The 72,089-nt window shown below is 40.9% G+C and overlaps 1 protein-coding gene across 3 annotated transcripts; it reads right to left on the reverse strand.

The window, feature by feature from the left end:
- Positions 1-3,544: 3,544 nt before the first annotated feature.
- LOC114445385 (cGMP-inhibited 3',5'-cyclic phosphodiesterase A-like) lies at positions 3,545-42,652 on the reverse strand. 3 transcript variants are annotated; one of them, XR_003671630.1, is made up of 17 exons: positions 41,384-42,652; positions 23,215-23,265; positions 17,547-17,792; positions 16,050-16,195; positions 15,847-15,962; positions 15,530-15,770; positions 15,348-15,424; positions 14,869-15,065; positions 14,202-14,339; positions 13,884-13,995; positions 13,201-13,308; positions 12,376-12,575; positions 11,714-11,917; positions 11,473-11,634; positions 9,309-9,576; positions 8,220-8,742; positions 3,545-8,114 (listed from the first exon to the last, which is right to left on the reverse strand). XR_003671630.1 is itself a non-coding variant. In XM_028420418.1 (16 exons), exons 1-16 carry the CDS (start codon positions 42,296-42,298, stop codon positions 8,426-8,428), a joined length of 3,498 nt encoding a protein of 1,165 aa, XP_028276219.1. In that variant the 5' UTR covers positions 42,299-42,652; the 3' UTR covers positions 3,545-8,425. The 3 variants fall into 3 exon arrangements, 2 of the variants coding, with proteins under 2 accessions (XP_028276219.1, XP_028276220.1); XM_028420418.1 differs by having other exon boundaries at positions 3,545-8,742; XM_028420419.1 differs by lacking the exons at positions 23,215-23,265; positions 41,384-42,652 and adding an exon at positions 21,778-21,836 and having other exon boundaries at positions 3,545-8,742.
- Positions 42,653-72,089: the final 29,437 nt, after the last annotated feature.

A 72,089-nucleotide genomic window follows, 5' to 3' on the forward strand; every position in this document is an offset into this window, starting at 1 on the left:
TTGGAGGTTTGTCACATGACAGTGTGTTGGCCAGAACACAACTTAAGGCCAGGATATAAAAAAGAGGATAAAGATGGATTATTGGTCTCTTTGCCTATGTAGATGGGAGGGAGTGGTGCAGAACAACCCAACAGTCATTAGTTTAATAATAATCATCCTTACAGTCAAACTGCCACCAGGCTCTGTGTATTCAAAATAGGTAATTCTCCCTTTTGCACAACAAATGTGTTGGAGGCTTGGTTGGTGTTCAAAACCCAAACCCAGACTTTAATTTCACAAGCACTTATTCACACAGCCACAGGGCTCACTCTGTAGCTAAGTATTTGTATGGAAGTCGTGTTTCTGTCCGTCCTTGTAGTCAATTCACATTATGTCATGTGGGCACATGTTTACACTCGACAACAGTGTAAATCTCAGCCTCCTTCCGAGGTGAATCAGTGCAGAAGGACAGCAGTTGACTGGTAGCATGTTTCCACCATGTTCTTGTAGCACCTGTCCCACTGCACTGTATCTGATTGCATTGGCACTCACAAGTGTCAGATACAGACACACACTCATGTCCTTGAATTTTTTGAATGTCTCATTCAGTCGTCCTCTCAGCCTGCTTATGTAACTTATTCAAGCAGTTTAATTTCATAGCTGCACTACAGTTAAAATTATTGTAAATGAACGGGTAGCTGAGTATGTTGTGTAGCTTCTGGATTGTTCTACCTTCATTGAGATATGGCTCTTTATCATGTACTCACTGACCTGTGCCCAGGCAAAGCTGCAGACCCGGATGGACTCAGAGCCTCAGATTGCTCAAGAAATGCCTGGTTCCTGTGCTCAAGAACAGATGCGCAAGCACACACAGTGACTACAGACCTCACCTTGACTTCACGTGTTATGAAGTTTCTGGAGAGGCTGGTTGTGAAACACCTCTGTGCAGCTGTGGAACCATCAGCCCCATATTAGAGTGGAGGACACCTTTCTGCTGCACAGAGCCCAGAACTACCAGGAGAAGGCAGACAACCCTGTGAGAGCTGCATTGTTTCTTTCCTTCTGGACATAGAGGTGAATGCTCCATTCGTCACCTGGATTGCTAACTACCTCACAGGTGGGCCACAATATGTGAGGCTCTCAGACACTACAGTGAGAAACCCAGGGAATGATACTGTCTCTGTTTGTGTCACACTCCATACACCAGACTTCCGACACTGCTTATGCTCCTGCAACCTGCAGAAGTTCTCAGATGAATCTAGTCCACACCACACTCTTATACTCAAAACTAAGAATGTGGTGTGGTGAATAACCCCTCTCCTTCTATGTAAACAAATGAAAGGAATAAACAATGAACACTTACTCCATTAATAATATATAAGATACTATAGTTTGTCGTGACCTTCCCTGGTCACCCCGGATTGTCAGATTCCGTCTCCTGTATTCAGAACATTGAGTGAAAGAAAATACCCTGGGTTTTGTAGTTTCACCTTTTGCAAAAGGGAGAACACCTAGTGAACACAGGCCTTTCAGTCTGCTTCACTCCCGTCCATAAGTGTTCTGCCCTTCCCCTGGACACAGGCTTGTTTTATTGAAAGTTGAGGTACATTTGCATAATAGATAAACAGTTCTTCAAGACCCTCGTTGGTATTCCCATATTGGGACATGTTGCCCCTTTATCTCCAATTATCATAATTGGTCTAACATATTTATGACTATGAAACCCTTTGTCCCTTCTATGTTGGATGATTTATCTTAGTCCATGCCTCCTAGTGCTTCGGCCTTCACCGCATCAAAGAGTTCCTCCCTAACTCCCTGTAAGAGTTATAGATGTGTTTTTCTCAAAGTGTAAGCATATATAATCGAGTACATGTCAGTGCGTAAATTACCTTATATACTTCACAATTTATACTCAGCTGCTCTCTAGACTAAGAACAATAGTTCTTTCCTAATTGCTTGTTTGTGTGTGTGCTGCTGCTGCTGATGCACTTCTGAGGTGTTTGCATTGTGATTATTGTTTCTGACGTGTAGAGCAAAAGTAGCATATACAATGGTGCTGTTTAAACTTCAACACACTTTTGCATCCTTCGATTGAAGATTATTAACCTACATGAGGGAAGACACTCACATAAAGCGGCTGTGGACAAGATATAGAATTATTGGGCATCAAGCATTATACACTTCTAGAGTGTAAAATGAGTTCATGTACATTAAGTCACTCATAAAGGAAATAACTCTCATTTTCTACCAATATAAGAGCTCAGTTTGATTACAGCAGTCTGAGTGTCCAAGTAGCACCCAGACATGATCTGCTGCTCGTACTGGTCACGAGTCTGAGTAGGAATGGAATTTAAAATGAAAAAATAATTGAGCTTAAGAGTGCTGTGCTAATTAAGTCATTGTTTTTTTTTTTTTAATGATCGAGGCAGGCAGGTTAATGCATAGTCCATCTCCAGGCCGTTTCATGACAGATGATTTAATATACAACTAAAAGTAATGAAAATTGCTTTTCACACCTGTATTTTGTTGGTTGGCACAGAATGCATGGTGCACAGGTGGGAAATACCAGTATTTGGCAACACTTTATATCACATTTATTTTCTTTTAGTTGACAGGAAATTATATTAGCTTGCTCAAAACTTCATCAGATCCATGCATTCATAGCTTCTCACTACCTAACATAATATAATAACCTGTTGGATAAACTAATCTCTGCTTGTCAGAGGGACCAGGCTTCTATCCCCCTTGTGTTGCCTCATGCCTGTGAGTGAAAAAGTGGAAGCTAGGCTCAACTGAAAACAAACCCCCCAGCTGGCCAGTCATCCCACTAATCCTCTGGTTTAGAGAGTGCTTCATCTTTGTTTTCACAGTGATATGAATGACATTGAATAGCCTTGTCTTGTTTTTGTTGTTGTTGTTGTTTTTGCCAGCAGAAATGCTGCTCTGTGTAGTAAGGCTGGTATTATTGGCTGTTGTGTTTCCATCAAGCCTGACCTAGTTACTGAGTAGTGGCTTGACTCTGCAGGTTGTGGTTCTTCTACGTTTGACAGTACACAATATGCTAATTTTACACAAAACTCTTCCTCATTTCACTCGAGTCAATAAACACAAACACGGCACATCACAATAGACGTACAGCTTCAGAGTAATTTAACCCTTTCCACTCCAAACCTATTTTTAAGGCATCAGCTTGAAAATGGCATGCCCAAAATGAATAGAATAGATAGAGTATATCTCAGCAACCACAAGGTGTATTTGGATACGTTTGGTGTCATAATAAAGGGAACACCTAGGAGATTTGCTCAGATGTGTAAGTATTAGTTTGTATGTCTCTGGCTCTTTGTAAATTGAGATGGCACACATGCAAAAATGAACATTTTTTTTCTTGTCTGTTGAAAAAAGATAAATGAACAAGACAAACACAAAGTGCAGCATTTATAAATCTTATTATTCAACAATATTCACATTACAACATCAACACTGCTCTGCTAGTGACAGGTTCTAATAATCCCAATATATTGTATAGTTATTTTGTAATACATTATCGAGAGGCACTTCCAGTAAGTCTGGCAATAGAGGAGCTACAGTATTGTGTCTAAATTACAAAACAGTAAAAATAAATATTTTTCTAAAAGTTTTTTGTCATAATATACTTTTGAATCTGTACAGTATATATTTTTATACAAAGTCAAACAATATCTAGAAATAAAATGTCATATTCCACTTAAACAAATACTGGTGAGTCACACGATTTCCCCATCCTGTAGGTATTGCTACATGTGTTAAGTGCAAGATACTGGAGAGAAAGAAAGAATTGAGTCTGAAGCGCCTGCTATAGTGCGTGGATTAAAAACATACCAGTCTTGTTTGTTTTGCTTTAAAGGTGATGAAAAAAAAGAAGAAGTTTGTTTTGGTTTCCTTTGTGGCAAACAAGGAAAGCTGTGGAATACAGCATTCAAACAATGTATACATACATACATGTGGAAAATGGTATGGCACAGGAGCGGAGCCCCCCTTTTTGAAAATGGCTGAAACAACAAACAATATAAAAAAAAGTGTTTTGGTTGACACCATCAAAAAGAAACTACAAGGGCTTCAGTGTGAGAACAGAACAGTACGTCTGTTACACTGTGGTGCTACTGGTGCCTGCTGACATGGCAAGTGAAAAAAATTGCTTTAATCTGGTTTATTTTTACATGAGAACAAACTATGCATATTCAAAAATCTGATCCTAACAAGGTTCTGAATAAAACTAAAGAAAGAAAGAAAGAAAATGCTCCCTTTAGGGTTTGTTTTGTGCAAATCACAAAAAACTACAAAGGTTAAAAAGTTTCTTTGGTTTGCACAAGTTAATCCAGTGTGTGCAGCAATCCCCTTCTGCTTGCTAAAGAAACTACTGATACTGGCTCTGCTAAAGTGAAAGAGTTTGGTTGTAGTCGTAGACCCTGCACGCTTGTTGTCTTCCATCCAAGTTTTTAGTAAATGAAGAAAAAGAAAGTTATGAATAAAAAAAATGGTTCAGTGTCAGTATGACGACCAAATCTTGAGAGTCATGCGTGTTTACGTTGTGCTGGAAAGATTAATAATCTAATCTAGAATAACAAAAAATGAATTCTAGGACCATACAAGTGGTTTTCTATGTATTGGCCTATTTACTACAAATCAGTTGTAACTTTACATCACATGTGATCAGCTTGCAACTGAAGCAGCTGTGTTTTACAGGTCTGCCTGTATTTTGTATTCATAATCAAAGTGGGTGAACAACACATTTCTCTCACTTCAAAGCTGCATCAGCTCCTGTTGCTGTGTTGTTGCACTATATTCTGTGACCCACCAGAGGCAGCCTCACTTATATATAGGCATATGCCCAATTTAACAGTGTAGTGTAAATACTCCCACTGCCAGAAGGGGAAGACGAAAGCTTTGTACTGTAGCTTTAAGTTTTTTTTTCTAAGTTTGGCAGAATTTTACTTATTATGGATAAAGCAAATAAAAAGTAAAATAAATGGATAAAACATATTTTAAAGAATTTATAATTATTTAAAAATGACTACCAAATATGTCAAGAATATGATAAAAAGGTCCTTTAATTTCTACTGTAAAAAGATGCAAACCTTGAGGGAAGCTTGACCAGTTCAACCATTGACAACCCCATGTTCTATCACAGTTTTGATCAATTCAAGTCTCTTGGATTGCTGCACTTTAGTGAGATCAGGGGAGGGGAGAGTTTATTCTGAGCTGACTGCTACAGTAGTGAGCTCTGAACTCTTTGTGTCTAATTAAATACAGTGAAGGGAGTCTCCAAACATAAAAGTGCAAACAAACACATGTGGGACATGAAAAACTCCATTGTAATATATGCACATTTGATTTGCATGTGAGGTATTGATATACTGAATATAGTGTGTAGGGTATTTACAGTGCATGGAGCTCAGGCTCATTTATCAGCTTCCTGTTGTTTCCATCAGACAGGAGGCTTCCCAGTCGCTGCTCAGACCCTCAGCTTTGTGATCAATCATGTGTCAGCTGCTGTTCACACGTTATTCTACCTGTCTACCTTATCATGACAAACCAATGCAAGGAGAGGCTGTTGGAAGACTGGAGGGAACTTACTCGTGTGTCTTGCTGCATAGCGCTACAAATACACTTATGCTGACAGGTTGATTCAGGGGCCACATGTCATTATGTTCTCTATTTTTTTCTGTTGCCAAGCAACATTTGACAGATATTTTTTTTATCTCGGACTTCCTGCTGCTTCCTTCCTGCTGGAGGTAATTTTGCCTTTAATTGCGTATTATACTGGATAATAGATTGCAAATTGAAAACCCAGAGAAGCGTTTCAAAAGTAGCTCCTTTTTTTTCAAATATTATCTACGATGGTAAGACAAAACAAAACACAAGAGACATCCAACAGTGTCCAACTGAAACATAAACAATAAGCACAGGCTTTGGTTAGCATGGGCTTCCTCTTTCATATGATTAAAAAACAAGCTCAGCCACTGCACCCTTTTATAAATACAGGGAATAAGCAGTCAAGGACATAATGCTTCACAGTTTAGCCCGAGCTTGCACAATGAGCATTTTGATAACAGTGCAATGGATACAGCTGAGGATTTAGATGGCATTACGACAGTATTAGCAAAACTAATTGAGTTAAGAAATTGGGTCACAGTAGCGCAAGTTCAGCCAGTTTTTACTCAGCAGACTGTTTCCAAGAAGTTTATCATGGATGTTTGGATCTATTATGTTATTTTTGGACTTCACTGCCATCGTTTCAGGTAATAATCAGAGTGATTGATCACCATCTTATCTGCCCTTTGTACCACGTATAATTGTGCCATCTTGTATACACCTCAGACATTCTTCTAGTCTTTAGGGAACTGTGTCTGTAGTGTGAAATTCAGAAGATCAACGATTAATGATGTTTGATTGCCATCTATACCATCTTACTTATCTAAGTCTCTGGCATCTTCTTCAAAAGTGTGCGATTCAAATCTGTTAAAGCGTAGGTAAAAAATGTCCCCCTGTTCACTTTGTATTGCTAAAAAAAAAAACACCTACCTATTACACATCATTAATATCTGGATCTAAATCCACAAAGGGCCCCTGTCTCTTTTCAGATCAAGATCAAATACAGCGTACCTCATATCCCTGTAAACTTTTTACATAGACCTGGAAATGTAGCTCATCACATGATTTTTAATCTGAACACACTGGCTCATCTTCAAAGAGTTACATCTGGAAGAATCTGCTGAAATGTGAAATAAAAGATCTGAAACCACTCTGACCCTTCATAAGCAGCTAAGAGTAAAGCTGAACCCCCCCTTTCCTCTTTCCTTACTAGCTCTCATTACTGAGGATGTTCTTCGCGTTCACACTTTTCTACATCATCATCAATCTGAGGACATCAAAAGAAAGTGCTGACACCACCTGTTAAGCCACCGGTGTCCTAAGTGAGGACTACAAATGGAGACATGTCTTCTGGCTTGTGATCAGAAATTCTTTCTAGGAACTTTAGCTCACTCTGTGGCCACAATATGGTCATTTAAACAGCAGCACAGGAAGAGATCACACAGCCTGTTCTCCATTAGAGGAAAGGGTTAACATCATTGTTTCTTTACCCTTTTTTGCGGCTCAGATGTTACATTTTATTGTGTGCACCTCCTGGATGGCAGCGGTGTTGACAGGCTGGTTATGTCTTATTAACATAAATCTTCTTGGGTGATTTGGAGCTGTGACTCAGCTCTGGCCTGGTCTACTACAGCTTACTTTGGATTACTTCACTTTCTCAAATATTTGGCCTACATACCAGACTTTAAAACATACCTAATGAGAAGAAAATATTTCATCTGATTAGCAGCTACATTTACTCTACTGCTCAAAAACACTTAGTACCCAGTTTTGCGTCTTGTTACATTATAATGTGACGTGTGCTGTGTGTAGAAAAGGAACCGCATGTTTCTGGGGACATTATTGTGGGAACACTTTGAGTTTGCTCTCAGAGAAAGACTAAGAAAAAGGCCAAGGACACTGGTAGTCCTTTTCACTCTACAGGATTCTGCCTTCCTGAGTAATGTGAAGCCTGGAAACATGTAGGTGTGCTGCACTGGCTGAGTAACAAAAGACGAAGAGAAAATCACTACTGACATTGTTTGACATGAACAAAACACTGTTTTGTATGTTTTTTCCTTGAGTGAGAATAAAGCTTTTGGAGCAACAGGGTTCTTTGTCAAACTTCCTATCTGTTCTGAGCATGGAATGTGTTTCTGCTACAGCACTCTGCGTGTGTGTTTATGGGTGTATGTCTGTATACACAATGCACTAACCACTGACTCTTGTTTTTTTCATCTCCCTCTGAAATTCACATAGCTCAGCCTCAATAGGACACAGCCTTTTCCCTGGCTTTCATCCCATTGTCTTGAAGGAGAAGGGGCTTGTTGCACATCTTCGACCAGCTGGCTGGCTCCACAGTGTCCTGATAGGCGCGGAGCGACAAAGAAAGGTGGGTTGGGGAGGCTTGTGACAGTGTATTACTCACTGGTGGAGTGAATCTGTGAATCAACGTGGTTGGCCTATTAGTGCAGGATGGGCAGTCTGGGTGAGGGCAGGGCACCAGATCCAGACTAAAACAAACACTAAAACAAAAACAAATACAGTCCATATTCATTATTCATTCTTTTTTTTTTATCTCCACCTTTTTCTACTTCCCCATAGTCACTTCGTCTTTTCGCTTGTCTCACCTCTCTCTCTCTCCTGGTCAGGTGCACTGGGTCATCCCTGTCCTCAACCCTGTTTTTGTTAGGCACATTTTACCCAAAACATCTTCTACAGTGTTGTGTCAAAGTGATGTGCTGGCTACCATATCAAGAGTTTAGTTAGGAAAAAAAAAAACTTTTTTTTTTTTTTTAGACAACGTTCAGGTAAAGAAGAGGCCGAAGTTCATGTATCACTCCGGTTCTTCCTCTTTTCCTCCTGAAGTCTCTGATTGAGGAAGGATTTCCTCTTCCTCTATAGCAGGCACCTCTTCCCTTTCATCCAAACCATCAACTGACTCCTCCTCTTTGCTTGCTTGCTCTTCCTCTTCTTCGTGAATGGCTGTGATTGAATCGGTGGGGTTGCCGATGCCGTTTGGGTTCTCCTCCTGGGCCTCCTCGGGGGCTTCTGCAGCAATCACTCTTTTCCACATTTCGTGGTTTTCCAAAAGATGCTGTGTGATCTGGCAAAACACTTTCCGCCTGCTTGTCTTTTTGGTTTCTTGTCGCTCTGCGAGACACAAACCCAACAGTTAGACTCAGATTTAAGGAATTCTTTTTCTAAGTATTACACTGAAGTGACAAATTACAGTAGAGCAGATGTTTGGGTTGAGTGATGGGCGACCACTGTTCATTTCCTGGTAATTTTCTTAATCAGCGATCTCTCAAGACATCTGTGGAGGCTAAGATGCTTAGAAAAAGGCAAACCTTTTCAAAAAATACTTGGAACATGAGTCATCACTATGGGCAGATCCAAGTCTCAGTTGCATCTTCTTCATATAAAGGCTGACTACACAGGTGCTGAGCTTAAAGCTGGTAACCTGTGTAAGCTTGTGATCTCTCATAGCCACTTGACCGTGTTTGAATGCATAAACCTAATTCTAATTCTGGGATGAATTCTTTATTCCACCTTGTGAACCAACCATCAGTGAACCAAAAGCCAGCAAACAAGATTTCTAAGAAAAAAAATCTCAAATCTCACCAAGCGACTGGATATTAATCTCAGTTGTCAGTGACATATATAGCCACTGACTGAGGCTGCACTTTCCTACTACATAATACAAGAGGTAGACATACGGGAGGTTTCAGAACTGGTCGATGAATCCTCATCTGCCATATCTTCCTCTTCCTCCTCTGTATCCTGACCTTCCTTCTCTGCTTCTGGCTCCATCTCTCCCTCGGACGGGTCAACCCAGCGTCCTGGCATCAGGGCGGCAGAGTCGTAGGAGGAGCACAGTGGTCCCACTATGTGAGTGATGAATGACTCCTGGAGTTTAGCTAGCTGTGGAGCAGACCGGTCCATGAATGGGCTGATGGGAAGGCCCAGGCTTGCTTCTTCATCACCCTAAAATGTGTGTGAGGGATGAATGAGATAAAATAACATTAACATTTGTTACATGAGATTTAGAGACATTTGTGAAAAACCTTAAAAATGAAAGAAACTACCTAATCATGTAACTGAAATAATATATCAGTATAGAAAATGTAAGTAAATTCTACATCATTCAATAGGTAAAGGCATTTAGTCTGTCAAGCACAGACAGCCCCAGTTACACTGCCTCAGGGTCTCCTGAAAGTAGGTCAAGAAGACTACAAATAGAAAATCATCAAACCAACAGACTGATCTGTCGGTATCAGTCAACCAAATAAACCTCTCTCATAGCAATGGTGAATCCAATCTGAATATTTTAAGTCACCACCAGCCACTATATTCTATGCAATTATCTTTAGCCACCAGCCAGGTATGATTTGTATAACAATCACTCTTCTGTGAGTTGAGGCCGAATTGGAGTCGTGACACTCCTTCCTCGTCCTTGGGATGCTTGTCCTTCTTCCTCCACAAAGCCATAACTGCAGTGAATTCATATCTCAGACAGACGTTTGCAGTCTCCTATTTGTAATTTCCTACTAAGAATCTCTACAAGAATGGATGCCCTATCTGCGGTAACCTGCAAAATTCAATTTGCAAAACTAAATATCTTTAGTGTTGTTCTTACATATATTGTGACTGATCTGTAGTCTGCTCCTGTGTTTGTTTTTTGATGTTAGGGCTTTCAAAGCTGTTCAGTAGGAGGGCAGAGGGGCAAGAGCTCTGATTGCTATGGCAACCAGAAACCTGAATGGCGTCAGTGCACAGCACTAGTGGTTATTGTGCGAGCTGTATGTTTGTATGCACAGTGTAATCTGAGAGAAAATGAGCAGAAATTGCAGATGTTTTCAATAATATAGTGCTGCATCTCAAAGGACGATGTAAATGTGTGTGTGTGTTTGTGTTTACATCTGACTGAGAACCTAGTTTCATCTGTGATCTTCCTCTATGTGGCTATGAATGAGTGCTGTCAAAGATGGCATATTTAGGTCATCTGTCTCTCCCCTAAAAAAAGGAAAGCACACACACCGTCTCTCACCCACTCTCTCTCACTTCACCCCCATGCTTGGGCTCAAAGGACATACATTATTCTCAAAGCTATTATGTGAATTGAACAGAAGGTTTGAGGGAAAAAGCAGAATGCTAAACATCAGACACAGATCAGAGGGAGGACTCTTTCCACTGCAATCAGCACAGTTCAGATTAGAGGTTTCATGCTGCTGAACACTGTTTTGATATCCTTGCTACGCAAAGTTCCCTTCATTAAAAATGCACTAAATAGACATAATATGTGCTGATACTGTGTTTGCTGATTGTCATAGGAACCTTGTGAAAGCAACACTGCGTTATAGAGTATGAATATAAACTCATTTTAAACAGAGATACCGCTGTGAGGAAAAAAAAAGTGTGTAAGAAGCTTTGAAATGTCAAATTAACGCTATTCTACTTTGAATATTGTTGCTAGGTGAATAATCAGATTCAATCTTTATGGTCTAGAGCAGGATTTGTTGCCAGGCATCTGTCCACAGTGCTCTCTAACAAATTCATGAGCTAGTAGGTAAGTATTTCTGTGATGGTCAGAGGGAACATGCACTTACACACATGAAATCTTGCTGAATTAACCTTGAGCAACAACTCAAGGACACACCACAAGATTTATTTTAGATTTTACCCATGATTCCCAATTCTTTGTCCAACACAAACATGTTTTCTCCTGCAGTTTGTTAACCTCCCAGCATAAGCAGCGGCGTGAGGATGCTAATAACACAAATTGGGGGCTTTACATTCAGAGTGCATTATCTGCAGGCCACCAGCCACCCATTCTCTTTACACACTTCATCATACACAGCTTAGACATATTTGTAAACTTACTTGTTCATAGAACTCATTAACAATGCCTTCCGTCCACTGCAGGTGCAGTTCTTTACACTTCAGCGGCCCGTTGACATCAGCAAGCTTAATGCACATCTGGCACACCAGCAATCGGTCGTTCTCATTGGTCCAATCGATACCAGACACACCTTCATCGCCCACCTGAAAAGGTAGAAAAAAATCATAATGTGATGTCAGCAAGTGGATGATAGATGGTCACTGTGGGTTTATGTGAGTTTACCTTTGCATTGAACTCTGCCAGGAAGTCAAAGTGCTTTTTGAGATCAGTGGCTAGGATAGCTTCAATGACCAGGAAGCGGAAACGCTTAAACTCCACGTGTTCGAGGTTAGCTAGGAAGTTATACTCAGGTCGGGACAAGAAGAGGTTCCAAGCTGAAGCTGCATGATGGTTTTCCAAGACTGATCTGTCGTTGTATAGGAGAGCCTACAGTTGTAAAGGACAGAGAGACATTACCGTTTTATGATGAGGAATGAGAGGCGGTGTATGCTCAGGACAACACAGCTGACCAATCAGGGGAGCTTATAACATATGTGGAAACAAATAGCACACTGCTGGCTGTGTATATTGTATAGATATACAGGTATTTATACTATATTTATGTGTAAGTTTAGCTCCAGATTCCAGGCTTGTGGCCATCCAAATTTAGTTTTCCCAATGTGAACAGTGTGGACAATCTCCTCCTCTGTTCCTGTTAGTTAGAGGTGCCACACGTTTGAGTTACACTCTGTTCATAAATGTCCTCCCCCTCTGTGTGTTCTTGTGCTTGTTGATAATACCAGAAATCCTAGTAGAAGCTACCATTGTTTGTTTTACATCCTAATAGTGAAGGCCATCAATCATCTCTGCAGCCCATCCCCATCTGGGCCACTGCGTTTATTCACCTGTGGTGCACTGGTTGCTACTAGAAAGGCATTGGTTCTTCCAGGGTGGTCATAGTCGTGCATGGCAGCAGCTACATACAGGGCCATGAGCTCCAGTGCGGGGATAAGACCAGCCAGGGAGCCATAACCTTCTTCCAGCACAGAGTTCATCTTAGACGCCAGGAATCCTGTGGCAACAGGCGTGATGCCATTTTCTGAGTCTATTGACACAAACACAAATGCACACCAGCACAGCACACGGTGTTGTTAGACTGATTTGCTTTGGATAGAGTTTTACTCCCATATCACTATCAGGTGACAACCAAAGTTCTATATCCACAAATAACCCATTGTGTGCTTACACCTTTCTTTGTGTGCACACTGAATGCATGCCTGGTTGTTGGGCTCAGTATGTGTTGTGGCCTGGTTTTGGACATTGTTAAAAAAGCTTTCTTCTTGCATGTGACATGTACAGTGCTTTCCAAATATGTATAACAGCAGAGTGAAACAGTAGACATTCTTAAGAGAATTTAAACAAAATTATATTTACAGAGGTTGCTGATAATTAAGAGGCAAACACAGACCTTGATATAGCTCTCATTATGTGAACATTGTGTTAATTTTTTGACTGATTAGGCAAAAATATAGAAGTAAATAACTTATATAAGGTTTGTTGAGGTCTGTCAAATTCTACAAGATGGGATCAGTACACTCTATAGTGCCTGGGTACATGTGGGACATAGTATGCTGAAATTTGACCTCCTATACTAAATAAACTAAAAAAATATATGAGGAACAAATAACAATGTTAAGGGATAAGAACTGGCTGTATGTATAAAAACGCACCAACGTGTATTCCGTTCTCAGCCAGCAGGATGGGCAGGCCTGGCACAGGCTGAGTGGTGAGGTACCAGACAGCATGAAGCACGTCAGTGGCGTGGATCCGGTTGTGATCTAGAGAGTAAGTTATATATATATAAAAAAAGGAACAGCTAACTCACATCAGTATGTGCAGTAAGACCACAGTGATTAAATGATCAAATACAGATTTAATCTGGAGGGACATGTGGAAGGGTTTTGTGGGAAGGGCAAAAACATTGATTTGTTGGAACTAGATGACTGAAATCTGATTCTCTATCATACATGTCACAAGTGAAAGCAATGGCACTTCATTCATTCATTGGCACAACTGTCTCTAACCCAATCCCCTGCTTTACTTATTGAATTGTAAGTGCTATAACGTACATTGTTCTATGTATTCTTTACTTTATCTATAATGTTATATCTGACCCGCAGGCTCAAAGCATCTATAGCCTAGACATGAACACCAGTGTAAACCTGGTATAATAACCCTCTGCCATTAAATTATGCCATTATACTTTATAATTGTACAGTAAACACATGCAGAGACATGTCTGAAGAACGCCTGTTACTTTTACATCTCATGAACATGAGCTCCACCTTGTGGCAGATGAAGGTAGTACGGGATGTTTACTGTATTTTGATAAATATAAGGACCTTCTACTTACAAGGTATGTCCCTGTAGCCATTCTCTAATGCATGGAAGTAGTTCATGAACTCTTTTACAGGAATCCTGAAGGTCTCAAACAGACGTGTGTCCTCAAAGAGCCTAAAAGAAACCTGGGAAGACACAATCACTACTGAGAATCATGTACATATAAGAAAAAATGTCTTCATCACCTATAGGATGACTGCTGTTTGCATGTGTTTTAGATCAGTGCCTGCAGGTGTATCACATACTGATATTTCAGTCAATACGACTCTTTGCTAATTCAGTCAGTATTGATAACATATGTTACAGGTTTTCCTCAGTATTTATTGTTTACCTGGCTGAGGATGCAGCCTGTTTTGCCGTGAGTCCTCTCCACTAGACTGAAAATGGGAAAGTTCCAGCTGTTGAGTTGACTCATCAGAGGCTCCAGCTCTGGCATGACTGGATCCTGGGGGGGCAAGACTGGCTTATCCTGTCAGGTAAAGATAGTACAAAGATACACAGGAAAAAAAACTATTAACCTTAATATAGATGATCTAATACATGCTCTTTAATGGAATTTATAATGTAATCCAGATATATTAGATTACTCAAAATCAGTTATTTTAAATATTTTAATATTATCTTATGTTATTATTACATGTAATACATTCAAGATTTAATGACACCTGTTTCAATATGGTATACTATATAGAAATAATGACATTTTATACTATTATTTCAACCTAGCCAGTTCAAACTGTAACTGTAACTACCCTAAATCCAGTTTTATTTTACATTTTAATGTTAATATTAAATATTTTAAATATGCCTGCATTAAAACACTGAATGAATAACAACAACAGCTTTTCAGTATAGTGTGATAACCATCAGCACTCCACTAACACACTCTATTATTATACAGTGAATTTAAAGTAAATCAAAAGGTGAACTAAAATGATTTTTTTTCTCCTGTTGGAAAGAATGAATCCATGGTGAAGCCCTGTCTGATCCTTCTGTACCTCTGGTGATGGCAGGAGTGGATGGAGAACGATGCCCTCTGCTGGGTACTCCCTGCATCCCTCCCTGGCTTCAGGAGGCTTCTTGCCTCCCTCTCCCTCCTCTTCATTCTGTGCAAAGTCGCTGCTGTCACTGTGGTTGGTCTCATAGGTGCTGTCGTAAGTGCTGTCGTAGTCTGACGAAGCTACTGCACGCTCATCTGGTAAAAGACAATTAACACAGGTCAGGAGAGTGTATTCACAGTAAGGCTGTCAGGGTGAATGAATCAAAGCAAAAATAAGGCTACATCAGAAAACTGAATAAGAATATACACAAAATAGTTTCTTTTATTAGGAATCACTGCTATTTATGTCAGTAAGTATGTAAGAGTTTGTTAGGGGAAAATAACATTATCTTCACACTCTCTCCAAACTTCCCGCTGAAGTTGATGGTGATATTAAACAGAAAGAGAAAAGCTTGCAGGTCCTGCTCTGCTGTTTACCTGGATGTGGTATTCTGTCCCCTTTGTCGACAGATTCCACCCCCTTGTTTAGTCGATTGCTGAATGGCCGGCCACAGCTGACAGAAAGAGAGCAGAGAGACATGAACATTCATTCATAACAATTCCATATGAAGTGATTTATTCCCCTCATTAAATGAACATGTATGAACTCATCAGGCTACCTGCCACAGAGTGATGGAGGCCGCCAGTGAGTTGTGGTGGAGCTCGGGGCGCTCTGGCTGTGAGTTAAGGCTCTGTGATGGCTCTTGGGGGCCACAGAGCTCGGTGTTCGCTCTATTAGTGGCCCAGCCGGCTCAGGAAGCTGCACTGAACATGTCTTTATTGTAGGGCTGGACACAGGCGTGCCCTGGGCTGGAGATGGGCACGGAGAGCCCAGAGGTGATATGTTGGAGGGGGGGAAACCTAAAAAAGAATTATCCAAACATTGTAAAGAATCCACAAAATATACTCGACAATGTGTGAAGTAGCAGACACACACCTGGTCTTCCCAGTGGTTTGCTGTAGAGGTGGTTGGAAGTGATGGAGACAGCGCAGGAGGCAGACATGGAGCGACTCTTTGAGATGGTCATCATCACAGAGTTGGTCCATGATTCACTTCACATTTAATGTGACACAAAAAATCATTAGATACATCTCACATATGGCAGTAATCTAAAGATGTCTCTGAGAGCGGGACTGTACCTGTCTGTGGTGTGTTTAATGCTGGCTGAGCGGTCTCTGCGTACTGGGCCCGGCTCAATGGTAGGCAGGCCTGTCGCTGAGGTGGTGGTGGTCCAAGTTGATGAAATTCTTCTCAGCAGTCCGGGGGGCAGACTCCGCCTGAGACGCTACAATGTAGACAAGAACTTCATTGAGATCTTGTGTAATTCAGCATTTTATCCTCCATCAAAAAGTGAAGACATCCAACCAGAAGCATTGTTGTTCTTCAAGCTTGTGCCTGTTCTTTTAAAAGCATATGAGGGACAGAGTAGGAGGCAGACATGCTTGTCCCCCCTTTGGTGCCGGTCTATCTGCTCTTGTATATTTAGCTGTAGCGCCATGAGCTAAACTCTGCAGCATGGTGTATTTTTCTGAAAGGGACACATACATCAACACACATACACACATGAAGTGGAACATAGAGGGCAGCAGAGGATCACACACATGCTCTTAATATGCACTGTGGGGCTTCTCTTTTATGATGAAGGAAATGTAAAACAGAATAGAGGAGGAGAGTAAAGAGATGGGTGGACATCACTATAGTTAATTTAATTACTAATAATTATTATTACTGTGTGTGGTGTTACAGTACTGTGCTGTTTTTACAGCCTAATAACATGCTCTGACTTAAACATTAGACACAACCTGCAGTATTGCTGCTGGTTTTTGATTCTATAGCAGGATTTTCTTCTAACAAAAAGTAACAATCTGCAGCAGAATGTCTGGTAGCCACTATAAACTTGACTGAACTGCTGGAGATGATCAACATGAAAAGACAAGCCAGACAATATGCTTACAGAAGCTATAAGCAAAAAAAATTAAATTTTACCCAGGCAGATTTTAACAAACAAAAACAAAACAAGTGTCTTGTTGTGTGGGTTAGTAAGAAATGGTCCTTAGTCACTAACATGACTGATTACCTTTATGTAACTGTGTCCTCAGTTCAGAGCCATACAACCAGGCAGTGCAAGTGAGATGAATCACCAACTTTACCCACATGCAGCCTCACAAAACCCCAATGAGCTAAAATGAGGTAGCATCTCATTGAGTTCTACTGCATGGCTCCAGCATTTGAGTGCACTCAGGCAGTGTTAAAGCTGCTAGTCACTTTCCTGGTAGGACTATCCTGCATTGCATCACACGCTTTATTTAGTTTCCTTGCCGCCTTAAGTGCCTGCATACATTTTGAAGCACTGGCCTTGTAAAACATTAAAAAGGCCCCTGGAAGCTTTTGCGTCATTGTTGGCTACATTAGAGGCAGCAGTGAGGGGGAAATAGGGTTGATCTATGCAAGAAGAGGTACACCTGGGCATACACCTGTGTGTGTGTGTACAACACACAACAGGATTCAGCTGGTTCTGTTTTTATGAGTAAAAACAGAACCATGAGTATGCTTCAATTCCGGAGGGAGTTTTGACAAATTACTATTAAAAGCTCACATCTTGGCATCAAGCAGTAGATTAAAAAAAAAATACCAACCTTTGGAATGGCCAGTCTCTCTGTTTTTTCCGGCCCGTCCTCAGAGTCGGAGCAGGTGTGTGTGTCTGTGGGGATGCGAGGTCGGTGGAGTGGCTGGAGGCTGATCTGGGTGCTGAGGAGGTTGCTGACAGCCTTCAGAGAGCTGCAGGTGTTAGGAGGCAGTGAGGGGTCTGCCAGCAGGTCTGAGATCAATCCATGGGCCTCACCCATCACTGAAATGTCCACTACCACGCTAGTGCCCGAAGACTAAAGAGATAAGATAAGGAGAGGAGAGGAGAGATATAAAAAGTCAGGAAAGATAATGAATTCTTTGCTTATTGTTTCAGGTGCTGTGCGAACAAATGCCACTCCACAGTGACGCACACAGCATGTTTATCTCTGCACCTGAGAGAGAACAAGAATATGTTTATCTGCGTTCAGACAGAACAGTGTGTGTGTGTGTGTGTTTGTTTGTCTTTCTGCAGTCTCAGAAGAAACAATTACGTCACAGCTGACATTGTACTGTGTGGCAACTGTAGGTTAGTAAAGAGTAATGACAATGAAAATCAAATTGGAGTCATGAACAACACAATTATTGGATATCCAGTAATTTCCATATAAGGAATAACACCCTCTCCACCCCTCCCACCTATTTTTAGCTATTAGCCGATTCTACATATTGACTTGTAACCCCCAAAGGCTTATTGGTGTCAAAGGTCAACCATGTGTAGTTTCAGTAATGGATTCCACCACTAATGTCAACATGTGCTAATCAGTTCCTCTTTAGCTTATAATAAATTTCCACACACTCTCAAACTCATGTAGCAGAACGCACACAAGCCTCATCACACATGTACAGCATGCAAATTTACTGTGTGCAGTTAGCGTAGTCAAGTCCATATGAATAAGTGTGAAGAAAGCTGACATTGACATTGAGAGAGATGGAGATGGCATTGTAGAAGCTGGCCTAAATTTGCAACAATACAACCATAAAAGAGTTTGAAAATTGTCTTTCTTTTTAACAGAAAAAAAAATCATTTTCTGAAATGAAAATGTGCAAGATAACTTAATAATTAAGGGGAACGACATGCCTGTGGACAGAGAAGCATTGTTATAATATTAACACACAAGGCTTTATATTTTGGATAACACACCCCCACTGAAAAACACTGAATGCTACATGCTACATGCTAAATGAGAGTAAAACAAGCTTAATAGAAATATATGAACACAGAAATGTGTTTGTGATCATGCATTGATTTTAGTGAGGTGTTTTTGATCTTGTGATTTTGAATGATGCCAAATCTTTTGTTAGTCCATCTGAACATTTAGAATCTCTTTTGGAGCTCTGACTGTAGAATGGTCAGACTTTATGTCTTCTTCAAATAGCAGCCCAGTAAAGATTTACTGGGATTGTGCCATGCCACCAGCAACATGTGTATTTATTTATTTATTTATTTTAGGTTGAAGTTTTTTTTCTTTTGAGCAAATAGGTGAGGGGCACATAGCATGATTAGAGACAGAGGTAGTTTTGACTGTACACCTTGCCTGAGCTGTGGGAGAGACTGCTGTGTCTGGGATTAGTTAGAGAATAATATGGGTCATATATTTTTTAAGTTGCCATTATTTGATATTTTATCAGCCCCCCCCCCCTTTCTGTTTCAAATGTCAAACAGTCTGCCTCTTCCTGCCCCACTGTGCCAGCACATGAAGCAAATGAGCTCACATGATCACTCCATCCAGCCCTCGCTCTCCCATCTGCCTGCCCCCTGAGGCCAAAGGCTCCACGACTGGCAGCAACCTCTGCTTTTCTCCACTTCAACTTGTATCTGTGCCAAACTTTTTCACTTTCTGTTGTGAGTTGCCTGCTTGTACATGTTTACTTATATGTACTCTTATAGGTAACTCACATGTTTGTCTACAAACATAAGATAAAAAGATAAAAATGAGTTTGCAGAGAGAAAGAGGGACACATGAAAGATAACAACAGCACAGTCGCCTATCTGTATTCAAACAAAGTGACAGAGGGTTCTCATAATTTGCTTCTTTAAACAGGCCGTATTAGCTCTTCAAACATGTCAGGGCTCAGAGCTGTGATGTGATGAGCAAATGCACCCAGCGCATAAGAAGATAGTTTCCTGGAAGAGCATGTGTCTGTTTGTGTGCATGTATGAGTGTGCATGTGTCACCTCAACCTGAACAAAACCCATTAGACCACTCCAGAGCTTTATGACATCCTGCTATTGTGACATTCACCTATTACCTGGCAGTAATGGACTCTGTTCAGCTAATGTCATGTAGGGAGTGAGATAGTAGGGGTACAAACACAGATGTGTGTGTGTGCAGCTGTTTAATGATACTTTCTCTGTTATTCTGTAGTTAACAACATGGATGTGTTTAACATTTTACTGTGTTTTTTACTAGTTTGTTCATTTGTAGGCACATTAAGTGCAAAATGCAGAAACATTTGAGCCGATGGAGGCCTGAAGAGCGCTGTTTTTGAAGAGGCAAAGCGAGGGAGAGGGTTATCGATTCCTCCCAGCATAAAGGCCCACAGGATACAGCAGTGGGAGCGATGGTCAATGAGTAAATCAACAGTGGACACACTCAGACAGGCACACATGTACCAGAACTGCCCCTTGGGATCACTCTGTCAGGCTTTCAGGGTAATAGCTACAGTACATGCTGCACACACAAAGATGGGTCATAATCCTCCAACAAATGGAGTGCACTGTAACAGAAGACAGTATTAAACACTGGCCTCCAATGATGTACACAGATAAATAAAATAAGATCTGCCCGTATCAAGTTGCTGGCTCGTCAAGCCGCATATAATCAAACCACTGCCCATTTACAAAGGAGTGGGTCAAAATAACAAAAACAACTAGAATGCTCTAACAAGTTAATTGAGACTACTTCAGCTGTAGGTTTTGAAGATCAGTCTGCAAGGAGAGGCTGTGGTTGTCTCCATCTTAATTTAATCCTAATATGGGAAATGAGGTGGAGTGCACATGGAGCTGATGATGTGGGCGGGTAGATGTGTAAGCAGGCAGCTCAGGGGACACGTCATGCTAACTGATCATGCTAAGAGCTGAGTAGTGAAAGAAATTCGAATAAATGCAGGTAACCTAAAGGTGGAAGAAAGCATCTGCATGTGAAAGATATGTTTTAATACCAAGGCATTCATGTTATTATCATAGGGATATTTTAATTCCACACAAATCAGGATATTATAATACCAAACCAAAATGTCCAGTGTTGACAAAATATAATGGCACTGGAGATTTATTCTTTTTCTTTCTTTTCCTGTTCCAATTATTTTTCTCCATTTTCCCATATCTTCTATTTCCCACTATCTCAGTTTTCCCTCTCTGCCCCCATCCCCCCAGCTGTCCCCTGAGAGACAGTTAGGAAACATGTAGGCAGATCAGGCATAAAGGCAGATGGTGAGAGTGGAGAGAGAGAGATAAAGAGAAAAAAGAGGGAGAGAAAGAGAGTGACAGACTCACAGAAAAAGAGGAGCTGAGTCCACAGGCAGGCCATGGCCAGTCAAGTGAAAAAGAGAACAGCTCACTCTAGCAGACCAGCTGAGCTCCTCCACAGTCCAATCTACAACAACTGTAAATACAGCACTACAGTGGACAGTTGCTTATTGTTTTTGTACTGCTCATCATTCTATGCAAGAAAAAAATGACAAAGCCTGAGGTCAAGTTCATGTTCTAGATAGCTGCAGGACTGCACAGCTGGACTGCCTCACAGATTCAATCACAATTAATCCTTAACCAGTGTATTGATTTGTTAACAATGACTGACAAAGTATTGTGGAAGAGTCGCAGGCCAGGTGGTTCTCTGAGCTCATCATGTTACAATGGACCACACTGACACAGACAAAACATCAACAGACATTGATTATTAAAGTTTGAGTGACAGATAAAGACACTATACACACAACTGTGCTGCATTCCCATATCCAAGACCAACAAAAAGCACCCATTAAGAACAATAGTGACACCGAATCACTCGCTTCACTCTCTGCTTAGGCACACCAGCCTCTCATGCCTAACTGACCTAAAAACTCAGCTGTATCAAGAAGCTTAATTTAGACATTGCTTCAAGTTGTCCTATTTAAACCATCTCATCGTTACTGATTAACTAGTTTGTATGTGCCTGAAGACCCACAGACCGCATGTATGTTTCCATATAGCACACACACAACAGCATGCACAAGGCTGAATCAAAACCAGTACTGGACCTGTTTAGAAAGATGTGCATTGTCCTGATGCCGTCCCATGGTGCTAGCTGAGTGCCTCCGCTGCATCATTTGTGTTGACTTTCAGCAAAGTCGTGATACACCGTAGCTGTTTAGATTATCGTGGTTAAGAGTGGCTTTCCTTCTGTTAAATCCCCACTAGTTCAAATGTCACAGAAAGTAAAACACGAGAGTCTCAATTCAAAGTGACTGACATTTGAATAATGTAGCCAACAACGACTTTCTCGCCCTCTCCTCTCCTCTCATCTCTCCCCTCCTCTCCTCTGCTGCTTCATGAACCTCCCTCCGTCCTCTCACCCGCCCTGTCTCTCTCTGCGTCTGCCAATTGCAAATGTTCACTGGTGGTTCAGGGATGAGAAGACTTGCAGCACATAGAAATCAAGAGTATTGAAAATACTTGGTTGCTACGATACATCAGGACAAAGATCAAAAGTGACGCATCTAGGGGCCATAAAATATTTGTTCGGGGCTCAGTTGGCTACAGTTATACTACGCCTACTTGTTGTCAAGTGTTTCCTGTGATAGCAGGTGATGCATGACAACCGAGCAGTGTATTATCAGAAAATCGCTTTCTGCATCAGGACATTGGGGGACTTATTGATTCATCAAAGGGCTATTTTTGCACAGCAAATATGGAACAATATAGATCAGGTGTTATTTTATATATTATATTATTATATATTAATATATTATTATATATTATATAATATTATTATATATTATTATATTTATATTTATTTATATAACAAATTTTAAAATCAAGCCAGTGACATTGGATATAGATATATACCTTTTAAACTGACTGTCTTAACCAGATATCTGTCTTGTCTTGTATCTGCAACTTGTGCTTAACAATGGAGCCTTAACAGTGGCTCCTGATTCTCATACAGCAGCTATAAAGTGTTAATTGTGTTACAGTAATAAAACTTCATGGTCATGGTTAGATGTAATCTCATCCTCATCCTTCCAGCATGTTCCCCTCCTACACTTTGCACACTTGCTCCAAAGGTCATGGAACAGATCACTTTGTAGAAGTTGGGAACCTAAACTTGGACTCTTAGATGTTGCTGTTTTGTGATTGTCAATAATCCAAATATTGCAAAAGTTACTGATGTCAGATCTTTCTGTGTAAGTACTCCAATTGAGGTGTGACAAAAACTGCAAAACTCCTCTGCTTTTACTCCATCCACAAGCGTATCCCTCTTAAAAGTGTTGAAACTGAAATAAACACGTGACCCATTTGCCTACAAGTGATATAAACACTGAAAAATATCTAAATAATGTGACGTGAGCAGACTGAATCTGAATGTGTTGATAGTGTTTTACAGCCACAGCTCTTACATATTTGTCCAATTTTCATTTTAGAAGAGAAAAATCATGCCATAGACACACACACAGCCTCCTGCCCTCTGCACTGACCTGGGATCTGCTCAGGGCCCTCTTGTAGTCCCATTCTGATTGGCCCATAATCTGCAGATAGAAGCAGACAAACAGAAGGTACTGTTAGAGATCTGTCCCATCCATGACAATACACGCTGCTATATGAGCATCTCCATCTACTGTCCCTCCTTTACTTACCCCTCCTCCAACAACCCATCTAAAAATAAAACAAGAGCAGGGACTGCTGATGAAGAAAAAGAAAAGGACACATCACCCTTAATGCTGGAAGGCTGATCTACATAAGCCTCTCCTCCACCCCTCACTCACCACCACCCTCCATTCCTGCACTCCCTGCAAATATTTTTCTTCAGTTTTCTGCAAGTAGTCCCCACAAATAGCAGTGAGATGTTTGATTTTGGACAATTTGGACTAAGGGTCCAAGGATATGGGTTTTTCAGGGCCATCAATACCAATTATTACTAATCTAAGAGACTGATATTTGAAGTTTGTCTGCAGTGAAGAAGTGCCAGAATGTAGAACACACAAATCCTTATTACAAAACTTGAGATTCCTTAAGGACAAGGCATATGTTTATGACACCTTTACCATGGCAAAAAAAAAAACAAAGTACAGAGAGCTATTAGTGCTATGATTATGTTGTTTAACTAACAAACAAATAAAAATAGTTCTTATAGTATAAAATAATAATACCTTTTTTCATAAATAGTTTTTATGAAGTTCCATTGATTAAAAGAAGTGACTGCCCTAAAACATGGGACTTTACAAAGGCGCATCAAGTAAAAGAGGTCAGAGCCTGACTAGTAGCCTAATGCTTGCACTCAGGCTACTGGTCAAATAGCATACATGCTTCTAAAGGAGATCAATTTATTTTGATTAAAAAAAAAAAAAAACAACAACTAAAAATCCTTTCGCTGCCAGTTAGCTAGGCTGAATTCTGACCCATTACATTAAGGTGTAGGCGTACATTGCTGGTGACTGCGGGTGCATCAGAGCCAAAGTACCACATTTTAAAATTTAATTTTCTTTTGGGAATATCAGCTTAAAAACTGATACCAATCATTATAAAAATGCAGAATGTCAGCACCAATAATTGGCCAGGCTGATTATTGGCCGACCCCTCAGAAATAATGAAATGTCATATCAGTACTGTAACATTACCTTAATTTATGTTATAAGACCTAAAAAACAATTTCAATTTTTAAACAAATCAGTTGTGTTACTTGCCCTCCAGTGCCTGTCACCAGGGGTCACCTATGGCTTGATCTCTCTCTCTCTCTACAAACCCAACCCAAGACACTCACCCAAATTTTGTTGCCCTGGTACTATATACATGTAATATTTATCTCCCGTTGAATGCTCTCCATAAGTCAGGTCTGAGTGTAGAAGTTCTGGGTTGTTTTAATAATATATGTATATTTTGATCATTTTACATTTGTTTCCTGCAGCGTGCTTGTGTGTGTGTGTGTGTGTGAGTGAGTGCACGGGCCTGCGGAGTGCACAGGCTGTCATAGTTTGTAGGCTGACGTCATAAAATGTGATGTCCTGACAGTGCGACTGTCATCTACTGGAGATGACTTTGCATCTTGAATGGCAGATGAGATAATCTGCCTAATACAGTGGATTTGTGTTTAATGGCAGACAGAGGATGGGAAGGACGTTGTTTAGGAAAATGTACAAGAAAAAATGCTGAATCATACTTAATCATGCCAAATGTGCATTAGAAAACAAACGTGTGTGTGTGTGTTACAATTAGAATACTGCCATTCTCCTTAGTTTAGTATGTTTATTGAATGTATAAATGTCACTGTTTCACAAATATGTCAGCCTCCATCTTTGAACCAGGCCATGAGATCCTCCTCTGTGCTCTGCTGCCCCATGATGGCATCACTAACAATATACTCCACTCTTGTTAAGTCTTTAAGATGCAGTCCTTTCATGCAGTCTTAACTAACTTCACCCATACACACTGTGAAAGTAAGCAGGTTATCATTAAGTGCAGGCAGTAATGGTTCATATCTATACAGTGTTACAGTACTGATACACATGCATCAGCACACTACACACTACAGGGGGAGCTCCATTTGTTGGCTTGAACTCTTCACAACACAATAAGTCTCAGAGAGTGAAATGTTTTCACAGAGACAGCTTTCCTTATGAGGAACTTTTGTATTTGAAAATGATTTTGTGTTGAGTTGCTGTAATGATTAATAGAAATGATGGAAAAGTTCACGAATAAAAACATTAAAATTTGAACAACAGAGCCAGTGGCACACAAAGTAAAACAAACATTGATGCAGCTTTCAGTGTTTACACGCAAGGCACGCAAAGTTTAACAGAGACAGAAATAATAGGGAATTGAGCCAAATTTATAATCAGCTCAGCAGTCATGTTGTGTGTTCCTGCATGTACGACCCCTTGGTTTACTTAACTTTCATGTTAAAAGTAGAAAAGCTGTAACTTATATTTTAATGAACACTGTAGTTTATGTGTAATTGAAAGTAGTCCTTTAACTATTATTCTAACAAGATAAAGATCATTCAGAACCACCACCATGCAGCTTTTAGCATGCTGTGACCCACTTTCTCTTGTTTATAAAAAACTGCCTGAAAGCTAAAAATAAAAAGATAAATGTCTCCAACACCCCTAAAGACTCAAAAAAACTTCCTTGTTTTCCATTATAGAAATGATGAGTGTCATCCATGTTTTTCTGGAGAAATTCACTCAAATTCACTTTGACAATATGAAACCATATGGGACTAACAACAGTGTGTGTGCGTGTGTGTATGATGACACTATACTACGACAAGTGGCATGTAAGAGCTACAGCAATGGCCGTCTGTAAGTCCATCCTTATGCATGCACACCCACACACTAGCACACCCATGGAGTCACGGGTGCACACACGTGCACACATTAACGCACACACACTCTCTGTCACGACTCAGACACTCCAGTCCTGAAAAACCCAGCAAGCCAGACCAAAACCCCTACTGGCCAGCAACTGTTCTTACTAGATCCCAGCTGAGGCCGAAATGGTGAGAGTAGGAAGAGACATAATGCGTCCTGTAAATGGAACGAGTGGAGTGCACAGTAGATGAAAAGACAAACATGTATTTTATCATCTTACAGAACTCCCAAATAATGTGAATAATTTGTTAATATTTAAGAATCCCAGCTCCTTCTCTCACCTCAATGTGAGAATGAAATAAATATTAGAGCTCTGTTTTACTTTTTACTTGTTTTTAGTTTTCCTTTTTTCCAAGATAGGACTGACAACAAATGATATATAAAGAATATCATAAATACTAAAAAATCACAACTTAAAACAGCCAGGATAAGATCATAATCATTAAAATATTAGAAATATTATTAGTAAATTAGTCTCTTCACGTTCCAGAGTTGTTGAACTTTCATGGTCGATTTCTGGTCTGACCTGGTGTCGTCTGTGATTATTGTGTCCAAAAGGGTGCACAACAATGTTCAATCAAACTTTATTTATATTCAATCAAACTGCATTTCCCCCAGGTCAGTGCAGGCCAGCTGTCTTGACCTGTTCTGTTGTAGCACAATATCCTCATTTTGTTGAGTTTTGGGCAGTTTCAGTTTGTATTTTCGCTACAAACATATTCATTCAGAATCACAGTTTACACACTGAACACAGCAAGCTTGCCAGATGGATTTGGCAAAGCTGCCTGTGCATGCATGGTTTGCATGTGTGTGTGTGTGTGTGTGTGCAAGAGGGAGAGATGGGACTCCTGGGCAGGATGATGATGACTCACCCACCCACATACACACACACACACACACACGCTTACACTCACACGTGAATGCAGACATACACTCATTACCGTCATCACTCAAAACCCTGTTAGCGCTACTCACTGATGCTAATTCTTCCCAATCAGCACATCAGGGGTCCTGTCAATGCACTGTGAAACCAGACCACACCAGCGATTGCTTATTGATCTCATTACAGCCTCACGTCACTCTGTCAAACATGTGCTTGTGTGTCTGCACACAGACGTTCAATGGACCAGCTAAAACGTCCATTAGCTCAATAGCAAAGTCAAACGATTTATCTGTTTAACAGAAACTACACAGATACAACTATTTCTATTTTATTATTTATGATAAATGTCAGAATGTGCAGCATTTTGTGACATTTCAATCAATAGTAGCTAGAATATGCATGATCAGAGAGCCATCAGATTATATTAGCATCTTCTAAGACAAGCTGCAAGGAAAAGTTGAGCACTCATCACATAAAGTTGCAACTGAGACAACCCCACAATAAGTAAAAACAGCACCAATATATTGTTTTTGTAATTCATCACAAAACATCCCAATGCCCCCCTTAATCACTGTGTTCCCAGAAGTCACAGTCAGGTGACTTGTTTACATTTATAAATAAGTAAAAGTAGGCAAGAGAGCTCGGTGGAAAGAGCTTTTAAAACACTTCCTCTCTCTGTAAGTGACTAAAATAGAACCTGTAAATGGTCGAATATTATACAGATATAATTTATAAACATGAATTGAACAAAAGCTGAAATTATTAATTTTATTTTTCATACACATCTCCACCATTTTCATCCCCCTGTGCATGGCTTGTGTTGAAGGCAGCCTCTAACATAGCCTCAGGCCGGTATGTGTGTGTTTGTGTGTGTGTTTGTTATGTGCGTTTTTAAGTGTTCCACAGTGGAGTTGCATGACTAAGGCTTTGCATGTACTGTCAAGTAAACGCATGCATGCGTCTGGCAGCGAGTTTAGATGTGTACATCTCACATTTGTATTCCCCTTTTTCATGTTTGATGCATGAACTGTTTCGTGTGGTGTAGTTGTACCATGTGATCATTTGTCCTGTAGCAATGATGGCTCTAATAACCCTGGGTAATTAAACAACATGCTTCAAAATGTAAATACATATACAATATATGCATGCTCCAATAAATAATTATGAATGTACACACGCATTAAAAATGGTCAAATTAGATGGTGTATGGTAAATTAGACACAGAAAAAATGTTAGTCTTATAATGTCCTTCAATGTCTTTTTTCACTTATGGATTATGTGGTAATACAGTTAACATAAATGTGGCATAAATAATGCATTTCCAGCACATGCCTGGCAACCCAATACTGCATTATATTGTCTCATTGCAAGCTGGTTAACTTATATGAACTGGATTCTTCACCCTGTTAGTGATGCATCACACCACACACATCAGCTTCCTCTGAAACTGCATGTCGACACGACTGGAACTGTGTGAATTGTGTTCCTCAAATGATACTGAATCGCGGCGAATGGATGAATGAATAATACAAGACTGGAAAGAGCAATAACAATACTAACAAAACATTCTAGTTAGTGTGGATTTGGATTCTTGCACCATCCACTTCACCGAGGAAGCAGCATCACATGCAAATAAGCCTTCATGCATGCAAAAAAAACTCATCTGAAACACACACACACCATTTCATTCTTCCTCTCCCTCCTTCTTCCCTCCAAGGCTCCACGGCTAAGTGAAGTGCTTTTCCCTTGTGTTGTTGTACCCATGTTAGGCCACTGACGCCAGCTTGTCATTCTCTACTCCTATTACTGTGAGAGGTGAGTGCGTCACGGCTCCCACAACCCACTTCTCTCTGTCAGCTTTCTGCTCTTGCTGATTGACACTGACATTGCCGGGCGTTAGCATTTCAGGCTGAGTCCCATGGGAACAACGTGAGCGTCCAGACATTGGTCTTCCATTTGAAGCTGCATGCATAATGACTTACATCCCATTTTTTGTCTGTATTTTTGGAGGTTTTGCCTCTTTATGACACGTTTTACAGAAGATAGCTGGTAAGAGATGTTTCTGCTAAGGCAAACTGTCTAATTTGGATTTGTCAGGTCACGTTTCTCATAAATTCTTCAACAGTTTTTAGTGTGTAATTGTTGGTAATATAACAGTGGTAGTATAATGGACAATTTCCTATTGTTTTGGGTCTTGTCAGACTAATAGTATAATAAAGTTCTTTCCTGCTTACTGCTGCAAATATGACTTTATTAAAACTAAATAATCACAAGTGGATACAGATGAGGTAAATTGCTAAGATTGCCACACAGGTCATTTTGCATGGTCTGGTGTCAGGAGGGGTGGAGTTCTATGACACCACACTGATTTAAAAACAATGATCAAAGTGCAAACTGTCTACCTTAATTGATGCACAGGAGTAAACTGCTCTCAGCAGAGTCCTGTGAAGATGAGTTATATTTGAACAATTTTTTGGATGCTGCCATCATATATGAGCAAATATTGCCCAAGTAACAGTCTGGGAAACAATTAGAGGATGATGTGATTTTCTCCTCTCTATTAATTTTTCTTATGATTTGCAAGATGTTGTAAGGTCCATATGACTCTATACAAAAATAACCTGCAGCTAATAATGGTCTGGGAGACCAACAACAACAATAGAGACACACAGAGCAGGAAGTCTGAAGGAGAACAAATCCATAGAAAGGAAGTAGCTCTTCTGGGTAGTCCTGTCTCCAGGCTAAACTCAAAGATACTCAGTGCGTTTCACAGCAGAGCAGCTTCATCCAATAAGGACGTACTCATTGAATTGCTTGTTGAATAAGATTGGAGATGGAAAAAAAAGTGGGAGGAGGACACATGTTAGACAATATAGGCTGAACGAAAAACAGAACATGCTGACATTTTCACAAGGAGGCCGCACATGTACATTGTGTGTGTGTGTGTTTATGTTTGTGTGACCGAGCAATTGAGGCAGAGAGAGATAGAGAGGGAGGGACAGTGTGTATACACATCAGTTAGCCTCGGGCTAACTCCTTCGTCTGCTCTTCAAATGAGAATCAAGCGCTCACTGATGGTTCACCACTGCTCACAGAAAAGACGGCTGCCATTTATAGATTGGATCCAATTATTTCTAAATATCAGAACTTGACCTGTAAGAAATTCTCTACTCCATACCCAGTTAAATATATCTTCATGCTTCCAAAAATGACTATGTGGGACAAATAACACAGGGTAAAATAACAATCATTCCCTCTAAAACTGTCCCTTAAGCCATTACTGTCCACTCATTCTACCCTCCATCCATTTTTTTGGAGCCAGTGATGTGACTGCAGCAGGCTCAGAAGGATACCCAGACGGCCATCTCCTTCTTGAGGTGTTCCCAGGCCTGAAACAAACAGTAGTTCTGCTCCAACCTCCCTTTGATTTCTGAACTCCTTACAATCTTAAACCACCACCACTGGTCCAGTGGTGATACTGATGTCTAACCAACCAGTCATTCCTACTTAAACTCCTTCACTCGTTGAACACGCTTGGAAGATGCAAACCACCTTTTCACAACTTGGAATTATGGTGATTTCCATCCCAGCCACTTTCGCTTACATGCAGGGCTAAATTCTGATAAAAACACCACATCCTGTACAAAGAGCTGGGAGCTAACCTAACCCACTGGACTTTAAAAATTCTCTTGAGGAAGTGGTGACAAGGGAGAACACTGAGGAAGGCCGAGTGGAAACATGTCTGAACTTTTGACCTCGTGATGAGAATAAGCATGCACTCAGTCTGGATATATCCCTTAGAACCACACACAAGATTCTCCCAATGACACCATCATAAGTGTTCTTAAGAATACAAAACACATGTAAATTGGATGAACAGGGAGTTCTATGACAAGGACAGAATGTGTATTGTTCCTGCAGATCCAAAGACAAACTGCTCAGAGCTTTTTCAGGAGTGTGATTGTCTGATAATTGGGGTTTACCCTCCAGTTCCCCCTTTTCAAAATATGAACCAGCAGCACCCCGGTGTTCAAGGCCCTGCGAACTGAACTCAACCTCTATGTGACACTGAAGAGGGGAGTAAGCACAGACTTTGGCAAAGCCGTTAGCTGGCGGCAAATGGAATCCAAACCTTGGGCCAAGCCAATGAACTACCCCAGACTGTTCTGCCAGGGATATGACAGAGGCTTCTCCACACAGAGAACATGTTAGGGCTTCTTCCCACTGCCCCGCCACCATATTGTGGCTACTACAGAAAAGGACACAGTCCTGCCCCTCTTCAGGAATTTGTTTACAGAACCAATGCTGCGTTGAGGTGAGCTATATCTAGCTGGTACCACTCCAACTGTCGTTCTGTCCTGACCAGAGAGGTGACGCTCCACAGACACTGTCTGTGACACCAGGAGCTGGCACACACTCCCCACTGCTGCCAGTTTTGTATCGACTTAAAACAACAGCATAATAGGCGAAAGGTCGATAAAGACCACACATCTGTAGAGCTGAAACGGGCCTGACCTCAGTTTGGATACGCTGGAATAATTGTGAATTCAAAGAAGGCATATCAGGACTGAAGCCAGGCAAAGACACAAGCACACAAGCACAGACACACATCAGCAGCATCTTACATAACACTGTGAGTGATGGCAGCTGAGGACACAATAATACTGCCTTTGGCATTTGTCCTGTGAGAGTTGGACAGAGAGGAAATCGGGTGAGTGGGAGAGAAAACAGAGAGGGACAGGCAGACAAAAAAGCGACCAACACTGAAAGAGAGAAAGAAGAGAGAGGGCATAGAAAGGCAGAGAGAAGGAAAGATACAAAGAGATTTTTTTTTGGCTACAGATGCCCATGACCTGAGGTAAAGAGCCCCAGGGGAAAATATTACCCAAATTAATCCAGTCCAGTCATTTTCTCTACATCATTCCCCTCAGACTGTGACTGTACTTTAGCTCCGGACTAAAATAATGCACGAAAGTAGTTTGTTGTGTTTGAAATGAGCCTTATTAGATGACCTGTCTCAATATAAGTGGTCTAAAAAAATCGCCGATGTCACCAGGATTCTGTTGATCTGAATACCTGAACTTATTCAGCTGTGTAATTTCTCCTGAGACAAGATGCACTGTCAAAATGCCGTTCATTTACAAGAGCTGTGCAAATTTAAAATTTAACATGACGTCTCATGAATGTTTGATCAGAGTTTTAATTTGCAATTGCCCTTAAAAAGAACTTCTATTTCATTTAAAGACGATGAGATGAGATGAGATGGATCCCAGTTTGGACCACAGGGACTTCTTAAGTAGTCTTAACTAAAAGCTGCTTTGCTCTGCAATTGAGATGTCGTGCATTTAAAAACAGTTGCATCCCAGAGTAAAAAAAAACATGCATTTGATATTTTGTCGCTCAAATTAGAAAACAGTAAAAGAAAAGAAATAGTACGTCCCCCTATCTGGACTGTCACCACACAAACACTTTTGGAAAGGGCAGGTTGGCAGGTGACTGAACGAACAGCCAGACAGTCATGAGAACCAATCAGATCAAATGATGAAGAGGAAGCACAAAAAGCAGCTGTGGATGTTTGAGAGCCAGCAAGTAGCATGTTGGGAGGCGGTTTCTTGTTTAGTAAAATATGCACATAGAATGAGAACAGTCCTTTCTTGTTGACATCATCACACCTCACACAGACCCATAACCGCCTGTCCTCCCTCACAGGCTGGTCCCAACCACTGCAAACACACAGCCTGATGTGGGTGTGTGATCAAAGCTTTGAATGTCCATCCAGTGACTTATGTAATTTGTATTTATCACAGCAGCACATTGCTGAGCTAATTACATTACTTCACATTATTTTGACAAATGAGGATGCAATGGGTGAGACTCAGAATGCAGTCTGTGAAGAGCTGAATGTTCAAAGACAATCAAAACTGAACGAAAACAGAATACATTAGTAACAAAATAGCTCCATTAGATTCCTTCCTAAATATCCCCTGAGAGTTATTTTAACCATCAGAAGCAAAGTATGTATCATTGTAATCTCTTATCCATCATTTCACGGTCACCTCCCCGTCATTACAGTAACTTCAGACTCAGTTTCAAAGGAGAAGGTGTGCCAGAGTCTCTTTCTTGAAAGCGCTTCAGCTCTCATGATGCTCTCCTGTCATAACAGGGAGCAGCATGTAAAGACAGCTTCACATTTTTATGTCCAGATGCAACCATGAGGGGACTTATTGTCTCTCAACGCAGACAACCTCTGGCAATTAGCTGCTACATGTACGTCATCACTCTGTGTCTGCAGCATGTGTGTGTGTGTGTGTGAGAGAGAGAGAGATGTATGTGTGCATTATGAGGGATAATGGAAGGGAAAAACACTCCCAGATGCATGTGATGCAATTATACCCTTGATTATCTGATTGGGTAATCTACAGGCAGGCCGGAGGCGTCCAAAACAAACACACTGTCGGCAGACTGTTGACCGAGCACAAACCACTAGGAAGGACACACATTCACACACACACACACACCTGTATTTGAGCATGTGCTCAATGATGCATAGATTTAGTGGACAGCAAGCTGGACTGTGATTAAGGCAGCATTGATTGGTGTCTTCTTTACACACAGTGCAGTATATTTGGGAAAGACTGAAGCTTTGTCTTGTGGAAGAAACTAAACTACCGTCTGTGTTGCAACATATGCGACAAATACATGACGTTAGCAGCCAACAACATGTGTTGTGTGTTTGTATGTGAGGAGAAGGAACAATATTGCTCGGCTGGGTTAGTGATCTAACCTACAATGACACTTCAACTGAATATGAATCTAGGTCTTCCTTTATGAGGACACAGCACATCAGGGAGATTCAGCAAGGCAGGCCTCTGTGTAGAAGTGTGTGTGGGTCTGTGAGTGTATATGTGTCTCTGTGCAGTGTGTGTTGTGTATGAATAATTAGACACAATACAGGGAAAGAAAGGGTAAAATTTAAATTTTAAAATTTCGCTATAAGAGCTTTACAAACTACCGGTACTTTTATACAAGCAAAACACATTCATTAATCTTGAGTGCTTATTTGACTAAAAAACTTAAAAAAGTGTATTTAGTGCTTGAAGACATGTTCATTCAAATAATTATCAATCAATACTTTTTTTACAGACAGTGTGTACCAATGTAAGCAGCCTCAGTCTCTCCTCAAATTAAAAATACACATTTGCTGCCTTTTTCAGAATCTCACAAAAATGTACATCATAGAGACCCTTACATACTCACAGATGCAAAATGTGCCAAAGCCAAAAAAATATATTAAAGGTGGACAATGGGGAGAAACAAATTATACTTTGATCCTGTCTGACTGGTACTTTAGATCACACATGTTCTATTTGTCAAATAAAAATATATATATTTGCATATATAGAAAGCTGAGGTTTGTTGCAAAAAAGTAAAAAGCTGTAGTCATGGAAAGACTACACAACCAACAGTCACTTGTGATGTCATTGACTGACTCCTTTCTCGCAGCTGCTAATTTCTTCCAAAATATGATCTCATAGAGTCCACTAGAAGAGGGATGACTGACACTCTATAACATCCAAGTCACTGAGCAAGAGTTTTAACTCACTGATGGTCTAAAGTTTGCAGAGGCATTGATCTAAACTTTGCCAAAAAAAGTATGGGGAATAAAGGCAAAGACATTTAATTAGCTGTTAATTAAGGAGATATTTTATTATTTATTGTTGACAAATCCCCTTAAAGACAAACAATGAACCTAAGTCTGTTCCCTGATATAAGATACCCGCGTAAACAGAACATCATTTGTTGCTCAGGCAGTACAGTGTTTCTGTGTCAGTCTGACACTTCCTCCACACAGACATGTTGCTCCATGTTTATAGCAGTTTTCTATTTTATTTTTCTACACTGCACTCCATTTGCTAAGCCATTAACAGGGCATGCTCTGCTTCAGTGGATGTTATTGCAGTAAAGCAGAGGGTTTTGTGGACCCCTGTTGTATCAGCCTCAGTGTGTTAATAAAAAAAATATTCATCTAACACAGATGAGAGTAAACTTGTTAAATCAAATGGATTTGATGGTAATTATAAAAAAGATAACCAGCGACCTTCTTTAAGGCTTGTTAGCTCAGTCAGCACTATATTGCTGTTGGGCAGCTCCCAGGTATGTCAGTAGGTGTTAACTAAGTCTAGGAGCACAGCTGTGAAAGAAACACATAGAGGAGTACATGTCGGCCATTCCTGCATAAATACAGTTTTAAAGTCTCGCCTTGCGTCCAGTACAAAATTGCTAAACTGCTCATGCTCCAAAAGGAATCAGTAAAAAGAGAATCACACAGTGTGAAATGAGTCTTACACTTAAACTGACAAATGTCACAAAGGTGAAGAACTCGGAGACACATTCAGTCTTTATAACTCTGCCCCACGCAGACTGCTTGTTACAGCAGACAGATGTAAAGACAGGCGTATGGACAGATCTACAGTCTGCTCGTCACTGCTGCCCCCTGCCCAGGCCAGCCACCCCACCCCGCTCACCTCGTACCAAGCATATTTTGGAGCTAAAACACACCATTGAATGGAGTAACAAGGCAATCCTTGTCCAAGGCCACCAAACCTCATCTGGACAGCCAGCAGGGAAGCCACTGTATGTGTGCATGTGTTTGTGTGTGTGAACGTGTGAGCACGTGTACAGTATACAAGAGTGGCCAGGCTAGGTTAAAATTATTTGCTGCTGCCTTTCAGCAGCACTGCGGAGGCTACTCTCACACAGTTTCTTCTTTGCTCTTGCTCTTTCTCTTTTTTCCCTGGCCCTGTCCTCTCTTAGTGGGAGCACATGTCAAGGAGCCATATTCACATCACATGGACACAGACACACTCATATATGCAATATATGATTGACCGACACAAACTTGCCTTGACAGAATGCCTGTGAGTCCATGAGAGAGTGTGATGGTGTGTTTAGAACATCAGCACAGAGGCTCAACACAAGGACCAGATAGTTGTCCTTTTACCATCAACACTTCTGCTGTGCTTGGCAGCAGTTCCTCCTCTCACTCCCCCTTTTTTCCTCACCCTCCCCAGCAAATCTTTCAACACTTGCCTTCCGCCCCTTCCCTCCTTCTCTCTCACGTAGCTGCTCCTACATTAGGTCCCCTCAAGCTAGTTTGTCCGGCCTTCCTCCAGCTCTTCCTTACACACACTAATAAACACACCGCACACTCACCCATTTTTGGCTATGTGAGTGCTGCTCGGGGGCTGGACGCAGCCTGTCCTAATGCCAGTGTTTTTCAGTCACTATTCCACTATCTCTAATGCCTTCCCTGTTTGTTTTGAATGAGGCTAGAGCTGCACCTCTGCCTCAATTAAAAACTTTTCACCTGTGTTTTTTCTATTACATAGTTTTGCTTCATAAATGATAATTATGCATCATTTAATCAGCCAAAGATGAATGTAAACAACAAGAGGGCAAACAAAACATCCACAATATATAACCTCATGAACCTGTGTGTGATATTATCATTTAAATGAGCGGTGCTAGATTTTCTGCTGGTCTGATTTATATTAACATCAGAATTAGTATATTTTCTGCATTCAGGTGACCTCATGTGGCCTGTGCCACCACGGTAGGTGAGTTTCAATACGCATATGTGCTTTGTAGACTTCCTTTGTCATGACCCGAAGCTTTACAGTGTGACATTCGGGGCTCTGATCAGAGGTGGAGAGATGTCATATTTATACATTTTAAAAGCAGCTTTATTGATAAAACACTTGTTTCTTAGTTGTTGTTTGTTTGCGATTATGCAACTAAACTAAGCATTTCTGCCATTTTCTTTGCTACCAAGGTGACAAGACCCCACCTGGCCAGAGAACCTAACATTCACTTATTCAAACAACCACATAAAATATGGCCATCAGCTTACAAACTGACCCCTAAAGTCAACCATCTGCCTCATAAAACCATCAAAATATGGTTGACATCTGTCACTCATTGTTCATGTTCCTTAAAACCCAACGACATGCACATTGTTTGTGGAAAAAAAGTAGTTGTCATTTAACATAACATTTTACTGAGTCATGCCTCTAAAGTTAATACCTGAGTGTATTATCCGCCCATTAGAACTATAAACAAAAGATTATCTTTAAAAAGTTATATTAAGCCTGGATGCTGTTCAAAGTGCGATAGCTCTTGCGACTGGAGCAGGTTGTGTGTCTCCCTGGAAATGTATGTGCGTCAGTGAGAGAATGTGGGCCTTCCCGCAAATAGATTTCAGAGCACATGTTTAAAATCTGTCTCTCTCCCTCCTTTCCCCTCCTGTTTGACACAGATAGTGTATGTGGTGATGAGATGATGAATATGCTACGCAAGACAGAACAGCCTTATTCATGGTATAATGTAGTGAAGCTTATCATAACTTTACAGACAGGAAAACAGCATCAAAAACATTAAACACTTTGAAACATAGTTGCTTTTTTTAGCCATTCTATTTATGGATTCCGTTATCTTGTACACAGCCAGTTCTTTTCAGTTGCATGTGACCCAAAAACTGCTATTCCCTACAATCCCCATCCCACCGAGACCCTGGCTAAAAGACAAACAACTTCTGTCAAAACACGAGGCCTCTGTGTGGAGCAGGTCCAGGAGGATCATAATGGAGTAAAATTCATGTCACCATTCTTTAATATTAAGACTGTAATCTGCATCATGTTGAGCGTAGAAACCTCTCATTAGAATCATATAAGGTTCAACAGAGCAGTGCATCAGCAAAACAACAAATCCTATTCAAATACAGAAATAAAGCCATGGAGCTGAGCCAGTGCTATTTCCCAGCTTCCAGTTCAGCAGAGTGCCTGCCTTGCCTCTGGCTTGGCAGGCTGCACCAGCCTGCTTCATAAATACTGCACAAGCAACGCTTGATGAAACCCCCCGCTTCTCTCAGGTACAACTGCACTCTGGAGAGCTTCATTACCTACAGTATGGATAAACTGTACCCACAAACTGTGTGCGATTGTGTCCGAGAGAGACTCCAAGATAATGGAGGAGAGTGAAAGATAAATCTGACTAGAACTTCTCTGAAATTCCAAATAATGTATGTGCAATGATACAAACACACCCAGTCTGCTTTATCAGTAGCATGTTGTGATTCTGGAGTATTATTTCATGCTGCCTAGTGTTGAAGAAGAAGCACTGACCACTAACTTAGTCCTAAACATCCAAGTGGTATAAAATGACAAAACTATCAATGCCATCACTGTCATACTAGTTTGACAGCTTACAGTGACAGTAAGAGGCAGCAGAGTGTGAGGATGTAAAATGTATTCATAAAATATATAATTATTCGAGCTGAGTTTCTTACCCATGAGGTCATTTTCCCACAAAGTCTGTTTGATGCACTGACTAGAACTGTGTCTTGAATTCAGTCCTTTGTAGATTCTATAGCAGCTTACTTTATAGGGAGTTATATATTTCTGGTACTAATGAATCATCAGCGTTTTGCTGCATGTTGTAACTTTAATTATGTTTTTAAATTTTAAACTTTAAAGATGAATTCATGGTTTAAGACCCATGCATGCACACAGGGCTCTATTCATGTGGAAGGCTACATATTATTATTGTGTTATTGTGAGATTCATTATGAGGGGGTCCTGTCGACCTTTCAGATATGGTCTCTTTGGGACAAAGTGTAGTAGCTTATAATGTGCAGTTGTTTGTTGCCTTCCTGTCCCAAGATTCTGCCGCAATGTCTTAGAAGTGAATAATAACTACTTATCAACTCACACAGCCTCTCCCCTGCACCCTTGTATTAAGTCTGTATGGTCGAAAACTCTGCAGGTGCCGGTTTGGTCATCAAGAATGACAAAACTGAAATTGAAACTGAGACATGCAGCACATGTTTGGAAAGCAAGCCTTGGTCTTCATTAATCTGTAACTCACCATAAATACATCACACTGTTTGCCACAAGTGACTGTAATCAAACCTTTGGTGTAACTGCCAACTATCTGCAGAGCGTCATTAAGCAGATCTGTGCAACTTTTTAGCATGTTTTAGCATTGATCATCTCAGTGACTCACACACTGCTCATTTGTATTTCAGCCTCTCAGCTCAACAGAATTACAGTAAAATCAGGTGCTTTATTCTGCATTTCTGTGACATTTTAGAAACATAGATTACAATCCCTTTGTTTTTGTGTTTCCTCTCTCAGTGTCCCACATCAATCTCCATGTTCCTCTGACTGGTCCTGCAGATTACACAGTGAGGAAAGGCTACAAGAGGACACGCCGTCCTCAGCATCTGGTCAGCTGAGAGGGTTTTTTTTCAGAGTTTTCAGAGTTTCAGAGTTCAATTTGTCATCATTCCTGTTCCAGACATAGTGGAGCAGAACGGGTAATGGAGCTGTTCTAATAGTACAGATAGTCCACTAACTCAGTGTTCCCTAGATACCAATTACCCATGAACAACCAAGCATCAAGAGAAAGACAGCTGATGTGGGAACGACTACAGCCACCAGAAGAAAGGATGAAACCTGTGAGATGGGATTCAGAACCAGTGCGGTGTGGTTATAATACAGCATAGGCTGACCTAGAGTAGGAAAATAAACGTGTTGATAAAGGGTTAAATCTGTAGACTCATTATATGCATGATAACACAGAGAGAAAGTGATAAAGTGCTCTGAATATTTCTTATCTATTGTTTGCATCGCACTAAAATACTCAGTATAATGCCTTTACAACTACTTGTCTGCATTTTTTTCTGATTTTCTACTCATGATCAATGTGCTTTGATCTGTGTGCTGATTAGTGTCTCAGTGAGGCTGTATGTAACTTTGGTCTAGAGACATAAAAACCATGTGAACATCATTTTAAACTGCCTTTTTCTAAACAACAAATAACACGGTTTACAAATAATGAAGGAATCCCTCTGAGTACTGAAGCATGATTACAGAATTTACCCATAAAACAACAATCACACATCAGCTTTTCTTTTACTCAAAATCTACAAATGAGATCAGTGTAAAGTTGAGGGAAAAGACCAGCGTAATCAGGATTATGCTGCTTCTTTCACTAAGCCAGTGTGACACAAGCTCACCGACTCAGAATGATCACTGAATCCTCGCTCTGCTTACAGCGTGCATGGATCCCCTGTTCTGTTTCCCACATGGCAACGTTTCAGATTTATTACCCCCCACATTACGTTGGTTTTGTCTCAGTTTGTCACTGGAGGGCATGAGAACAAATAACAGCAGGAGGGTACGGTATTTGGAGCAAGTAGCATTCATCAGTATGAAAGGTGGGCTGCTGGAAACATTGCTTGTTACAGCCAGAAGTAAACACATCCCCTCTTACATAAAGACCTATCAATTAGGCTACGTTTGGTTTCACATTTCCTCTTACTTTGTCAGATTTTGTTAAAATCAAGTTCGTATTTACCACAGCAATCTGGAGCAATCTAATCTAGAGTGCAAAGAAATATATAATATACTGTAAAGCTTATTCTGCAGGTTGCACCTTTTAGAGCTTCATTTTCTGTCAAGTCATAGTGTAACACTTACAGTTACAAGCAGAGGTGATATTCATAATTTCAAATTAATAGGCAGATTTGTCTAAATTCAACAGATTAAGAACCACAATATAATCCAAGAAAATATGCTCATAGTGATGCACTTCAAGCCCTATAGCTGACTGGACCAGAGTGTGAGAGTTTATTACATCACGTCTGCTTCATTCATGGGTAATTCTAATAGCTCACACTGTAAACCATCCTCTTCATCTGTGCATCTCCTCTGTGCCTTTCCAGAAAAGTCAATAATTGATGATTATTTGGTTTCCTTTTAATGAAGAGATCAGAAGAGCCTGCTTTAACTATGGCTGTTCTCCCACTGTTCACTTCTTACTGTCCTAGTGTGCAGAGATGACACCACACCACTGGCCGTCAGAAAGGCTTTCAAAATATTTATATGTGACTTCACACCTATATGCACACATGATAAACGCACCGTCCATTTGCTTATCAGGAGCACAAACAGTGCAGAGCAGGGCGATGATGAGCACATTAACAGCACTGTCAGAGGAAAGGTAAACAGCAGGGTCTGAGGGATGTGGAGGATGTTGCAATTCAAAACACTAAAGCAGCCGTGGATCACAGTCACCCTGAGAAACTGCAGGCGAAGGCGTGTGGTGCAGACAGGCCATTATAATCCTGACATCAAAATAATTACTGTGATTGTCATTGAAACCTATATAATTGTGTTGGGCCGATGTAATGGAGGGAACACGCGTGAAGCTGCCACGCATGCCATCATGGGAAGAGAGGACAGCAAAAAGCGTTACAGGCCTACATTAGTTGAAAGGTCATACAAGCAAAGCAGTGACCGTCCAATAGGCTATGCTCCAAAGTTGGACATGTCTTACCTGGTCCCGCGGAATGCAAGGCAGCGAAGTCCTGCGGTGGGACTTGCTGTTGCTCTGAGTGTGAGCCATCAGTTCCGAGGCCGCTATGGAGCTGGACCTCCGTCTCCTTTTGAAGACAGGGATGTCCTCCTCCTTCGCCCCGGTCACAGAGCCACAGCACCCCGTCCCGCTGGTCCCTGAGGCCGGCAAGAGCCGGTCAGCATACCTCGCAAGCAAAACCCCCAGCAGCCCCAGCAGGTAGGCCAGGTAAGGTCTCCAACTGGCCCGGACTCTGCTCAGAGAAACGAGGGAGACAGCTCTGATGACGCTAATGAAGACGAGGATGGACACTCCCTGACCCAGCCGGACGACCAGCAGAGCCCCGCTGCCCAGGCAGCCGAGGACTACCAGGGTTGCGGGGAAGGACAGCAGCTGCTCCTCGGCGCCGCGCAGGAGAGACTGCGCCGCGGCTTCGCCCAAGTGGCACACCGCTAACAAAAACAACGCGGAACGGATTAGCACCCCGCAGCGAATCAGATAGAGCCCGACCCAGAAGAAGGCACATACGAGTGTAAATACGGGAGAGACGCAGTAACACACAGTCAAAAGCAACTCCACCGCGCAGCCCGCCGCGAAATGAAGACGAGAGCCGGAGCCGCTGCTATTTCCGTTGCTGCTGCTGCTGCTGCCTGCATCCCAGTCGACCAATCTGAGCAGCAGAGCGAGAATAACGGAGATGGAGGCAACGCAGACCGCAGACGACACTCCTCTGCAAGTCCATGTCACGGCGAGTCTCAGCCACGACTGGCTCCCTGCGTCCTGGTACAACGGGGTGACACATGTCTTCACGTAGCCGTTGCGCTCCAACGCTGCCCGGGGATATTTTTCATGAGCGCTTCTTGATGAACCTCTGTCGCTGTCTGCTTCCAAGGCCATCGTTATCAGTCAAGCGGAATACTGCTATTGCTGACCGTCCGGGGAAATAATAGACTTTAGTCTCAATGTGAGTGTCTCATTCTACCAAGTTCCCATGATGATGCATGTTGTTGTGCACAAAAAAACTCTGGTCAGGAGTGACTTGGCTCCAAAATCTAAAGTTTGCACATAATTCAAACACTGCGTAACTCTTTGCTGCACAACTTTTTTTTGCTCTTCTGTTTTTGTTGTTCAAAAGTTCCCTGTTACATTTGGTGGAGTATTGAGTTGCCCCTGGTAGTCAACCAGTGAACCAAAAAAGCAACCCCTGGCGTTTCACACATCCAGGCCACTGCCTCAACTCTTCCCCATAGTATCTCTCTCTCTCTCTCTCTCTCTCTCTCTCTCTCTCTCTCTCTCTCTCTCTCTCCTCCCACTAAACACTCCGCTTGTAAGTGCCGCTCCGGTGATTCCTCCGTCACGTCTCTCCTCCCGTGTTTCTGTTCATTCTGCAGGCTGCGCTCTGCTCTGGATATGACTCAGTTCGCAGTGGCTGCATGCCATGTTTACATGAAGATTTCCTGGGCATGTTCTGGAACATGGAGCAACACCTTATGATAATGATTTAAAGTAATCATGTGTATTTTACCTGCACTGTAAATATGACATCAAAAATGGATATGGTACTGATACCACATAACGATATCCTTACATCAGTCAGAGGAGGAAAAGCTAATGTAAAATTAAAAAAAAAGCACAGTCCAACAAAACGTTGCCCTGGTAATAATCATCTTGCTCCCCATGATTTTATTTCTGGATTAAAATCCTAAATCACATCATCCTCTGCCTCCCTGTGTGACAGGACAATTTAGCAGCCTTCACCTGTTTGCCCTACATTTTTATGAGAGGATTTAAAAAGGATGCGCTGCAATCACATAAAGCTATCTCAGCCCTGTTATCTCCTCTTGTAGAATTATTCATTTAGTGCAGTCAAATACATCGGTCCAGTAAAAAAAAAGTGTTACAGATGTTGTTCTCTGATTTGTTGAGACTGAAGTTGAAAACATTTGTCTAATAGATCCAGTTTGTCTCATAGAAGTAGTTTGTGTTGTGATGTAACAGTGTTTTCATGTTGCACAACATGGGCCGGTGCAATCAATCAAGTATAATCAGGGCATAAATCTCATGTCATACCATCACAATGGATGGTGGACATTTGTCTGGTCATAAAAAAAGGACAATTTAATACACAAAAGGTAATAGTCTGTTTGTTGATGAAGATTCTCAGTCATCCAGGTCATCATACGTAGAGAAGGTTGAAGCAAGGCGTCTGGACTTGTAGAGTTTTCTAGAAGACGTTTCGCTGCTCATCCAAGCAGCTTCATCAGTTCTAACTGTTTGGTGGGGAAACATGGTTTATATGTGGTTACAGACCTCAGTGGGTGGGTCTGGGTAAAACTTAAAAAACTTAAAAAACAATAGCACTAAATGTTTCCATACTTACCTGTGATGTTCTGGCTGACTGGGCCAGGTGTGTCTAACGACTGGCTAACGACTATGAAACTGCCGGAGGGGGACTGGTTGACAGCCCTTTGTTCTTACTGTGATTATGTGCAAACTTCCTGGGAATGGATGGAATCACTGCATTGTATGTGGTAGAAAGATGATGTCTGAGGCCACCACCTCTGTTAAGGGAAGGTTTTTCCAGCTTAACATAGATGGCTTCCTTGACTCCTCTTTCATACCACCTTTCCTCTCTGTCTAAAATGTGAACATTGTTGTCCTCAAAGGAGTGTCCTTTGTCTTTGAGGTGGAGGTGAACAGCTGAGTCTTGTCCTGAGGAGGTGGCTCTCCTGTGCTGAGCCATTCTTCTGTGGAGTGGTTGTTTAGTTTCTCCAATGTACAGATCAGAACATTCCTCACTGCACTGGACTGCATATATCACATTACTGTGTTTCTCCCTGGGAATCTTATCCTTCGGGTGAACCAGTCTCTGTCTCAGTGTTGTCATAGGTTTGAAATGGACCGGGATGTCATGGTTGTTGAAGATCCTGCGGAGTTTCTCTGATACTCCTGACACATATGGAATGGAGATGTTCTTTCTCCGCCTGGTGTTGTCCTTCTTCTTGTTGTTGGGGGGTCTTGTTTTTGTGGCTTTGATGAGTGCCCACTTCGGGTAGCCACATGTTTGCAGGGCCTTCCTGATGTGGTGTTGCTCCTTCTTCTTCCCCTCTGAGCTGGTGGGTACAGTTTGTGCTCTGTGCTGCAAGGTCCTGATGACTCCCAGTTTGTGTTCCAGTGGGTGGTGTGAATCAAACAACAGATACTGGTCCGTGTGTGTGGGTTTCCTGTACACTTCCACATTGAGGCTCCTGTCCTCCTCAATGTGTACTGTGCAGTCCAAGAAGGCCAGATTGTTGTCCTTAGTGTCCTCGCGAGTGAACTTGATGTTGTTATCCACTGCGTTGATGTGTTCTGTGAACCGTTCCACTTCGTTGGTCTTGATTTTAACCCAGGTGTCATCCACATATCTAAACCAGTGGGTGGGGGTGGTTCCAGGATAGGAACTCAGGGCTCTTCTCTCCACTTCTTCCATGTAGAGGTTGGCCACAATAGGAGACACAGGTGATCCCATCGCACAGCCGTGCTTCTGTCTGTAAAAGTTCCCATTGTACTGGAAATAAGTGGTGGTCAGGCAGAGGTCCAGCAGGTCACAGATGTGGTCTGGCGTTAGGTTGGTTCTCTCCTTGAGTGTGCTGTCTTGTGTGAGGCACGTCCTTACCATCTCTGTGGCTTCTGATGTAGGGATGCAGGTGAACAAGGAGGTGACATCAAATGAGACCATGGTGTCGTCTGGGTCCATTTGGATCTTCTCCACCTTGTTCACAAAGTCCTGAGAGTTGTGGATGTGATGTGGTGTGTCACCTACCAGTGGTGTCAGGAGTTCAGCCAAGTGCTTAGCCACGTTGTATGTGACTGAGTTTGTGCTGCTGACGATGGGTCTGAGGGGGACTCCTTCCTTGTGTATCTTGGGGAGTCCATACAGGCGTGGAGTGGCTTCCCCCGGATACAGTCGAAAGTAGAGCTTGCGGTTGATGATTTGGTCCTTCTCCAGTTTTTGTAGGTAGCTGACTAGTTTCTTCTTGTAGTTTCCGGTGGGGTCCCTCTTCAGTGTCTCATATGTGGCTGTGTCACTGAGGAGATCTGTCACTTTGGAGTGGTAGTCCTGTGTGTTGAGCACCACTGTGCATCTTCCTTTGTCTGCTGATAAGATGGTAATGTCCCGGTCCTTTTGTAGTGCAATCAGGGCCTTCCTTTCATCACTGGAGAGGTTGGATGGCGGTGCTTTAGCAGTGGAGAGTGTGGATGTGACCTTCAAGCGGAGTTGCTCAGCTTCTGTGTCTGTCAGGTTGTTGTTCTTGATGGCTGACTCTGTGGCTGTGATGAGGTCCACCACTGGAATCTGCTCTGGCGAGATACTTTGCCATCTCGCCAGAGCAGATTCCAGTGGTGGACCTCATCACAGCCACAGAGTCAGCCATCAAGAACAACAACCTGACAGACACAGAAGCTGAGCAACTCCGCTTGAAGGTCACATCCACACTCTCCACTGCTAAAGCACCGCCATCCAACCTCTCCAGTGATGAAAGGAAGGCCCTGATTGCACTACAAAAGGACCGGGACATTACCATCTTATCAGCAGACAAAGGAAGATGCACAGTGGTGCTCAACACACAGGACTACCACTCCAAAGTGACAGATCTCCTCAGTGACACAGCCACATATGAGACACTGAAGAGGGACCCCACCGGAAACTACAAGAAGAAACTAGTCAGCTACCTACAAAAACTGGAGAAGGACCAAATCATCAACCGCAAGCTCTACTTTCGACTGTATCCGGGGGAAGCCACTCCACGCCTGTATGGACTCCCCAAGATACACAAGGAAGGAGTCCCCCTCAGACCCATCGTCAGCAGCACAAACTCAGTCACATACAACGTGGCTAAGCACTTGGCTGAACTCCTGACACCACTGGTAGGTGACACACCACATCACATCCACAACTCTCAGGACTTTGTGAACAAGGTGGAGAAGATCCAAATGGACCCAGACGACACCATGGTCTCATTTGATGTCACCTCCTTGTTCACCTGCATCCCTACATCAGAAGCCACAGAGATGGTAAGGACGTGCCTCACACAAGACAGCACACTCAAGGAGAGAACCAACCTAACGCCAGACCACATCTGTGACCTGCTGGACCTCTGCCTGACCACCACTTATTTCCAGTACAATGGGAACTTTTACAGACAGAAGCACGGCTGTGCGATGGGATCACCTGTGTCTCCTATTGTGGCCAACCTCTACATGGAAGAAGTGGAGAGAAGAGCCCTGAGTTCCTATCCTGGAACCACCCCCACCCACTGGTTTAGATATGTGGATGACACCTGGGTTAAAATCAAGACCAACGAAGTGGAACGGTTCACAGAACACATCAACGCAGTGGATAACAACATCAAGTTCACTCGCGAGGACACTAAGGACAACAATCTGGCCTTCTTGGACTGCACAGTACACATTGAGGAGGACAGGAGCCTCAATGTGGAAGTGTACAGGAAACCCACACACACGGACCAGTATCTGTTGTTTGATTCACACCACCCACTGGAACACAAACTGGGAGTCATCAGGACCTTGCAGCACAGAGCACAAACTGTACCCACCAGCTCAGAGGGGAAGAAGAAGGAGCAACACCACATCAGGAAGGCCCTGCAAACATGTGGCTACCCGAAGTGGGCACTCATCAAAGCCACAAAAACAAGACCCCCCAACAACAAGAAGAAGGACAACACCAGGCGGAGAAAGAACATCTCCATTCCATATGTGTCAGGAGTATCAGAGAAACTCCGCAGGATCTTCAACAACCATGACATCCCGGTCCATTTCAAACCTATGACAACACTGAGACAGAGACTGGTTCACCCGAAGGATAAGATTCCCAGGGAGAAACACAGTAATGTGATATATGCAGTCCAGTGCAGTGAGGAATGTTCTGATCTGTACATTGGAGAAACTAAACAACCACTCCACAGAAGAATGGCTCAGCACAGGAGAGCCACCTCCTCAGGACAAGACTCAGCTGTTCACCTCCACCTCAAAGACAAAGGACACTCCTTTGAGGACAACAATGTTCACATTTTAGACAGAGAGGAAAGGTGGTATGAAAGAGGAGTCAAGGAAGCCATCTATGTTAAGCTGGAAAAACCTTCCCTTAACAGAGGTGGTGGCCTCAGACATCATCTTTCTACCACATACAATGCAGTGATTCCATCCATTCCCAGGAAGTTTGCACATAATCACAGTAAGAACAAAGGGCTGTCAACCAGTCCCCCTCCGGCAGTTTCATAGTCGTTAGCCAGTCGTTAGACACACCTGGCCCAGTCAGCCAGAACATCACAGGTAAGTATGGAAACATTTAGTGCTATTGTTTTTTAAGTTTTTTAAGTTTTACCCAGACCCACCCACTGAGGTCTGTAACCACATATAAACCATGTTTCCCCACCAAACAGTTAGAACTGATGAAGCTGCTTGGATGAGCAGCGAAACGTCTTCTAGAAAACTCTACAAGTCCAGACGCCTTGCTTCAACCTTCTCTAAATAGTCTGTTTATTTTTCACATGCAATGAAAATATATATAAAATGACTCCATTACAAGTGAAATTCCCACATTAAAATGTCATTAAAAATGACTAAAACAGCATTGAAAACATAAAATAACATTAAACTATTTGTACAGTAGGCTACTTGAGTAAATATGTTTCCAACTCCTGCAGGGTTCAGGTCTGTCTGTGCTGTACATCCCCCCACTAACACACTGTAAATCACATTTGGCAAAGGTAGCCATGATAATAACATTCCTTGTCCTTTCCTCTGGGAGACATTGTCCAGACACAGTCCTCCAGTTGTACAGAGGAAGTGGTGTAACAGTGTCATCTATCAATGGGAAGTGTTTGAACAGAACTGGATGTGAGCCTGTGAGCTTTGATTTTAAGTTATCAGTAAACTGCCACATGTATGCATCCTGAGATCTACTCTGTCATCATATTTATGCACTGGGCGATGTAGAGGACAGAACTCGTGGACAATATATTGTGTTAAGTCTTTGGTTTGCAGCAGGACTAATGGATTTATTTTTTTATTCAACTGAAACAACCACACCTTAATGTTTTTGTTGATGAATGTGTGTAAGTGCTTATTGTTTCACACGCAACTTTTTGACTCACAGTGTCAATGTGTGAATAGCATGTGTAGGTAATAAAAGAAAGTAATTTAACACAGGGTAAGTGGCTTTACCATTTACAGGAATGTTATGTTACTGTATGCAGCTTGAAATAAGCTTTGCCGCTTCTGCCCCCATGTCACTGCTCGATGATTGCAGATTACACCTCTGACCACAAGCAAACATCTGTACAGATGTGCATCTAACAAGTGTGATTCAGAGGGCGATTAAACAAACTAGAGTTAAACCAGATTCCATGAGAATCTCAGGGATAACTATTCACTAACTATATTATATTGTAACTATAACCAGAAGAAAGGCGATGTATTTCCCCGTGCTACGACGCTGTTAAGATATGCTGCTAAAATCAGTTTAGATTCAGGAAAGTAGCCATTATCACCTACATGTAGACCTCTTAAAAACACTGTCTACAATGTTTCTACACAAAACATTTCTCTTCTCTGAGATCAAGAGTTTTGAAACAATTTCAAACAATGCAGGGCAGCACCTTGCACTGACACGTCACCTTATTTTATTGTGAAAATGTGAACCAATACTAAAAGTTACTAGTTACTAAAAGCTTTTGCTCATGTGCATGCCTCGTCTAACCTGCTAACATTTTTGTATTACGGCACACGAGGTTGTCAGTCACGCTTTGACATACACCAAAAAGACATGTTGTGCTGGTTGTTTGGCAGGCAGAGAGAAGAGGCTGCCTGTGCTCATGCTTGTTAAAGGAGAACCTGTGTGTGTGTGTTTGTGCGCCACTGAGTTTGTGTACATGTGCAAATGTGAAGAGAGAGGGTGGACTGTGTCTCAGGGTGCTGTGCAGCAGAGTAAGATGACTGCTCTCTCTCACTTCTCTCCTCTGCCTCTCCATGTTTTTGCTAACCACCAGAAATATTATTTGAAGGTGCTGCTTTGACCCCCCTTCCTGCTCCGAAGGGGTGGGGTGGTGGTGGGGTCTTTACATGTGCCTGCTGCAGCACACTCAAACAGCAACTGTGGAGAGCCTGCTGTACTATTTTGATGACACACGACGACTCACTGCTCCACACAAAGAACACCAAATTAGTGATCGCCTGAGGACGGCACAGAAAAAGCTGAATCTGAGCATAGAGGAAACTCAGAGAGGGGTGCAATGATTTTTAGTGTTTGTTTTTGTATGTGGAGTGGGGGCATTCAAAGCCTACATTCTGTTAATGGAGATTATATACTGTACATATGTCTTTGAGTGCTGCTCTAAAATATTAAAGAAAAACTGAACATTTTTGAAGAGAATTTGTTTTTTTTGTTACAAACTGAATCTAGAAACTAAAGAATAATCCAAGGATGAACTGCATTGCATAATGCAAAAGAAAATCTTGGTGTCAGCATACTGACAATCTGATACTGATCATTCTAGAAGCACAGCAATGCATTGTGTCATCGCACTGTTGGATCAGGACCAAAAAGTTTTGTGTTGATTGTCACTTGCTTGAAGCAGCAGTATCTGCCATCTCAGAGCAGCTGTAAATATACAGGATAGAAAACTGACAGCATGAAGAAATTTAGTTTTAGGAGCCAGAAATCTTTTTTTCTTCCTCAGATGAATTATGACATTTAACCTTTTGTAACTGTAAATCTCAGTTTCACACCCAGCGACTAAATGAGAGGATTGCATCAGTGCTAGCAGGTAGGTCAGCATAGTGGTCAGATTAGCATCTTGAATGTGGATGAATTGGATGCCATCATCTTCTTAGAAGGATGTTGTCTTAATTCAAAGGTTGCACAAAGAGTGTGAATATCAGTTACTCTGGATTCTTAAAAGAGTTAATGAGATATGGTCTTATTTTTAAATTAATGTCTGTATGGCGTGCACTGAAAAATTTCACTTTCCATAGTGGAGAGTTGAAATCCTGCTGAGCCACCAAGAATTATGTGGTTGTCTCGACAACACAAATAGTATCAAAGTAGTCATAATTTATTCTGTTTAACTCAGTGAAGCTGCTTTGCTGAAAAAGAAAACCTCACATGGAACACACATTGACACACAAACACACACACACACACCTTGTTGAGTCCACTGCAGTCTCTCTGTAAGTATTACCATATGATGGATAAGAATTTGTTTATGAGTTAGTGCAGCATTAAATGTTCCATATCCTGTTTGTTTCCCTCCAACGGAGATAAATCTCCCATACTGGCCTGTTCTCACCACTAATGACTTGGAACATGTCACGCAAAACCCCTGTTTTTATACACACACACACATAAACAGAGTTTTTGGGGTTATACAGGGTATATATATATATATATATATATATGTGTATATATGGTGTGTGTGTGTGTGTGGGGGGGGGGGGGGTTCTTGTGTCTTAGGGGGATGGTGGGTGACCAGTTTTGAAACCACAAAACTGGTCAGTCCCTGTGTCAAACTCACTGGGTAGCAGGATGGCATTATGACAGCAGAGTGATAAGCTGTGCCTGCGAACCCTTCAGGAATCCATGGATAAAAAATGCTTATCAGCACTGTGATATTTGTGTGTGTGTGTGTGTGTGACAGAATAACTGGCCATTGTGGTTCTACACATTTTGCTAACTTTGTGGTGAGCGCATGCTCTTGTATTTGTATGCATTGTGCGAAGTGACTTCACTGAATAAATAGACAGAAAAAGAAAGATATATTATCAGGAGTTGTACCTGTGTTTCACCCCTGGACTCAGTCCAATTTATTTGCACACAGTCTCTCCATTCTTGTGTGTCTCCCTCTTACATTCACCACCTCTGCCTTGACCCTCTCTCACTGCGTGTTTGTCCAGGCTATCTACAAACCTCTGTTACCCACGGGTACACATAAGAGCTACTCTTCCCATTGTGGCTGAGAAATCCCACTTAAACAGAGTAAATATAAAGCTTAACTTGGTGTGTTAGCGGTCTAAGATGAGGAGACAAGGTGAGCCCACCTAAAGAAAATACCAATGAATTCTAAGGAACAGCCAGATTATATGACAAAAAGATTAACAAAAGACATCTACAGTTTTAAACAGAACTGCAGATGTAAAAACCTGTATGTGCTCAGTGCATGTACAGCACCTACACATAAACTATACAGCCACATCTGCACAGGGGAGTGATTCACACTATGAAGACTTCCATAAGGAACACATGTCCTCATGTTAACCTGAACCACACACCGTCACTCTCATCTTGTTCTTTTTCTGCTGTACACAAACGTTTAATCCAGGTTGACTGACTAACATAACTCATTATGTAACCAAGCTGCACATTGGACATCCTAACAATTGCACATAGCCCACTATACATGGATTCATTAGTACTAACAAAATCAAACATGAACAATGGCCCGCAGCGACATTAATATGTAAATTTGCATCTGTGTGGGAAATGTGCCTGAGTGTTCTAGAATAATATCAAATCTGTTTAATTTGCCCTCAAATATGAGGCAAGAAAGAAGAGGTGTGTGTGTGTGATTCCATTCTGTGTGTTTGTGTGTGTCTGTGTGTGCAGACCTCTTGTTTTCTAGACAAGTATCCCATTGAAGTGTGAGTTGTTCTTTGCTTTTGAACCTTATGCTAATCATCTTTTTATACCTGTTTGGTATTCACAATAATGTTTTGTTAGTTGTTTGCTGCTCTACAGTCTATGTGGACAGCTGAATGAATAATTGTCAGTATAGGCCTAATACCTAATGATGCGGTTTTCACTGCACTCAAAGTATCACATTATAATAATTACAAAACCTATTTTTTGCTCTTTTATAGTTAACAGTCCCCAAGAGCCTTATTTAAACATATAACAAAGACATAACTCTGGTGTACTTATGAAGAATGTTTTTTAAACTAGAGTTCAACGTGTTGGAAAACAAGCATATTTACTTTATAGCTACGGCTCACATAGGTCAAAATATGTGGTCATTTTGACTTTTCTCACTTTTGAAATCAATAAACTCAGGACATACTGATTGTCTCCTAAATGGGCAAGAGAGTTGAGCTGAACGCATCAAACATTCATCCACAACTCTGTGACCTTCCTAACTCTAACCCTAACCCTAACCTAGTTTTGACCCTAACTCTAACCCTAACCCTAACTTTAACCCTAACCCTAATGCAGAGCTAGGGTTAGGTTCTCGGCTGTTGTTAGGGTTAGTTAGCCAAATGTAACAGAGTCGTGGTTCAATGTTTATTGCAGCCAGAAGTACATGTTTTGAGGGACTGAAATACTTATATAAGTTACTTTCCTGGTGAGGACAAACTGCCATATGTCACAGTTTAAAGACTGCCTTCCACTCTGTGACAAATCCATCACATATCCTATGTCCAGCCTATGCCATTATATATACTCAGTATAAAGAGAGATATCCTTCTCTTTACCTCTACATCACACCAGCGTAACTACTGTATGTATGTGGGTGCTTTCATCGAGATAGACATGTAACAAAAGGAAAGTTACTCATTTATAATTGCAAGTTGAGAAGTTGTGTATCATGTCTTAAAGGTAGGGTAGGAGATTTCATTTTGATGCACTTTTTGTTAAATTAGTGTAACTTCTCTTTACAATACGATAGCAACCAATTAGTTCGGCAGTTTCGCTTTAAAACGAAGAATATTAATCATCTGTGGAAGCTATAAAACATCAGCCAATCCTGCGAGGCGCCCCTGCGCACGTACCTCTCTGGTGCGCACAGAGCAGGAAGAGAGTGACAACCAGCCAATCCTGCGAGGCGCCCCTGCGCGTAGTATTGGCTGGTTGTCACTCTCTTCCTGCTCTGTGCGCACCAGAGAGGTACGTGCATGATGGTCGAAGTCACAGACCGCAGCTCGTCTTCAGGTAATGAGCGTCCATGTGATTGGGAGGCGTGGCTTCAGGGTGAGCTCCGAGAGAAAGGGGTCTCAGATGGCAACAAATCACAGAAATTACTGACAGAAGCGACAATTATAGATAGGCATGGTGCTGACAAAAATGAATGTGTTCTCACAGGTATAGTGTTTCCTTCGCTAATGAGGTGGAGATTATAAACACTGTTCAATCTCCAAAAATGTGTTCAGGCAGACATAGGATGACCATGCAACCATGCATGCTTTTATAAAGAAGTGCATGCATGGTTGCACGTGTCTGAATTGTAAAACCCAGTGCACACAAAACAAATACGCAATCAAGCAAAGACATATACACATACACATACATTCAAAAGGAAGACCCAGCATCAATACTAACAAACATACCTGTGTGATATGTTCCTCCATAACATTGATCTTTTTGTGGTGTGTTTCTGTGTGTGTGTGGTGTGTGAACTGGCCATTTTCATGCAACATTCATCTTCAGTGAGTAGGCCGGGACCTCACATCCCTACTGATCTTACTGTAAGTGACAGAACCAGTCCATTTAGCACTATTCTGCCTCCCTCTTAACATCCTGCCCTCCCTTCTCACTGTCCCTGGTTGAACTGTGGTCCCCACAGATCAGCACTCCAAGAGATCTTTTAAATAAGGTGCACCACACCAAAATGTAATCATGGCTGCACATGGCAAGCCTCTATTTGCAACATGGTACAGGGGTTACAATGCCAGGATTGCTTTAAAAATATATTTTTATTATTAAGTATCTGACACCTTTGAAGGAAAGAATAACTTTAATATTACACTTAAACATTGCACTGCACAATGTCAGCACAAAAATGTGTAGAATACAACTTTTTACATTGATACCATGACCTGCATGGCTGAGATTTCATATATCATATATTTCACCAAACAGTAAATATAAATTCAGTTTAGTTCTAAGCAGTCCAATCGGGGGTGCACAACATGATGAAAGCTTAAGTGCCAGAAGGAGTTGCCAAACAGATTTGCTCTGGGATCAAATATTCCTGTATCTCTCCTCTACAAACCTCCTCTAATCATCTCATCCATATCCATTGGCAGCCAGTGTACTTACACTGAAATAGAAACCATTCCTCAGGCACAGTGTAGTAGTTAAGCTTCTGCAGTACTTTCTATTCTGGACAGGTACTAGTAGAACTGCTATGCAACCACCATACGAATGTAGATTTCCAAAGTGTGAAATTAAACGCTGCCACAGTGGATCAGGGTTTCAGCAACCTGAGAGTGGCAATAATTAATATGATAATGCAGAAGAAAACAAATTATTTGGACGCAATTAAAGATTCTAAAGAGTGGTTTGTGTGCTTTTCTTCTTGTACATGTTGTCATCTCCTCTCGTCACGTTGCCTTATTAATTCTGCTAAATACACAAAACACATTAGTTGGCCATTTTTGGAAACTTTATTCCTATTAATGCCAAATACTGCAGCAGAGAATGTACACAAAAAAAATGTACACAAAACAAAGAAGACTCTGCCTTGGAGGCTCTGTAAAACTGAGTCAAGTAAACAACTGTGCAGGTAAAAAGTAACCTGCATCCCCTGCCTATTTCTAACAGAGTCTCACAGACATTTATATACTGCATTCTACACATTTGTGTTATAGATTCTATATGAGTACATTTACTCAGCTGACATGAAAGGACAAACAACAGGGGACAGAAAAAGACACCGAGAGGCAGAGAGGTCAATGTCTGCTCCATTTAGTCATCATCCTTATAGGTTTAGTGCACAGCAAGAGATCCATTACAGGTCCATTGTAGCAGTCTCCCACTGACTCTCAGGACACAGGCGTACCCAGATGCATGTGTAATTTGCCATTTTTTTGTAAATCCGTAAACCAGCACTGTGCAATCCGAGAAGTGAGGAGAAGAGACACCTGCATGTCCTGTTCAGGCCAATTTGCGGATCTCATTAAAAACAACAAAAAAAACGTACAGTACAAGCAGCTGTTCAGTACACAGTCAAAAGATGAGAAAAAAAATTAGCCAAAGTGTTCTCAAAATGTGTTCACTATATGTTTGAGTCTAACTTGCATTTATAACTTTAAACTTTAAAGTAAATTTTACATTTTAGGTGGTGCTGGTAAAATCAGCAGAAGGTGAAAGTCAGTGAAAGTACTGTGACATTATGATAACAGACATTCATGGGAACAGCCTACCAGATGTATTAACTCTACCCACTAAGTAAAAATGAAAAGATGTGTGTATGTGTGTGTGTGTGCCTGAGGAATATATATATATATATATATATATATATTTAATTATTTATACAGCATTATTTGTATTTATTTACAATTCCTTTATTGTATGATAAGTACAAAAAACACACTCAAACACACAAAGTGTGTGTAGTTCTTTGGAAAGCTGAGGTTATTGCAGTGGGCTTGTGTCCAGAATATTGTTTCTTTGATTCCTCTGAGAAGCAGCAAAAAGAGGAGAAAGTAAATGAGCAACACACTCCCTGCTGCCTCACTGCTACCGTCACAATGGCCCTGACTGAACGGGAAAAGAATGTGGCTGAGCCAAGTAGCTTTCAAGTCATGTATAACTGTTTGCTTTTCAGCTGAGATAAGTAAAGATACCACAAAGTCACTGATGACGTTATGGCCTCACATGCTCCTTCCTGTTTCTCTTTAATGGCTCTCTTATATTCCTTCTGACTTTTTGTAAAGTATGCCTGTGAACATCAAGATTATGTAACAAAAAGCACCACCTGGTGATCTGCTAAATGTTAAATACACTCATATATGGCAGTTTATCTTGACATGTGTGTGTGTGTGTGTGCGTGTGTGTGTGTGTGTACTCATGTGTGCATCCACTTAACCTCTTACAAACATCTGGGAATCATAAATAGAAATAGAATAAACCGTTAGACACAGCTGTAAAGGCCCATCGCTCCACTCCCCCGCTCCCTTCCTGCCTCTCCCTGCTTTCCAGACTGTCTGTTTCTTATCGTCCCAACACCTTCCCATAGGAGTTATGGGTTCACAGCAAAAGAGACTGGGGATAAACAGAAACTTTCTTTGGCAGATTTATTTACAGTACAGTTGTAACAGTGTGTCCAATCAAATGTCCTTTAAAAATAAAAACTTGGTCTGGACACTGATTTTAACAGTGGAATAAAATACTGCAAATATATGAGACTTATTTCTGCACTATTAATAGAATGTAATTTTTTTATAATATTGTAATATTTTCTGAATGTGAGAACATAAGAACATGGACAACTTGTCCCTCAGTTAACCACTCTGAGTGCAGTACATTGTGGTGACATCATAAATATTCCACAATCCCAGAGGTATTTCTATGCTAAGTTTGTAAATTTCACTTTGTGTGCCTCCTGACACACACTGTAGAAACTTGAAACCCTCTTATAAGGCTGTTCCTGCTAGTTTGACACACATATTTAACCAAAAACCAAAAATTGCTTAAATTTTTTACTCATATAACATTAAAACAACCAAATAACTGATTGAAATGTGCAATGCCGTTTCAGCATTAACATATGTGGTGCTGAAATTTTGCACACTGCAAAACAAAATCATCTACTTTTTGTGGAGACTGCACATTCCCCTTAAGACCAGCTCGTCCTGTGGGAATAAGAACACTCCAGTACAATGTGTGTGGGCTTTGTGTCTGCAATGACATACAGTTTTCAGTACCTGAGGGACTAACATATCACTGCTCTGAGCAAAGGATTGAAAAGTCATTACAAGTTGTCAGTGATTTCCATCAAAGAAAAGGTCTCGGATCAATCACAGCTCACTCACGACGTGCGTTTGCCTATAAATTGAAACATGTTTCCCTATATCTCACTGTCTGGGATCAATACAGTTTTGTCAACCAGTGTTGTGACACATGTACAATATATACACTGTGTGTACATGCATCCATCAATGTTCATGAATGATGTATGTGCACACACACATTGTTTTCAGATTTGAATTGCATACTTACTGGTATATACACCTGGGGCTTAGAGGTCATTAGAAAGGGCTTGTATCGGCAGATTAAATAAAGAGACTGAGACTCACATTATATCTATATAAATATATAATAACAAAGATAACTATGCACGACTTAGCAATGCAATTTCCCCATTGTGGGACTAATAAAGGTTTCCTAATCGTAATCTTAATCTTACTCTACAATGTGTTCTTCTCTGTTCTTGAGTAATATCATTGTGGACTATGGATGGCATGAGTGTGTGTGTGAGAGAGAGAGAGAGATACATGTAGAAAAGAGTTCTTTGTAGAGGTGAGAAACATGATATGGCATCCTCCATGATGCCTGCCTTCCCCCATGTGGTGATGTGTACCTGCAAACATGTATACAAACATGCAGTAGGTTTTAACTTGCAAAAAAGTACACAAATTTAGACCATTTCTTAACCTTTCAATGGCAGCAATATGCATTTATTTGTTTATTATAAAAACATTCTTTCATAGAGATAAATACAGAATACAGGCACAGCATGTGGTCTGCAAAATGCAAAATAGTTGCACAGCAATGTACTTTGTATGGGTTAGTGATGAAAATTTTTACTCAAAGGACTCTTACAAATGCTCTATGAGGGAAAATACATTTTTAAATTTTAGGTAGAGCAGATGTATCACATTTACATTTATTAAAATAGATCATTTGGAGCTGTATTTGAAACGGTTTGCATCCACTTCCTGTATATACACATCAGAGTGAATGAGGACTGATACTGCACAGAGCATGTGGGTTGTGTTTTTGTATTCCTGATGACTGGAGTATCACTGTATGCTCCCTCCGTCTGTCTACTCATTGGAAAGCTCCCTCATGCGGGCAATTCTCATCACATGCCAGCATTGATGTCATAAGTGGCCCCATTTCTCTGCGTCCTATTGGTCCACTCCACAGCTTTCCTCTTTGACGTACAATTAACTAATTCACGTCACTGTATTAAGTGGCCTGATCGCCCTCCCTCACATGCTCCTTTCAGCGCTTCTTTATCTTTTTCAGTCATTCATTTCTGCCTTGCTCTTCATCCTCCTGCTGCAATAAAAGGAAACACCCAATGAGCCGCTTGCTGATTGGCCGAGACAAAACCAGCCAATGATGCATGGTGCTGTCAGAAACAGGAATAGAGCTCAGTGTTTGTGTATGTGTGCGTGTGGTGTTTGTTTATATCGTCACGGAGGGGGAGTGAGCACAGGTGGTGTTAAGTGCATGTTGAGTGTGTGTATACTGTAGATGCATGGGCTCACACTCTTAGATGAAGTGGAATTTACATTTTACATGATCACTGTCTGTTTATGATTTCATTTGCAACAAATGTCAAATACAAAAGATGTGTATATTCAGGCAGTCAGAGAGGGGTGTGTTCTAATCTATTAGTAGCACATACATTGGCAGCACTGTGACTGCATGCACTATCATCACACATACATACTGATACATTCTGTATTTTTGTACCAGTACACTGAGTTAACTTTGTGTTAATGAAACATATGGTCATATTGTCTGACATCATGCAAACAAAGAGTGAAAAGTCATCCAATAGATCCTCTGATGCCACAAACTGGCCCCATAAATACACAGAGAGAGGCTATAACACAATTTCAAGAGCAGATTAAATGTGTCCAGTAAAAAAGGACTATTCAGAAGATTGATTAGGACTTAAGGAACTTCTTTGTAGTTTTTCCTCACAGGCAAAATATATTGATTATGTCGGTCTGTGTGTGACAATACAAGCTATGTTTTTATAGAACAGCAGGTCGCTTTATGACAAGGAAGTCACGCTTGAATGCCACAGGACATCTTAACATTATTGCCAATCAAATGCATTCCCATGTTGTTGTTCGCAGTGTATCCATCTGTAAGAGCATTTTTAGGGTCATTGCTTCATGGTCAGGTTGGTGCAGGATAGATGTTAATGCTATATGTCATTCTTTGGTGTGCATTCAGTCACACGATCTCTCAGTGTCCTGTTTATTCTCACACGATGATAATGATGATGATGATGATGACAGAGGCAGCTTTACTTTGCTTCAGCAGGTGGCTGGTGCATTTGCGTGTATGAATGTCAGAACTTACATCATATGTGCATTATTGTAGGTCGGCTTTAGCAATCATGCATATGTTAGTAAGTTTGCATGGCACACGATGACATGCACAAGGGAGCAAAGGCCTTCAAACTGCAACCAACACACAGACTAGGGAAGTTACTGCCAATATAATCTGATTGACTGCAACCTGGAGAAGATACTGTAGTTATTTTAGGATCTATTTTTCATCACATACTATTATTTAACAGGTGCTGCAGGTGACCAGCAAGCCTGCTGTTATTGACCCTTTAGAAAGTCAGTGTACAGTGCACATTTTTACCTATTTGTTATGCATTCATAGAATTCATTTACAACACTGCTGCTCACATTGCAAACATAAATGCTGGTTAAAAGCTGAGGAAAGATGAGGCAGTCTCTCAATAAAACATTTATTATGAGTGCTGTAACGTGGCAACATGATGTCACTGTTGGTACCACTGTCTGCTATCAGTCTGTGTCACACTATTGTGTTGCAATTTTGAGAAAGACCCTAATGTATGGAAATATAATCACAACAGAAACATAAACATGATCAAATAATATTAAGCCATAATGAACACTTAAAGGGTTAAAAGTGCTTAGTGTGACGTGGCAAACAGGATAATGGGACATAGAGTGCAATGTAAATATGATTTCATTGCAGAGAAAAGCATTCTTCACTGTTACTGTTTTAAATTGTTTTTGAGTAACATCCAGTTGCTGCTTCAGCCAGAGTCAAAGTAATGAGCTGCCCCAAGGCTGCTCACTGTAGGAGAGGGAAAAGGATCCTGCCTCCCCCTAATGGCAAACTAAAGGAAAAAAATTATTGTTTACAGTCTAATTTAAACCATTTTACCAGTTTATTAGACATTAGTGTTAATAATCTGTGTTCTGCCTTTATAAAAAGCTCAGCTAAGACTCTAAGAAAAATTAACGTTTTCTTTATTCTTAGAGCTGATTTATGATGGGATATAGCCCTTAAAATATGAAGTGTCTGATCATTTTAAGAGCAGTTTTAGTCCTACCTATATGTGTTGCCTACGCTCAAAAAGGTCACCCAGGCGTGCAGCGACATTTTTTTGGGTCAGTATTCATCTGACCCGACAAAATGTCACTGCATTAATCTTCTCAAAACACAGTACAGTAGTAAAGGACATCATACCTACTGACAACGTTCCTTTAGCCTTGATGCTGTTCAATGCTTTGTAAATTAGACCTGATGAAGTGTGAAGTCGACTTTTAGACATTTTTAATGAGCAAAACCAGCTGTTTGTAATCACATTAAACAATATCCACAAAAACTGTCCAACATGCATCAGAGCAACTAATAAAAAACTAGTTTGTTCAGTTCGGTTGCCTTTTCCTTCATAAGACCGTTTCTTCCTCAAACAAACAAAATGTCCATCTACCGAGCAGTGTGTTTTTGTTCTTTTCTTATCTGAGTGATGGGTTGTGAGGGAGTCTTTGGTGTTCATTCTGGACACTGAGCTCCAGGTGCAATCTTCAAATTTGTGTATCATTTAGAGTCCTTAAAAAAGACATAATATCAACATCACACTTCATGACACAGCTTCTCCTTCTCCTCTTGAACTTGCTACTATTTACTTTATTGTACCCTTCTTCTCTTTTTTCTTACTCCTGACGCTGTCTCTACCTCTCTGCAGCATCACAATGCCCCCTCCTGACTAAACACTGGTACTACAGAAGGACAAAAATAACAGGAATCTTCTTCATCATTTGTGTGTAATTTTACTGGGTTACAACACTAATGTGTATGTTGGGTTAAAACCCCACTTTAAAACAGCATTTAAATATAAATAGTTGCTCTGACTGAGTAAATCATAAATTATACATAGGCTACATATTAGGAAGAGGCCCAGATGAGGATCTGCAATACTTCTACTGTCCACTAGCTGGTGCTGCAGGACAAAACACACCCAGAGCCGAATGCCGCGCCAGCTGAACTTCATCAGATAACAAGGTAGTATGAATGCCTAAATAATGCAATTTTGTGATTAGAAGTCATCAAGTGTCTAAAACAAAAACAATTTTCCAGATTCTAAACAAACCAAATCCATATTAGTTATTTTAATTGAATTTGAGAGCTGTTGTCACAGTTTGTTTGTGTGAGTCCACTCATCACAGCCGTGACCCAATTTTTCAACCAGCTGTTAGAGCTGCACAGAGCCCAATAAACAGCCCCTCTAATGAGACAATTAAAAAAATCGTCTCAAATTTTTAAAAAAGTGTTAATTGTGCTATTTCTTCCAAGAAATTAAATATTATGTCAGCACAATTTGTCACATCCCATATAAGAAACTGAACTTTGTGAATAATTACATTATTTTTTTCAAAAAGTATGTAATAATATTTAATAAAGTAATTTCGAATGAGGTCTATTACATTCTGACATGAGGTCATGTGTGTTATTCTCAATCTCAATCAAACTGTCGCTATAGCAACAAATCTTTCCATTTCACCCAGTTAACTACCCCTGTCTCTGTTTTTGTGTGCATATTTGTGTGTTCAGTGTCCAGATCAATGAGTGCCCTCACTCTCTCCCTGTTGTCCAGCAGGCAGCAGTTTGATGTCCACCTCTGCTAATAGACTGAAATCCCTGTGAAACACACATATGTACGTGAAAAGTAAACAGCGCTGCGAACACCCACACAGATTGCTCCGACGTAATTACACAGCAATCTTCATCCACCTTTTATTTGTCATAGCTGAGCCAGGTGGCAGAGACTCTGTGTATCTAATTGCTTGTTTGGCTGCAGATGGGATCATCCCTCCTCCCCCGAGTCCCACAGCGGAGCCCACCTGCTCTCACTGCTGCCCAGGGACACTAATGAAGTTACGCCGCCCCTCATTCAGGCTCTTAAAAGCCTCAGCAGCCATCCTGATGGCAGGCCAAAGTGCTCCACATCGCTTTCCCTTTGCCCTCTCTTGCCTCAGTAAACAGCCTGTCATTTCACATCAGCCAGCAGTCTCACTGCTGCTGTGCCTCAACTCTGCTCCTGGACTTACATCTCTGTCTGTCTGTCTGTCTGTCTGTTTCTATTTTTATTATTTAGCATTTATATATATATAATCTTTCTCTTCCTCCTTCCACTCTTACTGGCTCTCTAAAATTAGGTCCAAGGCTTTGAGTTTACTCTTTCCAGGCTTTATCTGTTTAGGGATATACAGTATCTCTGTCTGTCTCCAGTGGTTTCACTGCTGTGGCTGCTTTATTCCCTGCTCTTTGTCACACTTAATGCTGTCATCTTTGGTTTTTGCTGTTCTTAGTCGCCTGTGTGTGTTGATTTTTTTCGGGCCACAATATGTAAAAAAATATTATGTGTGTAATTTTTATTCAAGATCAATTGTTTAATTTTCCATCCTTTACATTCATATGTATGTGTTTGAAAGCATGTGGCATGCTCCACCTCCATCTGAGTGTTTCAGAAGTGTAAATTCTGCTTCACCAACAGCTTCAAAGCACATTTATAATGCAAGGTAGCACTTTGAGAAATCATTCAACATGGTGAAGCTACATTTAACTGGCTCTCTGCAGGAAAGCTGCCATGTAGTCCTTGGATGTTGTTGAACTGTTGCACTGCAGGCACCTCAGATTCTATAAACTGTTTCACTCAGCGTCCTCGTTGTCTTGAATGTATTTAAATTGAGATGAGAGCTTAAAAAAAGCTTGATAAAAATGCTTATTGCAGCACTGCAGCTCTCACTGCTGGACACAGTGTCTGCAGTATGTTCATTAATTAAAAAAAATGACATCTCTAAAGTGAGTGATTTTTTTTTATTCCACCTACTGCATCACAGAAACTAGCCTGAAATTCCTGTTAATAGATGTCACTTCTGTGAGGCCATTAGTTTTTACAATATATGGCTCATATGATATCTATCTATCTTCCAAATGACAGAGCCTTATCATGCTGTTTGGAGATGTTGCAGAGGATGTCTGGGCCATTGCTCCCGGCATATAGTGCTCTTAGTGAACTATAGTCCTTTTCCAGTTCATTACCTTGACCTCTGTAGTACTGACTACCAGAGGTTTCATTCAGATCTGCTTCAGTGACCGGACTAAAGAACGGCTTGTTTTTGGTATTTAAATGAATAAGAGAGAAATGACCATAAGCCTTTGAATGGGCATTTTTATTCTCTTATTAGATCTGTGGCTGCCCCATTAAACAGGTAACATAGCACAGCAGTAATATTGTTATGCTATTCTTTTAAGATAACCTGATACAAAACCAATTTAACATTTACAGAATCTGACACATTTCAGGCAGACAAATGTAATTAATATTCAGGTGGTTTAGCACACACTGTAAGCTCTGGTGTGTCCCTATCCGTAATGAAACAGGAGCTCAGGTTTGCTTAGGCGTGCCTGTTTAAATGCCTGTTTGCAGCCAAAAATATGTGCATTAATTTCAATCTGGGTACAGTGTTTCAATGAACACCTGTTTCTACATTGAAGCATGTGAAACACACGGCTATGAATATGAGTTTTCAGCATGTGTCACTCATGGTCATATCTATGAGGTTTCCAGAGTCTGTGACTTTTAATTTGAATGCACCCTCTGTCTCATATGAGTTTCTCTTCTCGCTCACACACTACAGCTGACTTCATTTTCTATTTTGGGACACCCGATCTTGTCAGTTAACACTCTCTCTTTGTGTTATTAAAAAGGGCATCAGTGTGATGCCCTGTCCTTATTAAAGACAGCAGAGGTATTTCAAAAGAGGAGCTGTATTAGAGCATGACTTTGCAATAAAAAGCTCTTACAGTAAATAAAAAGGCAGATTTATTGGCAAAGAAAAACATGCTCAGCTCAGTACAATCACAGGTTTTACTGCCACAGCTTTACTTGGTCTGTATGCCTGAAGCTTGTGATGGACAGCAAACTACATATTCTATGTAACAGTCACTTTATGTCAGAATATGTTTATTGCCAATTCATATTCTTAGCATCAGCTGTAGAGGGCCCATCCATCTGTACTGTGACTGCTCTGGAATTTACTACTGTTTTTCTAGAGATAAATGTTTAAAAGTCCACTGACAAAAAAGAATGCGGAGCTATAATCTAAATTTGTTGCTGCCTCTTTCTGCTGAGACTATTCTCTGGTCTCCATGTGATATGACCATTTCCATGTTATGACCACTTTGTTACACGTTACAGAGTGTTATTTATAGCAATTTTTTTGAGCTGACAAAGTATTTCTTTTAGCTAAACAAGTTGCATGTCTATCAATTTGTCTGTCAAACATAATTACTATAAACAGTATACTGTGGAGAATATAAACATATCATGCAGATGTGGTAAGATTGCATGAGAATCTCTGAGAAGCATGCAGATAATTCTCTCTCTCTCTCTCTCTCTCTCTCTCTCTCTGTGTGTGTGTGTGTGTGTGTGTGTGCACATAAAAAAACTGCAGTACAGGCTGCTCAGAGTTTCACTTCTCAGAATTCCTGCAGCATTTATCCCTCTGGAGCAAAATAAACCATCTCATTATCACAACAAGCGCTAAATTCCCAGTTGGACCTACACTTATGTGTGTGTGTGTGTGTGTGTGTGTGTGTGTGTGTTTATGCACAACAGACTAAAGTTTAAATGGGTGCTAAGTGATATAAACAGTACATCCAGAGGCAGTGCTCACGTGTGTGTGAAAAAATTGTGAGAGACAGAATGTGCATTGTCCAGGAAATATTGTTTACTGAGGCAGCGTGCCAGGAGAGGCACTGTCAACTCTTGTGACTGTTGCACTGGAGTTAGTGTGTGATTGTGTGTCTGTATGAACAACAAAGATTTTTTACACAGACACTGTAATTTTATGGCATGGATGCACAATGAAACTAGAACCAGGAAGTCAGGAGGTAATTTGAACCCTTTAAAAACCTGGTAACAGAGTGATTTAGCAAAGCATTACACTTTTATATACACCAATTGTTTCACATGTGTCCAATAGTGCTGTGAACCTCGCCTTTATTTGTTTCCTCATCCTAAGCTTTTATGTACAGTCCACAAACAAAAATAGATCAAATTCCTTGTATGTGTACACAAACGTGACAAAACAAGGTTAAATCAAAGAAGTGTCCTCCCTATGTGGTATGATGTATGATGCAAATAATCTCATATTTTGAAGTGTCCCTGACAAAGTACTTATTCTGTTGTTTATATATGAGGCAAGGGTGTAGATTTGCTTTTGACATTGGTGGGGACCTAAGATTCTTCCTGACCCTTGCTGCACCCAATGAGAATCTGTTTTTTTTTTTTTTATAAGGGGATCAAATTATTGGTGGGGACACATCTCCTCTGTCCATGCCAAAACTACGCCCTTGATATGAGGGTGTGTTGTTGGACTTCAGAGGTTTGCAGAGGAGCCTGACATGCTGAGATCCAGGACAGCAAACACACTGTTGTATTCTCAGCTCTTGGCTTTACGTTACAACAGCAGGTTGACCTGCTGCCTGCCTGATTAATTAACAGGTGTAGCAGATATGATAGATATGATATATGAGATTTAGGGTGTACTGCAGTGTGATTTTCAAAATTGTATACACATTATTGCACAGCCATGTAATGAATACTGCTCCACATGTTGCTATAGATTATATTAAATATCTACAGGGTAAACACGGAGAATCGGTCAGTGGCCTTATTATATTCATAAGTTATTTCATGGTTCAAAGGTTCTCACACTCAAAGGCTAAACACCATTTATCCATCAAGATCAGGATCTGTAAACAACTGTTTTTGTTCATTATGCAATGCTGCTCAACTGTAGAGCAGCAAAATCTCACATGAATGTGATTCAGGTCATTGCTGGAGGTTTTTGTTTGCTTCTGTCAGCTGTGAAGTGGCTTTGAGTTTTTATTGTGACTTTTCTTTATCACACCATTGTTGGGATGGGATGGGCTCGTGTGACTCTATTGTTGTCTGAGACTCTGTTAAAGGCCAGTTTCTGCATGCATTCATCCCTTCATGTAGCAGCTTCCTTCCTGCCATTCACCGTTGATGTCACTGGTGCTATTTCAAGAGTACATCACAAACTGTCATTATTGTGTAAGTGACTGTAAGTCTATGAACACTGTGAGGCCAAAGTGTTTGGGGATTGTACAGGGGAGGGTTAACAAAATCAGGAACAAAAGAGAACAAAAAAAAGATGAATACCATAATAACAATTTTATAACTTTAGTTGTTCTAAATTAACAATCTTACAGACCCCCCCCCCCTTTTGAATTCATTCTGTATATGACCTTGAACTGAGACATATAGTATAATGCCCTGGTTACAAGCAACCTTCTGTCTGATGTATAATGTGTAATATTGCATCACATGAAGCATAAGAGTTTGATAGTCTGCTTCCAATGTGTCAATATATCATTTTCAAACCTTGGAGGTTGCATTGGAGTGTTTATGGTTCCATGTTAGGAGAACTGTGAGGAAAAATGTTTCACTTATCTTGCTTGGCCTTTCCTGTTCAGATAACAGTTCAGTGACTGTAAGTAACGATGATGTACGCTGACCGCCCTCTCACTGGAGTCAGAGGAGGATCTCACCACAGATGCAGCTCTGTGAAGGAGCTTTAATTAAATGGAGGAGGATGTGACATATGTTCGTGTCTGTTTCTGTGCCATGCTACTGAGTGATATAGACTGTGGAGGAAATTCACAGTTTATCTTTTTTCTTATCTTTTTTATTTTAGTTTTTTCTTCTATTTTCTATTTTGTTTTGTTTTTTTCTTCTATTTGTTTTGTTTTATTTATTTTATTTTTTTATTTTTTTTATTTTTTTAACGTTTGTTTTTTCTTCTATATAGCCAGGCAGCCTTTTTTCTCTGTCAGTCGGCGCACTGGAGCTGAGCGGTCATGTTTATGTTTGCTGTATATTCAGTGCTGGCATAAAGAGAGCACACACAACATATAGAAGCAAACGTAAACACCATGCTGCACACTTAAAAACAAATCCTGCTTAGCTTTGTGGCACAAACGGAGTGATCATCTGTGAAAAAGATAGTGAACAAAGCTGTTTGGAGCAATTCATCTGACCCTTGATCAGGGTTCAGGATGTTAGATCCCAAACAGTCAGCTGCACTTGGAAAAAGTGAACTGCCCTGCCCAGAGGATCAGAAGGCCTTGATCAAAATAACCTGCAGTGGAACTAGAGTCAACCACAGGAAAGGAAATCACACAGAAATATTGTTAAAAATGAGACAGATGATAATGCTCTGCAGGCCTGAGAACCATTCAGTCTGAGAACAAAACAGCTAGTGTGTCTGCACTGGCTGTCAGTGGCTTGATGCCATTGTATCAGTAGAACATCTCTAAACACTCGCAATGTCAGTAAACAAAGACTCACTATCCTATGCTCGGCCCATGTTCAACACACTTAATAGAAGTTTACCCTTGACCAGCAATAAACAGTAATACTTCACTATTAATAATAGACTGATAAGATAGCATGTTGTATTAGTAAAACATAGAAGTTCTCAGAAAACCCTTAATAATTAAGTGAACTAACCTTACTCATACAAACGTGTACATATGTACTCACAGTCCTTATGTGCATTAGTGTGTATTACTGGCAGTGATTCAGGGTTACCTCGCTCTCTGAATGTTTCATGTCACGTGTTGGTGGAATGAGTTCATCTGAACTGAACACTAAGTAACCAATGCCAGATGCATGTCACTGAGCTAAACTAGGTGGCTAACTCTCCCTGCCGCATCTCACCCATAATAAATGTATTGTTCAAATTTACTTATTTGGACTTAATGTGTTAGTATTATCACATATTTTGAATCACTCCCTTTAGTACTGATAATTATCACACAAGCAGATTAGCTTTATAGTTGATATAGATCAGCCCTGGGAGTTTGGATAAATTGCATCCTTATATACTGTATGTCATTTATAAAATAAAATAAATAAAACATTTTTGAACATTCAGCATTTTTAAAGTGACAATTTTCTTTGACTTCTTTTAGCCACGATCAAATATTTATACACAAATCACAACAGCAATTTCCACAATGGCCTCATCAAGGAAACATCATTAGGCTGTCCTCTGAGACAGCAGCAGCTGATAATAGGTCTTGATCCCAGAATTCATGGGAATCTGACACAATAATACTGAGTCCTCACTCGCACACTAGGTTACAGTAACAAAAGAAGAATGTTCTGAGTCGAGCTTCATGTTAGTCTTGGCACTCCTCGCTCCCTCCTGAGCAGAGGTTTGATTATGGTGGCGTCAGCAATTGTTCTCCAAACATTAGGCTGATTCGATTAATTTTCTCCATCTATTCCTCCTAAGTGTACAACTGACTGTCCACGTCACACCCTTTATTTTATTTATTGACACACCTTTTTTTCCGTACTGAGGTCACTATGAAAATATTTAACATTGAGCTGGACCTTGTCCAAACCTACACAGAAATACCATCATCATCAGTGCAGTTGCTATATATCAGTTCAACAGTTTAACTGAAGGTGAACTCTAATTAGCCTTCGAAGGTGCAGCACACAAAACACACAGGGAAATAACACAAACAAACCAAACAAAGACAGAGTATGCACAAGAGGTCGGGAAACAGGAACATCGAGGCAACATCACAGGACATGACACAGTGAAGACACGGTACGGACTGATGAAGACTAAAATACACAACGGTACCGATGCACGGGTGAGCACAGTCAGGGCGGGGCAGGCAATCACAAAGGCAGGAAAACAAGTGGAAACAAAACACACAGGAATACACAGGGGCACAGTAGACTTTCAAAATAAAACAGGAAACAACCAAACCAAAACCCAGGAAAACACAAAACACCAGAAGTAAAAACACATTAGAATCCAAAGCAAACAAAACCATGAAAACATAAATACGCTACAATAATCAGGGAAGCTAAGGATTTACCAGAAAACCAGAACAACCACAACAGCAGTCTGATGTTTGACAGCTTCCTTGCTCTTCTTGTTACCACTGTTTTATTATTGTAACTGTATGAGTCCCATATATATCAATCCTCACAATGCTAATTAAACTGATGGATTAAACCTTAAAATATATGTGGCCCTTAATATCCAGCTGAAATTAAGTCAATAGATTTGTTAACAGATCCATTTACCGGAGCAAATTAGTCTGTACATTTGCCTTCAATAAGAGGACAGTTTGTTGCAAATATGTGACACGGTTTATATGAAGAATCAGAGCACTCAAACCCTGGTGCTGAATCAAACAGGGGAAAAAAATCAAAAATAAAGTAGGTCAGCACATTTAAATTGTTCATGCAGACAATTTGTACGACCAGGAAGGGTCTCTGCCCAAAATGTCCATACAGTGCATGAATGAGCAATTTAAATGGAGTGCTGTCTTTTTTCATATCATCCAATCAGAGTGGGAGGTTTTTTTTACAAGTAATCATGTCGGTCCAGAAGTGTGACATGATACATTCTCATTCAGCCCAGTTGTGTTTTCCAGTTGGAACTCAAAAAAGTAAACCTGAGCCAAAGACCCTGCTTTAGCAGACATTTGATATTTTATGAGCTCATTGGTGCAGCACACATATTTATGCTGCACTTCCCCATTTATATTTTGACCTCATGCTGAAAGAAGATTTCAGAGTTTAACAAATATCTGAAAGCTCCTGTCATCACCCCTCAGATATTTTAGTTACAGCAAAATAAATAAAGTTTCAGTGGCATCCAAGTTGCATTATGTCCGTCCAGTTATAATCTATGAAGATTAAGGATCTGATCTACTGAAGGTTTTGCAGAAAATTATGTCATCGGGGTTAAGTTGACCTTTGACCCTCTGTATAAATAGTGGAGAATTCATGCTAACAAGCTCAACTTGTGCATGTATGTTTTGATTCAGGATTCTGTCTGTGGACATCTGGGTTATTGTTGTGTTTCATTTGCATTACCTCAGTGCTCTGTGACTTTTATACATGTTTCTGGCATTTTTCTTTTTCTTCTCCCTCCTCTTTGTCTGTTTTCATCCCTCCTCCATCCCTCTCTGCTCACAGCTCTCCGCTCTGTGTTTCTCAATCAAGTTCTCGTCTTTCTTATAATTTGAAGTCTCACTCTTGAGAGAAAGAATGTACCTCAAAATAAAGTCTCAGATTAGCTTTCCAGTTAATGGGCTTTAAAATTAGAATAGGGCTTTGGGGCCTTGTATAATGCAGCAGACTGAAAATCTGCTTCTGCTTCTCTTGCACTGCCAGTATTTTAGATATTAAACAACACCATGTTGTTGTTGATATTAATGGTAAATGTGGTAAATTAAATACATTTCCTGATCCTTGGATGCCATGTACTTTACCTAACACTAGCTTGTTTGACTGGTACAATTTATTTCTTTGCTGAAAGGTTAATTCTTGTGTCACCGGAAATTTAAATAGGACAGGAAGGCTGCTGCCGAGGATGTGGTCAAATGCTGACACGGGTAAGAGGGGAGTAAAGCAGGTTGCAACTTGTAGCTTGTTATGGCATCAGGAAACATGCACAGTTGATGCATGTCTTTCTCTGGAGGACAGTGCTTATGCCCCGGACTCATCTGTGATTTAAAGAGCAGGGTAAAAATGGAGACATCTGTTTGGATGTATTTCTGTTGGTCCAACACTGCAGCCCATCAAATATTCACCACGAGAAGTTTGTTTTGTCGTGGGTGATGAGTCAGTCAACAGTAGATTTACGTCACAGTCAGGGTTCAGGGGGAGGACACAAACTGGTTTGCCACACAAAACAGATGTTGATGTTTGAAAAATTTGAAGCCAATAGTTTTCTTTTGTATTTGTTGTGGCGAATTATTGGAGCATTGCTCCAGTTCCCTTGAATTACAGTAATCTGCGTAAAGCTTCGGCACCATCGGTGTTTGTTGTGATGTAAAAGGTTGTGGCTGTGCCATGGCAACAGGGCATGAGGGTCTGAGAGAGGAGGGGGAAGAGAACAAGGAGGGCGAGGACAGTGTGAGACCTGCATAGCAGTCTCTCACAATGTTAAATTACATTAGGGGCACTCCTCAAGTTGATTTGCATGTACAGCAATGCATGAGGAATTAGATCCTAAATATGGAGCCTTATTGGTTGAAGACAACAAATTACATCTGAAGATAAAAACACTGAATCAAGAGGCAGCACTAAGGCCCAGTCCTGAATTATTCTGCTGAATCTGATTATGCAGATGATCTGGAGAAAATAAAATATTCATAACCACCACGCTTATAGATAATAGAAGCACAACCCACTAACAAAAAAAAAACAACACATTCATAGGGGGTTGAAACAGCAAACTAGTTGTGTTAAAATGACACTGACTTACGTGTGTTTGTAAAGGGTTTTGTACAGACCAGCAGCGTAAAGGTACTTATCATTTTGTCTTGGCTCACAGAATCCTGAATGAAACCTCCGCCTTGATTCATAGAAGAATCTGTGGGCCGCTTTATTTTAAAACAAAACCAATAATGCCTTTGACCTGTCTTAGTAAAACAAAATCTGTTGTCTGATTTACTTCTGCATGCTGACTGTACATTCTCGGCCACAGTAAAGATGCATAAATGTCAGCACAATCTAAGCCAGGAGACTTCATTTATTACTGT

The sequence above is a fragment of the Parambassis ranga genome, chromosome 13, assembly GCF_900634625.1.
Source record: "Parambassis ranga chromosome 13, fParRan2.1, whole genome shotgun sequence".
Classification (NCBI taxonomy): Eukaryota; Metazoa; Chordata; class Actinopteri; family Ambassidae; genus Parambassis; species Parambassis ranga.

Bases quoted from the DNA above. Each gene is read 5' to 3' on its own strand.
- LOC114445385 (XM_028420418.1), bottom strand. From the start codon at position 42,298: ATGGCCTTGGAAGCAGACAGCGACAGAGGTTCATCAAGAAGCGCTCAT. The intron at 15,066-15,347 runs GTAAACAGCAGA...GTCTTTTACCAG, and splicing joins GGACAGAATACCACATCCAG to ATGAGCGTGCAGTAGCTTCG. The intron at 13,996-14,201 runs GTAAACAATAAA...GTGTCTTCCCAG, and splicing joins CAGGCTGCATCCTCAGCCAG to GTTTCTTTTAGGCTCTTTGA.